This window comes from Salvelinus fontinalis, chromosome 1 (assembly GCF_029448725.1).
Source record: "Salvelinus fontinalis isolate EN_2023a chromosome 1, ASM2944872v1, whole genome shotgun sequence".
Classification (NCBI taxonomy): domain Eukaryota; kingdom Metazoa; phylum Chordata; class Actinopteri; order Salmoniformes; family Salmonidae; genus Salvelinus; species Salvelinus fontinalis.
Window position 1 is genome coordinate 96,714,050 of NC_074665.1, and position 72,089 is coordinate 96,786,138.

The 72,089-nt window shown below is 46.3% G+C and overlaps 3 protein-coding genes across 5 annotated transcripts in view; 1 reads left to right on the plus strand and 2 right to left on the minus strand.

Moving 5' to 3' along the window:
- Positions 1-1,162, minus strand: part of jakmip3 (Janus kinase and microtubule interacting protein 3) — a 133,561-nt gene extending 132,399 nt beyond the window's left edge. Inside the window, exon 1 of the mRNA XM_055936985.1 lies at positions 1-1,162. This exon is cut by the window's left edge and continues 400 nt beyond it. The gene's annotated coding sequence lies outside the window, so the exon portion shown is untranslated.
- A 123-nt stretch (positions 1,163-1,285) lies between these two features.
- Positions 1,286-8,036, plus strand: LOC129864761 (BCL2/adenovirus E1B 19 kDa protein-interacting protein 3-like). The gene is made up of 6 exons (XM_055937059.1): positions 1,286-1,758; positions 2,742-3,213; positions 3,564-3,639; positions 4,049-4,155; positions 4,593-4,742; positions 7,632-8,036. Exons 1-6 carry the CDS (start codon positions 1,716-1,718, stop codon positions 7,678-7,680), a joined length of 897 nt encoding a protein of 298 aa, XP_055793034.1. The 5' UTR covers positions 1,286-1,715; the 3' UTR covers positions 7,681-8,036.
- An 11,207-nt stretch (positions 8,037-19,243) lies between these two features.
- On the minus strand, positions 19,244-50,803 carry LOC129864739 (serine/threonine-protein phosphatase 2A 55 kDa regulatory subunit B delta isoform). 3 transcript variants are annotated; one of them, XM_055937041.1, is made up of 10 exons: positions 50,611-50,803; positions 50,279-50,353; positions 32,445-32,542; positions 32,078-32,243; positions 31,750-31,937; positions 28,919-29,096; positions 27,785-27,949; positions 25,411-25,580; positions 22,336-22,427; positions 19,244-20,549 (listed from the first exon to the last, which is right to left on the minus strand). In XM_055937041.1, exons 1-10 carry the CDS (start codon positions 50,615-50,617, stop codon positions 20,270-20,272), a joined length of 1,419 nt encoding a protein of 472 aa, XP_055793016.1. In that variant the 5' UTR covers positions 50,618-50,803; the 3' UTR covers positions 19,244-20,269. The 3 variants fall into 3 exon arrangements, with proteins under 3 accessions (XP_055793016.1, XP_055793011.1, XP_055793023.1); XM_055937036.1 differs by lacking the exon at positions 50,611-50,803 and adding an exon at positions 50,442-50,551; XM_055937048.1 differs by lacking the exon at positions 50,611-50,803 and adding an exon at positions 50,442-50,550 and having other exon boundaries at positions 31,750-31,862.
- Positions 50,804-72,089: the final 21,286 nt, after the last annotated feature.

The following is a 72,089-nucleotide window of genomic DNA, read 5'->3' on the forward strand; positions in this document are numbered from 1 at the left end:
TGAGGAATCCTTTTTATATCTCACCATAAAGAGCTAATTTGACCAGAGATGTCAGTGATTTCAGGCTGTTATATGTGGAAGTAGCCCGGGTGTATTCATCCAGGGCTGTGTTATTATCTGTCTGCATCTCTTATCTGATGTAGGATACAGGGGAGGGAGGGTGCCATTGTGATGGAATACTGATGGAGGATATAGGGGAGGGAGGTTGCCATTGTGATGGAATACTGATGGAGGATACAAGGGAGGGAGGGTGCCATTGTGATGGAATACTGCTGGAGGATACAGGGAGAGGGAGGGTGCCATTGTGATGGAATACTGATGGAGGATACGGGGGGAGGGAGGGTGCCATTGTGATGGAATACTGATGGAGGATATAGGGGAGGGAGGTTGCCATTGTGATGGAATACTGATGGAGGATACAGGGGGAGGGAGGGTGCCATTGTGATGGAATACTGATGGAGGATACAAGGGAGGGAGGTTGCCATTGTGATGGAATACTGATGGAGGATATAGGGGAGGGAGATTGCCATTGTGATGGAATACTGATGGAGGATACAAGGGAGGGAGGGTGCCATTGTGATGGAATACTGATGGAGGATACAAGGGAGGGAGGGTGCCATTGTGATGGAATACACAGTCCTCCGCAGGACAAACTGATCCTGCAGACGGCGTCAGAGAACACATTCTCAGATCAGTCTGATTAGCTGGATGTGATATTTCTCACAAACGCATGACTGAATTCACAACTCTATATGGACGCCACAAGTAGTCAACGTTAAGTAGACGTTAGCTTGTGAGAGTTGTTGTGGAGTGTGTAAGAGCTGTCATGGTATATCTAGAAGCCTAGAGGCTACCCTGGGGACAAAGTAGAGGAAATGAGTTTTAGACACATCCATTATCACAAACACTGTGAATACATTCCTCACTCTAACAGTCGTGGATGGTCTGGAGAAGATCAACAGGTGAACGCTGTTTCTACATGTATTGCAGCCTAACTTTATGGACGGATGAAACACCTGCCAGTGTGGCCACACATACAGCATGTTTGCTAGAAAGCTCATGCATACCGGTATTATGAGACAATAACAGCAATCACATCAGGCTATTTAGGCCTAAATAAGCACGCTCGTGTTTGTATACATGTAGCACCTACCGCGTCGAGTACTTTCTGGACCAATCACATGAAGCGTTAATTTAGGTCAACAGCCCAGAGAGTTGCTTCACGCAGGAAAACGTTTCGTTTGGCAATGTTTTGCAATAGAAACCGTTTACCGTTAACTCTAGGAACCAAACGGAATCAAATGCACAGAGCAAACGGAACGAACGGGGAGGGATCTACCTGAATTTGTCCAATAGAAACTCTCGTTTTCTTTAAAACTGTTTCCTTTACAAAACGTTTTGCAACGGAATTCGACTAATGAATACACCAGTAATAAAGGACCAGATTTTATATTCATGGAGCAAACCCGTGTAGGCCACACAGCTGGCCAAGTTTAGTCACATGCTTGTTGTTATTGTTCTGGTAGCCTAGTGCTTTTCTGAATGGTCTGCTCTCGATCTAAACCGTTCTCCCAATTCAGAGGCATCAGAATAATATTGTCCATCTTCGGATTTGTAATTACATGATTCTTCCAATTATTTAGGGCGTTTGACTCGAACGATCGCGACGCAACGGGGAGTCAATCAAATACGCATTGCGTCCCTTATTTACCAACATGACGGAAGACAAACAACGTGTCATCGAGGAAAATTTGCAGGGTAAGTTAATTGCTGTCTCGTATTTTATAATGGCATGGCATGTTGCATAATGTGATTACAACGGACGGTATGATCGCAGTATATTCAGGTTGCCATGCTGTATCGTCTTCCTGAGATATGTGGTCTACGTCATTGTAAATCATATTATTAAGGTTCACCGAGGAAACACAATTCAACAGATATTTTTTTGTTGTTGCTACATTGTATCGGAACAATGTTTCTTCAGCAAGTGGTAGTAGACCTATGACGAAAGTCCGTATTCCGCAACCATGTAAACATTCCTCGTGTTGCCTGGCATGTCCTACATTAGACAAATCAGACAGACAGTAGGATAGGTAACGTTAGGCTATAGGGCATGCCTATAATAACATTAGCAGCTAGCTAATGGGTGATGTAAAGTCGACATTGACCTTAGCGCAGTGTTCTGAATTGCGTATTCTCAATGCTGTAATGATGCTATTTTTGGCATTGTTCAATGCAGCTATGATAAGAAACACAACAAACCAGATCATTCTGCCCATCCACCTGTTGTGTGCTTCTCCGTTATGTAATAACGGGGAGTGGCTGAACACGTCGCTTTCCTATTGGATATAGCCAGCCAATAAAGTGGAGGGGGGGGGGGGGGGGGGGGTGAACACGTCGCTTTCCCATTGGATATAGCCAGCCAATAAAGGAGGGGGGGGGGGGGGGGCTGAACACGTCGCTTTCCCATTGGATACACACAGGAAGGAAAATGTGGGCAGAGGACAGGGACCATTGAGCAATAAGGGGAGCACAGACTGTCATGGGCACTGAGCAGGTGCTATTTAAAGAACAAAACATTTAGCAATGGCTGACTGTGCCATGCTATCTAGGCTAAACACACCTCCTCAACCACTCCCACTGTACACGAAGGCTGTTACTACATGCTTTATGACTGGCCTGTTATGAACTATGTCTCGACGTTCTGCACCATTTTGTCATGTTTATTTTTCTTCTTTAAGGTTCCTGGGTGGAGCTGCACTTTAACAATGGCAACAGTGGTGGCTCACCAGCACATGGGGCTGCTGGTGTGAAGGAAGAGCAGGTGTCAGGCTCTGCCACTGAGCTACCAAGCTCTGTCACTGAGCTACCAGGCTCTGCCACTGAGCTACCAGGCTCTGCCGCTGAGCTACCAGGCTCTGCCGCTGAGCTACCAGGGTCTGCCACTGAGCTACCAGGCTCTGCCACTGAGCTACCAGGCTCTGGGTCAGGTGCCTCTGCCTCAGTCCATGGTGGAGACCTGATGGCTGGGTCTACCTCTGCGTCGGTCCTGCTTGGGTCTCTCTCTGCCTCTACCCAGGGAGGTGACCTGATTCCTGGGTCAGGGTCTGCGTCTGGCTCAGTCCAGGGAGGGGTGGACTTGGAGAGGATGTTGTTAGACGCTCAGCACGAGTCAGGAAGAAGCAGCTCCAGGGGCAGTGTGCCCTGTGACAGGTGTCTCTCTACTCACCAATCACATACCATATAGACCATCACATGACCGGTCAGGACAAAATCATTTTGGATTAGTTTTATACGATTAGCTATGTGAACACAAAGGACTATAAGAGATAAGAGACACTGTCATGCACTGGAGTTATAATACAGTAGGTACTATAGTGACCTCTGACCTCCTATCCGTCATCTGTATGAGTGCCTCTATACATTCTAGATCAGATTTAATAGATGAAGTTTGTCACGATGAAAACACAAGAGATCTGTCAAGAGGGCTCTTCCCCAATACTTATGTAGTCTCTCTCTTCTGCTGTGTGTCTCACCCCCCCACCCCACCCCACCCCACTCAGTCCTCCGAGACCCCAGACTCCTTTGCTCCGCCGGGGTTCAGAAGTGCACAGCTCAGGAGAGAAGAACAGCTCACAGGTTTGGAGCACTTATCCAGGGACACCATAGAGATTGAATATAATATCATTCTATTAAACTGTGTGTGGAGCCCTTATCCAGGGACACCATAGAGATTGAATATAATATCATTCTATTAAACTCTGTGTGGAGCCCTTATCCAGGGACACCATAGAGATTGAATATAATATCATTCTATTAAACTCTGTGTGGAGCACTAATCTCTCAGTAGTTGATGAGGCACAGCAGGGTGGATGCAAGGGTTATAAAAAATAAAAATAAAAGTTATAACCTAATATTTCAAATTCTGCAATATATTGTTTTACATTCCTAGTTTTTCCACTCAGAGGTTGAGCGCAGAGCAGAAGACCAGTTTCCCGTTGTAACAAATGAACAAATAAAGTAGTTTTAAAAAAATATTCTGTTCCAGTCAGAAGAAGACTACTTAGAACGGAGACGTGAAGTGGAGAACCTGATGAAGAAGAACGCAGACTGGATCTGGGACTGGTCCAGTAGACCTGAGAACATTCAACGCAAGTTAGTACCCCCCCCCCCCCCCCTCAATATATTCCCCTCAGTATCCCAGACAGACAGGTCATATCTATTATAGGTGTTTTCAATTAAGTTCTGCTCAGCCCAGTTTGGAATAGAAAACAATAGAATATCATTGAATTGAATACAACTTATATTAAATTCTACGCTATTATAGAATTAAATAGAATAGAACAGAACTTACTATTCCTTTCTACCCAGACTACTTCCAGGGACATTGTAATGTGCTCTCTCTACTTACTATTCCTTTCTACCCAGACTACTTCCAGGGACATTGTAATATGCTCTCTCTACTTACTATTCCTTTCTACCCAGACTACTTCCAGGGACATTGTAATGTGCTCTCTCTACTTACTATTCCTTTCCACCCAGACTACTTACAGGGACATTGTAATGTGCTCTCTCTTGTCTTTTGGATGCAGGGAGTTTGTTCTGAAGCATCCTAAACGTACCAACCCTCTCAGCATCAGAAACACCCGCGTCATGAAGAATGGAGGGATCTTCTCTGCAGAGTTCCTCAAACTTTTCCTTCCTTCTCTGCTCATATCCCACGTACTGGCCATCGGTCTGGGGTGAGTTAGGATTTATTTTTTTACATTTACGAAAATAAAAGCTAATTATGAAGTATGTATTATTTGTAAGGGTAAAAGAGCAGAACGTGAAATAGGTAAGAGTTTTATATTCTCTTGTGTGTTTGTGTGGGATATAATATGCACTCTGTAGAGAGATTATAGTAACAGAAATATAGTTTGATGGTCAGTATACTATTTTGTCTCATCTCCACCATAGATACCAGGGGCAGCAGGTAGCCTAGTGGTTAGAGAGGTGAGCCAGCAACCGGTGGCCTGTTCGAATCCCGGGTCTGACAGGAAGAATCTGTTGGGAAGTGAGCTGGCAACCGGTGGGGGGGTGGGGTTGTTGGTATCAGATCCATTGCCTGCCATTGCACCCTTGAGCAATAATGTGATCTTAATCTAAGTAGAATTATAAGGCTATACTACAGTATTTTTATACTACAGTATTTTTATAAAGTATTTTATACTACAGTATATTGCATTATTTTTATACTACAGTATTTTTATAAAGTATTTTATACTACAGTATATTACACTATTTTTTTACTACAGTATTTTTATAAAGTATTTTATACTACAGTATATTACACTATTTTTATACTACAGTATTTTTATAAAGTATTTTATACTACAGTATATTACACTATTTTTATACTACAGTATTTTTTATCATCAACTATATCTACGTGCTGGAGAGCACACACACACACAGAGTTGACTAAAGTTGCAGTCTAACAGATGTGTGTTTTAGCTGTGCTGCTAAAGCCCCAGATCAGATGTATTACTTCTTCTGGTCGCAGCTCACTGTGGGAAGAATGGAACGGTTGATCCACTTCAGTCACCAGAGTTTGAGCTGTGAGCCTTTAATGCGCTGTGTATACGAAGGGAGAATGTCAATCTCTCCTGGCTCAAAGTAGAGGAGAGATTGACCGCATCACTATTGGTCTTTGTGCGACGTGTTGAAGGTACAGGACTGTCTGTTCAAGCAGTTGGTCACACAGTTCATCTGTACAACCAGAGATCTCTTCAACAGTCCCCTGGTCCAGAACAGAGGCTGGAAACACACATTAATAAATAGAGCCATGACTACATGGAACTCTGTCACCCAAGATTTATTTAACCTTTATTTAAGTCAGTTAAGATCAAATTCTTATTTACAATTAAGGCCTAGGAACAGTGGGTTAACTGCCTTGTTCAGGGGAACGGTGGGTTAACTGCCTTGTTCAGGGGAACGGTGGGTTAACTGCCTTGTTCAGGGGAACAGTGGGTTAACTGCCTTGTTCAGGGGAACAGTGGGTTAACTGCCTTGTTCAGGGGAACAGTGGGTTAACTGCCTTGTTCAGGGGAACAGTGGGTTAACTGCCTTGTTCAGGGGAACAGTGGGTTAACTGCCTTGTTCAGGGGAACAGTGCCTTGTTCAGGGGAACAGTGCCTTGTTCAGGGGAACAGTGGGTTAACTGCCTTGTTCAGGGGAACAGTGGGTTAACTGCCTTGTTCAGGGGAACAGTGGGTTAACTGCCTTGTTCAGGGGAACGGTGGGTTAACTGCCTTGTTGAGGGGAACGGTGGGTTAACTGCCTTGTTGAGGGGAACGGTGGGTTAACTGCCTTGTTCAGGGGAACGGTGGGTTAACTGCCTTGTTCAGGGGAACGGTGGGTTAACTGCCTTGTTCAGGGGAACGGTGGGTTAACTGCCTTGTTCAGGGGAACAGTGGGTTAACTGCCTTGTTCAGGGGAACAGTGGGTTAACTGCCTTGTTCAGGGGAACAGTGGGTTAACTGCCTTGTTCAGGGGAACAGTGGGTTAACTGCCTTGTTCAGGGGAACAGTGCCTTGTTCAGGGGAACAGTGGGTTAACTGCCTTGTTCAGGGGAACAGTGGGTTAACTGCCTTGTTCAGGGGAACAGTGGGTTAACTGCCTTGTTCAGGGGAACAGCGGCTCAACTGCCTTGTTCAGGGGAACAGTGGCTTAACTGCCTTGTTCAGGGGAACAGTGGCTTAACTGCCTTGTTCAGGGGAACAGTGGCTTAACTGCCTTGTTCAGGGGAACAGTGGGTTAACTGCCTTGTTCAGGAGAACAGTGGGTTAACTGCCTTGTTCAGGGGCAGAACAACTTTTTGGTTTACTTTGTCAACTCAGGGATTCGATCTAGCAACCTTTCGCTTACTGGCCCAACGCTCTAACCACTAGGCTACCTGCCACAGGTACCTCAAGTTAGCAATAAAACCAGATTCATAAACCAGATGAAATAACACCTTGCTGTGAAGAGACAGGCATTTTAATGCATTTTGCATTGTATTATGTATGTGATACGTGGTTGGGGATACGACTGTGATACAGTTGAAGTCGGAAGTTTACATACACTTGGGTTGGAGTCATTAAAATTTGTTTTTCAACCACTCCACAAATTTCTTGTGAACAAACTATAGTTTTGGCAAGTCGGTTAGGACATATTGTGCATGACACAAGTAATTTTTCCAACAATTGCTTACAGACAGATTTTCACTTATAATTCACTGTATCACAATTCAAGTGGACCAGAATTTACATACACTAAGTTGACTGTGCCTTTAAACAGCTTAGAAAATTCCAGAAAATGTCATGGCTTTAGAAGCTTCTGATAGGCTAATTGACATAATTTGAGTCAATTGGAGGTGTACCTGTGGACGTATTTCAAGGCCCACCTTCAAACTCAGTGCCTCTTTGCTTGACATCATGGGAAAATCAGAAGAAATCAGCCAATTGTAGACCTCCACAAGTCTGGTTCATTCATTCCAAACCGCCAAAAATAGATAACTTAACATGTTTACCAAGTTGCACAAAATAAAGTTGACAACGTATGTACAAAGCTATAGTAGTATTTTGATGTTCTTTCCCCTCTGTCCTCAGGGTGTACATTGGGAGACGTCTAACTACCTCAGTGACCAGCACCTTCTAAAAGGGACACTCCGCTGGACTGGAACAACATGGTTTTTGGCACCAACACCGTTATTATCTTCCACTGCTGCTAGGTTTGAAGTGGCGCTTATTAGATACAGATAGGCAACATGTGTCCCCCAACTCCACTGAAATAGATGGCTCAAAATGGCACCCTATTCCCTACATAGTGCACTACTTTTGACCAGTTCCCATAGGACTCTGATCAAAAGTAGTGCACTATATAGGGAATAGGGTTCCATTTGGGACACACTTCCTTTTTGTTTTCCCCTGGCGATGAGCAGTCCACCCTGCCTGTATCTGTATTGTACCCCTGTGAATACTGTTGGCTTTCCCCTTAGTTCCCAGATCTGCTTTTTTTTTAAAATCCTGCTGCACTGGAAAGTAGAGCCCAGTGTCCCTCCTCCATCTCACTGGACGATCTCTGGGTAGGGGGCCATCTTATGATCAACGTTTAAGAGCCATCGTTGTCATCAGCTAGCTAGCTAGCGTTCACCGTCAGTCATTTTCAAGCCATTTTATCTTGCCCTGAGTTGAGACATTTTTGTAGTAGAAGACTTTTGTGATAATGATATTACAGTAAAAAGTTGACGATACAGAAAAGCACTGTGAATTTCTCAGCATTAAGATATGTATGGGGAAGAAAAAGGAAAAGGTTAGACAAGAAAGCTGGAAGTTGTATTTGAGGGAGCTGTCGATTGATTCAACCAAAATGTTATTTCTGACCCGGATTCTTCTCATGGATCACGAGGCCTTAATAATAAAACAAAAGGTTTCAGCCCGAAATGAAAAAGGTTTGAAATAGATAAAACCTTGAAAAGCGTTTGAGGAAGTATTGGAGAATCAATGTATGGAGTATCTTCCATTAGATCCCAGATTAGGTCGAACAGGAGCGTAAAGGTTTTTGGTTCTGTCGGCACCTTTCAGTTAGTTGGTATTATTTTTCACTCAGGGTTGTTTTTTCAGTGACAACAATGTGTCCCATTCACTGAATATGCATGTGTATGGTTAGAATTGTACATTAGATGTGGCACAATGTAAACACAAAGTGTTTTATGGTCGGTGGCATGTTAATTGTCTACGTGACCATTTGAAATACACGAAACAGCTTTTCTACCACTACTGCATGAGGTCGACCACACATCTTCATTTCAAATATTTTAGGGGAAAATATAATTACACACTTGTAATTATGAGGGAATTTAGAAATGTTTATTTTGCCTTTCTTATATTACACTCGAATTTAAGTACGAAATCTCAGTATCCAGAATGCTTCAGGATTTTTTGTTCTAAGAATGAAGAGAGCGACAGAGGCGTCCGAGTAATGTCTTGAAAAGGCCTTGAAAAGGATTTACCAATCTGTTTCTGCATGTCTTCTAGAGCTGGTCACCATGTCAAGTGTATATGTGAATTTGAAAACTGTTTTGTATGAACAGTTGGAACTGTATCTGAAAAATAAAATGGTTCAATCATAAAAAATATCCACCTCTGTGCTCGTTTCTGTAAACCATACAAGGAAAACGTAATGTTCCAAAATGTCAGACTACATTTTCCTAAAATTGCCTTTTTCCAACAGTGTATTCTCACCAACGATTTGTACAACAATGGGTCGTTCATACCAAATTTATATTTGGAATGAAGTGTACGCCTACCATTCCAACAAGTAAACTTTTAACTCCTATTCCAGTAACACACTATTGTCACAAATAATCAAAACAGATGAATATATTTCCACAATGTTAGCATTATCAAACAAGGAACGTGGTCATTCAACAGAAGACTGTAATTCACCCCGAACTAGTTCCTGATTTAAAGAGCATCAAAACGATACCATTTTGTACTTTTAAACCTTAGAATATTATTTCAGTGATTTCAGACCATTGTATATTGCTGGGTGATATTGTATATTGCTGGGTGATATTGTATACTGGGTGTAGTAGCACCCTTGTTTCTACATGGAGGTCCTGGTTCTTCTGGAGCTGACTGAACGACTGCTGGCTATGTTACCCAGCTTAGTCTGGAGGAAGGCAGGCAGCCAGCTTAGTCTGGAGGAAGGCAGGCAGCCAGCTTAGTCTGGAGGAAGGCAGGCTCCCAGCTTAGTCTGTAGGAAGGCAGGCACTCAGCTTAGTCTGGAGGAAGGCAGGCACCCAGCTTAGTCTGGAGGAAGGCAGGCAGCCAGCTTAGTCTGGAGGAAGGCAGGCAGCCAGCTTAGTCTGGAGGAAGGCAGGCAGCCAGCTTAGTCTGGAGGAAGGCAGGCACTCAGCTTAGTCTGGAGGAAGGCAGGCACTCAGCTTAGTCTGGAGGAAGGCAGGCAGCCAGCTTAGTCTGGAGGAAGGTAGACACCCAGCTTAGTCTGGAGGAAGGCAGGCTCCCAGCTTAGTCTGGAGGAAGGCAGGCTCCCAGCTTAGTCTGGAGGAAGGCAGGCTCCCAGCTTAGTCTGGAGGAAGGCAGGCTCCCAGCTTAGTCTGGAGGAAGGCAGGCTCCCAGCTTAGTCTGGAGGAAGGCAGGCTCCCAGCTTAGTCTGGAGGAAGGCAGGCACCCAGCAGTTGTTGGAACTCTTTGGTCGAGTTCCTGCCGGACAACATTGCAGACACATGGCAGATTTTACAACGTCTGGACAGGTATTTAACATATCGGTTAACCACATCATATATAGCAATTTGTTGCCTTACTGCACAGTCGATGACGTGGCAAGCAACCATTGGTTGATGAAACGCAACGCCTGCACATCTAGTTGGGACAGGAACGACCTATGGCTCTCCCAGTCTTCTTAAAGATCGGTCCTCTCCTAGTCTCCTCTTACCTACACTGATTGGAAAAGACGAGACAGGTCTCACCATGATGCTGGCGTTCATCTGGTCACTTCTTCCAGATCAGCTGAAGGAGCGGATGATGTCTGGATAATAGAGACACGACAGTAAAACACCTTACTCTACTGCAGACCGACCGCAGGATCCTGACTGTACCAGAGTGCAGACAGGACAACAAACCCATTCAAGCAAAAACTTTTAAAAAAGGACAGTAGTCTTCTGTAGAACATATCGGATGCTATTACACAACTTAAAACATGGTTGGTACAGTTGAAACTTGCAGGGGGCATCACTGGGGGTTTCCCCCTCGAGAGATTAAGGCTGTAGAATCCTTAAATCCATCCTGTCTTACTGGACTATAATGTAGAGTATCAGGATCGAAGATAATAATACGGCAGGTAGCCTAGTGGTTAGAGCAGGTAGTATAGTGGTTAGAGCCAGGTAGCCTAGTGGTTAGAGCCAGGTAGCCTAGTGGTTAGAGCCAGGTAGCCTAGTGGTTAGAGCCAGGTAGCCTAGTGGTTAGAGCAGGTAGCCTAGCGGTTAGAGCACGTAGCCTAGTGGTTAGAGCAGGTAGCCTAGTGGTTAGAGCAGGTAGCCTAGTGGTTAGAGCCAGGTAGCCTAGTGGTTAGAGCAGGTAGCCTAGTGGTTAGAGCCAGGTAGCCTAGTGGTTAGAGCCAGGTAGCCTAGTGGTTAGAGCCAGGTAGCCTAGTGGTTAGAGCAGGTAGCCTAGCGGTTAGAGCACGTAGCCTAGCGGTTAGAGCAGGTAGCCTAGTGGTTAGAGCATGTAGCCTAGTGGTTAGAGCCAGGTAGCCTAGTGGTTAGAGCCAGGTAGCCTAGTGGTTAGAGCAGGTAGCCTAGTGGTTAGAGCAGGTAGCCTAGTGGTTGGAGCAGGTAGCCTAGTGGCTAGAGCAGGTAGCCTAGTGGTTAGAGCCAGGTAGCCTAGTGGTTAGAGCAGGGCAGCTTGGTGGTTAGAGCAGGTAGCCTGGTGGTTAGAGCAGGTAGCCTAGTGGTTAGAGCAGGTAGCCTAGTGGTTAGAGCAGGTAGCCTAGTGGTTAGAGCAGGTAGCCTAGTGGTTAGAGCAGGTAGCCTAGTGGTTAGAGCCAGGTAGCCTAGTGGTTAGAGCCAGGTAGCCTAATGGTTAGAGCCAGGTAGCCTAGTGGTTAGAGCCAGGTAGCCTAATGGTTAGAGCAGGTAGCCTAGTGGTTAGAGCAGGTAGCCTAGTGGTTAGAGCAGGTAGCCTAGTGGTTAGCGCCAGGTAGCCTAGTGGTTAGAGCCAGGTAGCCTAATGGTTAGAGCAGGTAGCCTAGTGGTTAGAGCAGGTAGCCTAGTGGTTAGAGCCAGGTAGCCTAGTGGTTAGAGCCAGGTAGCCTAGTGGTTACAGCAGGTAGCCTAGTGGTTACAGCAGGTAGCCTAATGGTTAGAGCAGGCAGCCTAGTGGTTAGAGCCAGGTAGCCTAGCGGTTAGAGCACGTAGCCTAGTGGTTAGAGCCAGGTAGCCTAGTGGTTAGAGCAGGTAGCCTAGTGGTTAGAGCCAGGTAGCCTCGTGGTTAGAGCAGGTAGCCTAGTGGTTAGAGCAGGTAGCCTAGTGGTTAGAGGCAGGTAGCCTAGTGGTTAGAGCAGGTAGCCTAGTGGTTAGAACCAGGCAGCCTAGTGGTTAGAGCAGGTAGCCTAGTGGCTAGAGCAGGTAGCCTAGTTGTTAGAGCAGGTAGCCTAGTGGTTAGAGCAGGTAGCCTAGTTGTTAGAGCAGGTAGCCTAGTGGAGCAGGTAGCCTAATCTAGTTGTTAGAGCAGGTAGCCTAGTGGTTTGAGCAGGTAGCCTAGTGGTTAGAGCCAGGAAGGCTAGTGGTTAGAGCAGGTAGCCTAGTGGTTAGAGCCAGGTAGCCTAGTGGTTAGAGCAGGTAGCCTAGTGGTTAGAGCCAGGTAGCCTAGTGGTTAGAGCCAGGTAGCCTAGCGGTTAGAGCAGGTAGCCTAGCGGTTAGAGCACGTAGCCTAGTGGTTAGAGCAGGTAGCCTAGTGGTTAGAGCAGGTAGCCTAGTGGTTAGAGCAGGTAGCCTAGTGGTTAGAGCCAGGTAGCCTAGTGGTTAGAGCCAGGTAGCCTAGTGGTTGGAGCAGGTAGCCTAGTGGCTAGAGCAGGTAGCCTAGTGGTTAGAGCCAGGTAGCCTAGTGGTTAGAGCAGGGCAGCTTGGTGGTTAGAGCAGGTAGCCTAGTGGTTAGAGCAGGTAGCCTAGTGGTTAGAGCAGGTAGCCTAGTGGTTAGAGCAGGTAGCCTAGTGGTTAGAGCAGGTAGCCTAGTGGTTAGAGCAGGTAGCCTAGTGGTTAGAGCCAGGTAGCCTAGTGGTTAGAGCCAGGTAGCCTAATGGTTAGAGCCAGGTAGCCTAGTGGTTAGAGCCAGGTAGCCTAGCGGTTAGAGCACGTAGCCTAGTGGTTAGAGCCAGGTAACCTAGTGGTTAGAGCAGGTAGCCTAGTGGTTAGAGCCAGGTAGCCTAGTGGTTAGAGCCAGGTAGCCTAGTGGTTAGAGCAGGTAGCCTCGTGGTTAGAGCCAGGTAGCCTTGTGGTTAGAGCCAGGTAGCCTCGTGGTTAGAGCAGGTAGCCTAGTGGTTAGAGCAGGTAGCCTAGTGGTTAGAGGCAGGTAGCTTAGTGGTTAGAGCAGGTAGCCTAGTGGTTAGAACCAGTTAGCCTAGTGGTTAGAGCAGGTAGCCTAGTGGTTAGAGCAGGTAGCCTAGTGGCTAGAGCAGGTAGCCTAGTTGTTAGAGCAGGTAGCCTAGTGGTTAGAGCAGGTAGCCTAGTTGTTAGAGCAGGTAGCCTAGTGGAGCAGGTAGCCTAATCTAGTTGTTAGAGCAGGTAGCCTAGTGGTTTGAGCCAGGAAGGCTAGTGGTTAGAGCAGGTAGCCTAGTGGTTAGAGCCAGGTAGCCTAGTGGTTAGAGCAGGTAGCCTAGTGGTTAGAGCCAGGTAGCCTAGTGGTTAGAGCCAGGTAGCCTAGTGGTTAGAGCCAGGTAGCCTAGCGGTTAGAGCAGGTAGCCTAGCGGTTAGAGCACGTAGCCTAGTGGTTAGAGCAGGTAGCCTAGTGGTTAGAGCAGGTAGCCTAGTGGTTAGAGCCAGGTAGCCTAGTGGTTAGAGCCAGGTAGCCTAGTGGTTGGAGCAGGTAGCCTAGTGGCTAGAGCAGGTAGCCTAGTGGTTAGAGCCAGGTAGCCTAGTGGTTAGAGCAGGGCAGCTTGGTGGTTAGAGCAGGTAGCCTAGTGGTTAGAGCAGGTAGCCTAGTGGTTAGAGCAGGTAGCCTAGTGGTTAGAGCAGGTAGCCTAGTGGTTAGAGCAGGTAGCCTAGTGGTTAGAGCAGGTAGCCTAGTGGTTAGAGCAGGTAGCCTAGTGGTTAGAGCCAGGTAGCCTAGTGGTTAGAGCCAGGTAGCCTAATGGTTAGAGCCAGGTAGCCTAGTGGTTAGAGCCAGGTAGCCTAGCGGTTAGAGCACGTAGCCTAGTGGTTAGAGCCAGGTAGCCTAGTGGTTAGAGCAGGTAGCCTAGTGGTTAGAGCCAGGTAGCCTAGTGGTTAGAGCCAGGTAGCCTAGTGGTTAGAGCAGGTAGCCTCGTGGTTAGAGCCAGGTAGCCTTGTGGTTAGAGCAGGTAGCCTCGTGGTTAGAGCAGGTAGCCTAGTGGTTAGAGCAGGTAGCCTAGTGGTTAGAGGCAGGTAGCCTAGTGGTTAGAGCAGGTAGCCTAGTGGTTAGAACCAGTTAGCCTAGTGGTTAGAGCAGGTAGCCTAGTGGTTAGAACCAGGTAGCCTAGTGGTTAGAGCAGGTAGCCTAGTGGCTAGAGCAGGTAGCCTAGTTGTTAGAGCAGGTAGCCTAGTGGTTAGAGCAGGTAGCCTAGTTGTTAGAGCAGGTAGCCTAGTGGAGCAGGTAGCCTAATCTATTTGTTAGAGCAGGTAGCCTAGTGGTTTGAGCAGGTAGCCTAGTGGTTAGAGCCAGGAAGGCTAGTGGTTAGAGGCAGGTAGCCTAGTGGTTAGAGCAGGTAGCTTAGTGGTTAGAGCGTTGGGCCAGTAACCGAAAGGTTGCTGGATCAAATCCCCGAGCTGACAAGGTAAAATCTGTCGTTCTGCCCCTGAACAAGGCAGTTTAACCCACAGTTCCTAGGCTGTAATTGTTAATAAGAATTTGTTTTTAACTGACTTGCCTGAGTGCCTCCAGTTCAATAAAAAAAAACAAAAAAAACTGACAGAGCCAATAACAGGATTCTCACAAGCTCCAGTAGCGAGCTGCCTAATTTTACATTTACATTTAAGTCATTTAGCAGACGCTCTTATCCAGAGCGACTTACAAATTGGTGCATTCACCTTATGACATCCAGTGGAACAGCCACTTTACAATAGTGCATCAGATCTTTTAAGGGAGGGGGGGGGGGGGGGGGGCAGAAGGATTGCTTTATCCTAGGTATTCCTTGAAGAGGTGGGGTTTCAGGTGTCTCCGGAAGGTGGTGATTGACTCCGCTGTCCTGGCGTCGTGAGGGAGTTTGTTCCACCATTGGGGGGCCAGAGCAGCGAACAGTTTTGACTGGGCTGAGCGGGAACTGTACTTCCTCAGTGGTAGGGAGGCGAGCAGGCCAGAGGTGGATGAACGCAGTGCCCTTGTTTGGGTGTAGGGCCTGATCAGAGCCTGAAGGTACTGAGGTGCCGTTCCCCTCACAGCTCCGTAGGCAAGCACCATGGTCTTGTAGCGGATGCGAGCTTCAACTGGAAGCCAGTGGAGAGAGCGGAGGAGCGGGGTGACGTGAGAGAACTTGGGAAGGTTGAACACCAGACGGGCTGCGGCGTTCTGGATGAGTTGTAGGGGTTTAATGGCACAGGCAGGGAGCCCAGCCAGCAGCGAGTTGCAGTAATCCAGACGGGAGATGACAAGTGCCTGGATTAGGACCTGCGCCGCTTCCTGTGTGAGGCAGGGTCGTACTCTGCGGATGTTGTAGAGCATGAACCTACAGGAACGGGCCACCGCCTTGATGTTGGTGGAGAACGACAGGGTGTTGTCCAGGATCACGCCAAGGTTCTTAGCGCTCTGGGAGGAGGACACAATGGAGTTGTCAACCGTGATGGCGAGATCATGGAACGGACAGTCCTTCCCCGGGAGGAAGAGCAGCTCCGTCTTGCCGAGGTTCAGCTTGAGGTGGTGATCCGTCATCCACACTGATATGTCTGCCAGACATGCAGAGATGCGATTCGCCACCTGGTCATCAGAAGGGGGAAAGGAGAAGATTAATTGTGTGTCGTCTGCATAGCAATGATAGGAGAGACCATGTGAGGTTATGACAGAGCCAAGTGACTTGGTGTATAGCGAGAATAGGAGAGGGCCTAGAACAGAGCCCTGGGGGACACCAGTGGTGAGAGCGCGTGGTGAGGAGACAGATTCTCGCCACGCCACCTGGTAGGAGCGACCTGTCAGGTAGGACGCAATCCAAGCGTGGGCCGTGCCGGAGATGCCCAACTCGGAGAGGGTGGAGAGGAGGATCTGATGGTTCACAGTATCGAAGGCAGCCGATAGGTCTAGAAGGATGAGAGCAGAGGAGAGAGAGTTAGCTTTAGCAGTGCGGAGCGCCTCCGTGATACAGAGAAGAGCAGTCTCAGTTGAGTGACTAGTCTTGAAACCTGACTGATTTGGATCAAGAAGGTCATTCTGAGAGAGATAGCAGGAGAGCTGGCCAAGGACGGCACGTTCAAGAGTTTTGGAGAGAAAAGAAAGAAGGGATACTGGTCTGTAGTTGTTGACATCGGAGGGATCGAGTGTAGGTTTTTTCAGAAGGGGTGCAACTCTCGCTCTCTTGAAGACGGAAGGGACGTAGCCAGCGGTCAAGGATGAGTTGATGAGCGAGGTGAGGTAAGGTAGAAGGTCTCCGGAAATGGTCTGGAGAAGAGAGGAGGGGATAGGGTCAAGCGGGCAGGTTGTTGGGCGGCCGGCCGTCACAAGACGCGAGATTTCATCTGGAGAGAGAGGGGAGAAAGAGGTCAAAGCACAGGGTTGGGCAGTGTGAGCAGAACCAGCGGTGTCGTTTGACTTAGCGAACGAGGATCGGATGTCGTCGACCTTCTTTTCAAAATGGTTGACGAAGTCGTCTGCAGAGAGGGAGGAGGGGGGGGGGAGGGGGAGGAGGATTCAGGAGGGAGGAGAAGGTGGCAAAGAGCTTCCTAGGGTTAGAGGCAGATGCTTGGAATTTAGAGTGGTAGAAAGTGGCTTTAGCAGCAGAGACAGAAGAGGAAAATGTAGAGAGGAGGGAGTGAAAGGATGCCAGGTCCGCAGGGAGGCGAGTTTTCCTCCATTTCCGCTCGGCTGCCCGGAGCCCTGTTCTGTGAGCTCGCAATGAGTCGTCGAGCCACGGAGCGGGAGGGGAGGACCGAGCCGGCCTGGAGGATAGGGGACATAGAGAGTCAAAGGATGCAGAAAGGGAGGAGAGGAGGGTTGAGGAGGCAGAATCAGGAGATAGGTTGGAGAAGGTTTGGGCAGAGGGAAGAGATGATAGGATGGAAGAGGAGAGAGTAGCGGGGGAGAGAGAGCGGAGGTTGGGACGGCGCGATACCATCCGAGTAGGGGCAGTGTGGGAAGTGTTGGATGAGAGCGAGAGGGAGAAGGATACAAGGTAGTGGTCGGAGACTTGGAGGGGAGTTGCAATGAGGTTAGTGGAAGAACAGCATCTAGTAAAGATGAGGTCAAGCGTATTGCCTGCCTTGTGAGTAGGGGGGGAAGGTGAGAGGGTGAGGTCAAAAGAGGAGAGGAGTGGAAAGAAGGAGGCAGAGAGGAATGAGTCAAAGGTAGACATGGGGAGGTTAAAGTCACCCAGAACTGTGAGAGGTGAGCCGTCCTCAGGAAAGGAGCTTATCAAGGCATCAAGCTCATTGATGAACTCTCCAAGGGAACCTGGAGGGCGATAAATGATAAGGATGTTAAGCTTGAAAGGGCTGGTAACTGTGACAGCATGGAATTCAAAGGAGGCGATAGACAGATGGGTAAGGGGAGAAAGAGAGAATGACCACTTGGGAGAGATGAGGATCCCGGTGCCACCACCCCGCTGACCAGAAGGTCTCGGGGTGTGCGAGAACACGTGGGCAGACGAAGAGAGAGCAGTAGGAGTAGCAGTGTTATCTGTGGTGAGCCATGTTTCCGTCAGTGCCAGGAAGTCGAGGGACTGGAGGGACGCATAGGCTGAGATGAGCTCTGCCTTGTTGGCCGCAGATCGGCAGTTCCAGAGGCTACCGGAGACCTGGAACTCCACGTGGGTCGTGCGGGCTGGGACCACCAGGTTAGGGTGGGCGCGGCCACGCGGTGCGAAGCGTTTGTATGGTCTGTGCAGAGAGGAGAGAACAGGGATAGACAGACACATGGTTGACAGGCTACAGAAGAGGCTACGCTAATGCAAAGGAGATTAGAATGACAAGTGGGCTACACGTCTCGAATGTTCAGAAAGTTAAGCTTACGTTGCAAAACATAAGAATAAAATACAAGATCTTATTGACTAAAATGATATAGTACTGCTGGCTGGTGAAGTAGCCTGGCTAGCAGTGGCTACGTTGTTGAAAGTGAAGCTGGCTAGGTAACCTCGACAATTTCACTAAATTTCTCTAAACTACACAATTATCATGGATACAAGGACAGGAAAGACAACTAGCTAACACTACGCTAATCAAGTCGTTCCTATTGTAATGTAAGTTTCTACAGTGCTGCTATTCGGTAGAAGTTGGCTAGCTAGCAGTGTTGGCTAGGTAGGAGGACGGCAGCGCGGGAGGCGAAAAATAGCTGGCTAGCTAACCGATAATTACTCAAAGCTACACAATTATCTTAGATAGAAAGATAGCAAAGAAAACTAAGTAGCTAGCTAACACTACACAAGTCAAGTCGTTCCGTTGTAATGTAATCGTTTCTACAGTGCTGCTAATCGGTGGCTAGCTGGCTAGCTAGCAGGGTTGACTACGTTACGTTAGGGCGAGAATACCTGGCTAGCGAACCTCAGCGAACCTTGATAACTACACAATTATCACCGATACAAAGACGGCTATGTAGCCAGCTAAGTAGCTAGCTAAGATCGAACAAATACAAATCAAAGATAGCAAAGACAACTGTGTAGTCAGCCAACACTACACTGATCAAGTCGTTCCGTTGTAATGCACTCGTTTCTACAATGCTGCTATTCGGTGGCAAGCTGGCTAGCTAGCAGTGTTTGGCTACGTTGCGTTATGTTAGGGCGAAAATAGCTGGCTGGCGAACCTCAATAACTACACAATTATGTTTGATGCAAAGACGGCTATGTAGCTAGCTAAGATCAAACAAATCAAACCGTTGTACTGTAGTGAAAATGAAAATCAGACCGTTGTACTATAATGAAAAGTTTATACTACTATTCGGTAGACGGTGGACGTTTGCTAGCTACTGGGCAGATAGCAGTGTGGACTACGATAGACGACGGAATACGATAATTACGCAATTATCTTTTATACACAGACGGCTAAGTAGCTAGCTAAGAAGAAATTGCTAAGGTTAGACAAATTAAACCGTTGTACTATAATGAAATGTAATGAAAATGAAATGAAAATTTATACTACCTGCAGAGCGAATGCAAATGCGACCGCTCGCTCCAAACCGGATGTTACACATGTTACACTAATAACGGAGAATGGCCAATCAGGTGCCTTAGAAAAGGCCAGTAGGTTGACCGTCCACATCTACCAAATGACACGCAAAGTAGAACATAAGAAACCCAGATTCATTTCAGAATGTAAAAACGCGTCTCGTCGTTGTGGTTTTCGTTACTTTTATTAAGTGGTTGACACCAGACGGTGTGGTTATATAGATACAGTCAATGAGTCAAATGTTATTATACATGAGAGAGAAAAAATAATAAAAGGATAAAAGCTAAAAAAAAAATAACCAAAAACTAAAAATAACCAAAAACAATTGTCCACTGACCAAACATGGAGACGTGTGTTCAAGAGCTTAACAAGGTCCAACATGGAGGCCTGAGAGTCGGCCAGGGAGGAGGAATGTTACCAGTAGGGCTGTTACATTTCCCCTAACTTTCCAAACATCCTAGTTGCATGATTCCTGGATAATTTCCTGCTCATTCCTTTTCCGATTCTGGGAATCGTCCAAATGGGATTTCTGGAAAGTTACCTGGGAATTTTTAGGAAAGTTACCTCGGAATTTTTTAGGAAAGTTACCTGGGAATTTGCAACCCTACTTAATTAAGCTAATTTCATTTCAGTTTCTCCAAGGCCCAGATTTACAGTTAAGAGACTAATATCTCATTCTGACTTCAACACAACATCTTTTCTCCTTATTCCATAATGTGTCGTCAAATCATAGGAAGTAAAACAAGGCTCAGACTTTTAAATAAATACACAAAACTTTAAACGGACATTTTTTGGCCTCTTTTGTTGAGTGCTGTCCATCGATATTTCTGCTGCAGTCAGGCCCGGGCTAATCTGTCCAGAGTCAGACCTGGGGCTCCTGCCTGCCTCTGTCTGCCCTCGCAACGAGACAGGACGCAAACCAACCAACCAAACACCTCAGACTCTAAAAGAAACAGGCCGTCTGACTCCAGCAGGCGACCAGGCGTCTGGCTGGCTGGCTACACAACGAAACAAGTGCATCACATTTCTTCTTCGTGAGGAGGACAGACATGGCTGCTGTTGTTTCTTTAAACAGATGTAACGACTATTCTTAACTATGTAACGTACAAGATTTCTGTCCATTCGCGGTAGGTAGGTGTGATGGCTGGGGTCGGGGAGGGTCGGAACAGTTTCGGGGGGAGATTGTTAAGCTTAGTTGATCTTGTCCTGGAATATGTAGAGGTTGTTGGTGGCGGCGACAGCGATGACGTTCTCCTTTGGGTGCCAGGCGGTGTGTAAGATCTTCTTGTTGAAGTCCAGACTGTCTACGCTGATCTCGTCCTTCTTCCTCTTGCCCCCGGTGGACACCTTGCGGGCCTTCAGGATGGCCCGAGGTTTACTGTTCTCTCTAGAGGCCTCCAGGGTGATGTCCCTCCGCGTGTTCCGGTCAAACATCCGGAAGAAGTTGTTGTACGAGCCCGTCATGATGGCACTGGGGAGGAGGAACAGCAAAACAAGGTCAACTGAACATCCCAAAAAATGTCTACAATTGTTAAGTGATTTTGGGTCCTTGAAAAGCGCTAAATAAATACCATGTATTATTATAAGACTTATTATTAAATAGAAATTCGGTGCTGAACAAAAATACTAGATAAAGAATTGACATTGTATTTATTTATCTAATGTAAAGAAAGCAACACATCAAAGGTGGAAGAGTAACGTAACGTCATCATGGTTCTAGAAGGGTAATGTTGTAACGTCATCATGGTTCTAGAAGGGTAATGTTGTAATGTTGTCATGGTTCTAGAAGGGTAATGTTGTAATGTTGTCATGGTTCTAGAAGGGTAATGTTGTAATGTTGTCATGGTTCTAGAAGGGTAATGTTGTCATGGTTCTAGAAGGGTAATGTTGTAATGTTGTCATGGTTCTAGAAGGGTAATGTTGTAATGGTTCTAGAAGGGTAATGTTGTAACGTCATCATGGTTCTAGAAGGGTAATGTTGTAATGGTTCTAGAAGGGTAATGTTGTAACGTCATCATGGTTCTAGAAGAGTAATGTTGTAATGTTGTCATGGTTCTAGAAGGGTAATGTTGTAACATCATCATGGTTCTAGAAGAGTAATGTTGTAATGTTGTCATGGTTCTAGAAGGGTAATGTTGTAACGTCATCATGGTTCTAGAAGAGTAATGTTGTAATGTTGTAATGGTTCTAGAAGGGTAATGTTGTAACGTCATCATGGTTCTAGAAGAGTAATGATGTAATGTTGTCATGGTTCTAGAAGGGTAATGTTGTAACGTCATCATGGTTCTAGAAGGGTAATGTTGTAACGTCATCATGGTTCTAGAAGAGTAATATTGTAATGTTGTCATGGTTCTAGAAGGGTAATGTTGTAACGTCATCATGGTTCTAGAAGGGTAATGTTGTAATGGTTCTAGAAGGGTAATGTTGTAACGTCATCATGGTTCTAGAAGAGTAATGTTGTAATGTTGTCATGGTTCTAGAAGAGTAATGTTGTCATGGTTCTAGAAGAGTAATGTTGTAACGCCATCATGGTTCTAGAAGGGTAATGTTGTAACGTCATCATGGTTCTAGAAGGGTAATGTTGTAACGTCGTCATGGTTCTAGAAGAGTAATGTTGTAATGTCGTCATGGTTCTAGAAGGGTAACGTTGTAGAGTCATCATTGCTTGGAAGTCGATTGCAGGTATGAATTGTAATCAGGGGAGAACGACTGCCCCCCCCCCCCCCCCCCTCATTGAAACCACGGAAATTCAAGGCCGACTGCGGTACTGCAGACGTTGTTCTCAGAAAACAGAACAACACATTATATTGAATGGAAAAAAGTCAATCTTTGTGGTCAATCTTAGTGTAAATAAAATGTTTAGATGACAATCATGGCATCAATAATTGCTTCTAACACACCAGATGTATGTCCGGTTATTTAAGAATCACACACTAATGTCAGCCTGCAGTACCCTGGCCAGCCTTCAACTAGAGTTACTCAAGGAGAGGGGCAGCGCTGCACTAGCCTGCATCACTTCCTGTAGTAGCCCAAACGGCGCATGGTATGTCTCCATGAGACGCCATCTTAACCCACTATTTGATCTTCAATGCGCCGTTGAGTCTTCACATAGGAATGAATGGTGGCAGGTGATCCAGGGCTTTGTATATACAGCCGTTGATTGTAATGCAGGAGTTTGTTATTTGTGTGTTGTGGGTCCATCTGTGAGACGGTATATAACTTTCCAACTGATTCTAAAGTCCAGTGTGTTGTGGTACCTGTCAGAACCGTTCCAGCAGCACTCGAACTTGTCGAAGATGCAGTCGTTTTCATACAGTGAGCAGAGCTTGCTACGCAGGTACTCGTGCACCTATATACAAAATAAACACATTGAAAAACAGTTCGGATCAGTTCATTTATTTGGCCTTTAGGAGGAATGTGTCTTTCAATCTTGAGACAAGAATTTAAAAGATTTAACAAAAATAACATATTAACACTGAACAAAAATATAAAATGCAACATGTAAAGTGTTGGTCCCATGTTTCAGGAGCTGAAATAAAAGATTCCAGAAATGTTCCATACGCACAAAAAGCGTATTTCTCTCAAATGTTGTGCACAAATTTGTTTACATCCTTGTGCATTTCTCCTTTGCCAAGATAATCTATCCACCTGACAGGTGTGGTATATAGTAAGAAACTGATTAAACACGCTCATTACACAGGTGAACCTTGAGCTGGGGGCAATACAAGGCCACTAAAATGTGCAGTTTTGTCACCCAACGCTACAGATATCTTAAGTTTTGAGCAATTGGCATGCTGACTGCAGGAATGTCCACCAGAGCTGTTGCCAGAGAATTGCATGTTCATTTCTCTACCATAAACCGCCAACATCGTTTTAGAGAATTTGGCAGTATGTCCAACCGGCCTCACAACAGCAGGCCACATGTAACCAAGCCAGCCCAGGACCTCCACATCCGGCTTCTTCACCTGCAGGATTGTCTGAGACCAGCCACCCAGACAGCTGATGAAACTGAGGAGTATTTCTGTCTGTAATAAAGCCCTTGTGAGGAAAAAAGTAATTCTGACTAGCTGGACCTGGTTCCCCAGTGGGTGGACCTGGGCCTGGCTCCCCAGTGGGCGGGCCTGGCTCCCCAGTGGGTGGACCTGGCTCCCCAGTGGGCGGACCTGGCTCCCCAGTGGGTGGGCCTGGCTCCCCAGTGGGTGGGCCTGGCTCCCCAGTGGGCGGGCCTGGCTCCCCAGTGGGCGGGCCTGGCTCCCCAGTGGCTGGACCTGGCTCCCCAGTGGCTGGGCCTGGTTCCCCAGTGGGTGGACCAGGCTCCCCAGTGGGTGGACCTGGCTCCCCAGTGGGTGGACCTATGCCCTCTCAGGCCCATCCATGGCTAAGCACCTGCCTAGTCATGTGAAATCTATAGATCAGGGCCTATTGGATTTATTTCAATTGACTGATTTCCTCATATGAACTGTAAAAGTGTTTCATGTTGGATTTATATTTTTGTTCATTATACATATTGTTTCTGTCTGTTTTCATACCAATGCAATTCATTCAAAATGTGATGAAAACATACAACTACACAACGTACTATAACGTAGTGCTCTGTAGCCAGAGGAATGTAGGTCAAGGTCCAGTCAGTACCTGGCGGGTCTCTGCAGGTCAAGTTCCAGTCAGTACCTGGCGGGTCTCTACAGGTAAAGGTCCAGTCAGTACCTGGCGGGTCTCTACAGGTCAAGTTCCAGTCAGTACCTGGTAAGTCTCTACAGGTAAAGTTCCAGTCAGTACCTGGCGGGTCTCTACAGGTCAAGTTCCAGTCAGTACCTGGCGGGTCTCTACAGGTCAAGTTCCAGTCAGTACCTGGCGGGTCTCTACAGGTCAAGTTCCAGTCAGTACCTGGCAGGTCTCTACAGGTCAAGTTCCAGCCAGTACCTGGCGGGTCTCTACAGGTCAAGTTCCAGTCAGTACCTGGCGGGTCTCTACAGGTCAAGTTCCAGTCAGTACCTGGCAGGTCTCTACAGGTCAAGTTCCAGTCAGTACCTGGCAGGTCTCTACAGGTCAAGTTCCAGTCAGTACCTGGCGGGTCTCTACAGGTAAAGGTCCAGTCAGTACCTGGCGGGTCTCTACAGGTCAAGGTCCAGTCAGTACCTGGCGGGTCTCTACAGGTCAAGTTCCAGTCAGTACCTGGCGGGTCTCTACAGGTCAAGTTCCAGTCAGTACCTGGCGGGTCTCTACAGGTAAAGTTTCAGTCAGTACCTGGCGGGTCTCTACAGGTCAAGTTCCAGTCAGTACCTGGCAGGTCTCTACAGGTAAAGTTCCAGTCAGTACCTGGCAGGTCTCTACAGGTCAAGTTCTAGTCAGTACCTGGCGGGTCTCTACAGGTAAAGTTCCAGTCAGTACCTGGCGGGTCTCTACAGGTCAAGTTCTAGTCAGTACCTGGCGGGTCTCTACAGGTCAAGTTCTAGTCAGTACCTGGCGGGTCTCTACAGGTAGGTCTCTACAGGTAAAGTTCCAGTCAGTACCTGGTAAGTCTCTACAGACAGGTTTCTACAGGTAGGTCTCTACAGGTAAAGTTCCAGTCAGTACCTGGTAAGTCTCTACAGACAGGTTTCTACAGGTAGGTCTCTACAGGTAAAGTTCCAGTCAGTACCTGGCGGGTCTCTACAGGTAAAGTTTCAGTCAGTACCTGGCGGGTCTCTACAGGTCAAGTTCCAGTCAGTACCTGGCAGGTCTCTACAGGTAAAGTTCCAGTCAGTACCTGGCAGGTCTCTACAGGTCAAGTTCTAGTCAGTACCTGGCGGGTCTCTACAGGTAAAGTTCCAGTCAGTACCTGGCGGGTCTCTACAGGTCAAGTTCTAGTCAGTACCTGGCGGGTCTCTACAGGTCAAGTTCTAGTCAGTACCTGGCGGGTCTCTACAGGTAGGTCTCTACAGGTAAAGTTCCAGTCAGTACCTGGTAAGTCTCTACAGACAGGTTTCTACAGGTAGGTCTCTACAGGTAAAGTTCCAGTCAGTACCTGGTAAGTCTCTACAGACAGGTTTCTACAGGTAGGTCTCTACAGGTAAAGTTCCAGTCAGTACCTGGTAAGTCTCTACAGACAGGTTTCTACAGGTAGGTCTCTACAGGTAAAGTTCCAGTCAGTACCTGGTAAGTCTCTACAGGTAGGTCTCTACAGGTAAAGTTCCTGTCAGTACCTGGTAAGTCTCTACAGGTAGGTCTCTACAGGTAAAGTTCCAGTCAGTACCTGGTAAGTCTCTACAGACAGGTTTCTACAGGTAGGTCTCTACAGGTAAAGTTCCAGTCAGTACCTGGCGGGTCTCTACAGGTAAAGTTCCGGTCAGTACCTGGTAAGTCTCCACAGGCCGGTTTTCCATGTTCAGATCCCACACCTTGACTGACAGGTAGTCTCTGGTCATCATGTACCGGCCGCTGTGGCTGAACTTCACATCCGATATGGAGGAGATGATCTCTGAGAAGAAGGACCGGCTGCTCGGGTCCTCTGGCTCCTCGAAGACTGAGAAACAAATAAACCATTCCAAACCAGTTCATTAAAACAGCAACGTATAGGCCAGTTAGCAGATGCTTTTTATCTCAAGTGACTTAAGTCATGCAGACATGTTATTGTATGGGTGGCCCTGGTAATCAAAGCCTCAATTCTGGCATTGCAAGCACCACGATCTACCAAACTGAGGCACACAGGACCACGTTAGTATCAAAAACACATGCCTACATCTAGCTCCTAGAAAAGAGACAGAAGAGAGGTTACACTTTACCTAAAGCCTGCAGGTATAAAGCTTTATAACTTGTTATAACCATGTATGAGCCTTACTGTCATTCAACTGAAGAATCGTTACACGATAAATGAATCAAGACGTTATAGAGGAATCGTTCATGTTCATGACAAGTCTTACGACGCTTTATAACCGCATCATAATGCATTATACATCCTAGTCTATAAATAAACAACGAAAGCTCTCTATCATCCTGAAAACAAAAGCCTATATTCCCTGACAGTTGTCAGCTACCCTAATGAGCTGAGAGGGTACAACGGGGATTACATCATGACGTTTGTTACGGCATCACCTGCTGACATCAGAGGGAAACTATTGTGAAAACACATACAAGCTGTTGTTTACGTGAAAACACATACAAGCTGTTTACGTGAAAACACATACAAGCTGTTTACGTGAAAACACATACAAGCTGTTTACGTGAAAACACATCTGACTTAGTTTGAGGAACGCTCAACTCCGTTCTCTTATGTCGAGTTGAGTTTTGATAACAGGTTGCAGGATTTGCCAGCAACAACAACGAGCCACCATCAGTCGATTCTTGCAACAAAAAGTAATTGCAATTCTTAAAACATTACATTTACATTTACATTTAAGTCATTTAGCAGACGCTCTTATCCAGAGCGACTTACAAGTACATACATGCATACTTTTTTTGTACTGGCCCCCCGTGGGAATCGAACCCACAACCCTGGCGTTGCAAGCGCCATGCTCTACCAACTGAGCTACACGGGACAAAACACTTACCGGTGTTGTGGTGGAAAACCTCCCCACTGACAGAATGTATTTTTCGGGATAACACCGGTACCTACGCTTATCCTGTAGACCCGCGGCCCTTCCCCAGGGTGCTGAAATTCATACTCTTAGCGAATACAACCATCGACCTTTCCCTCGTTGCTCCTACGATGCAAGGTGAGATTCAATTGGGTACCGTGCTATCTGCTATCCTTGGGATGTCCACACCCTAGCATTTAAAATGTCAACTTCAAAATGGGGTACGGACATCCAAAGGATCCCGGATAGCAGCGACCCAAGTGAATCTCAGTTTGACGTAGTAATGAGGAAACAGTCGGTTGGTCGTATCTGCTAAACGTTTTTTAATTAAAAGTATGAATTTCAGAATCCTGCGGAAGTTGTACAAGACAAACATAGGTACAGGTAAGCGTGTTCAGAATTGCCATTTTTACAAGAATCGACTGATGGTGACTCCATGTTGTTGCTAGAAATTCCTGCAACCTGTTATCAAAACTCAACTCTGGTGCTCCTGTCCTATCAGGGCTCTAGTAATACTGTAGAAACCCAGGTGCACCTGCAAGTAACTGGATGGACGTTCACTACTTCGTATACATGACCGTATGTCACTGTGGATAAAAGCGTCTCCTAAATGACGCATAAACACTGAACAAAAAATATATAAAACGCAACATGTTTCATGAGTCGGAAATAGAAGATCCCAGGAAATGTTCCATACGCAAAAAAAAAAGCTTATTTCTCTCAAATTTACATCCGTTAGTGAGTATTTCTCCTTTGCCTAGATAATCCAGAAACTTCACACAGCCATTAAAAGAGGAGTGGGACACTATTCCACAGGCCACAATCAACAGCCTGATCAACTCTATGTGAAGGAGATGTGTCACGCTGCATGAGGCAAGTGGTGGTCACATCAGATACTGACTGGTTTTCTGATCCACACCCCTACTTTGATTTAAAGGTGTCTGTGACCAACAGATACATATCTGTATTCCCAGTCATGTGAAATCCATAGATTAGGACCCAATGAATTCATTTCAATTGACTGATTTCCTTTACATGAACTGTAAGTCAGTTTGAAGAAGTTGTGTTTACATTTTTTTGGGGTTCAGTATATTATTCTATCTAAAACAATGACATTTATGTAAAGTTTTACCCAACGATATTATTGACTTACATTTGCTTTGCCTATCACAGAGGGCAGCAGCGCGCATGTCACAGAGGCGGATGGTCCCCTTGCTGCTACTGTACACAAATACATTACACTGGTGTGGATGGCACTCTGCAGCTGTGATGACTTCTGTCAGCTCCTCCATATTGGCAGGCTTTATATCTACAATGTCTGGGGGGGGGGGGGGGGGGCACGATCAAGGATCAACACCACCAAGACATGGCAAGGGCATAGACACAAACAGGTACACACACAGGTGCATACACACACACTCACTCACTCACTCACACACTCACACACTCACACACTCACACACACACTCACACACTCACACACTCACTCACTCACTCACACACTCACTCACTCACTCACTCACTCACTCACTCACTCACTCACTCACTCACTCACTCACTCACTCACTCACTCACACACACTCACACACACTCACACACACTCACTCACACACACACACTCACACACACTCACACACACTCACACACACTCACACACACTCACACACACTCACACACACTCACACACACTCACACACACTCACACACACTCACACACACTCACACACACTCACACACACTCACACACACTCACACTCACACACTCACTCACACACTCACTCACACACTCACTCACACACTCACTCACACACTCACTCACACACTCACTCACACACTCACTCACACACTCACACACACACACACACACACACACACACACACACACACACACACACACACACACTCACTCACTCACAGGTAGACACACACACTCACAGGTAGACACACACACACAGGTAGACACACACTCACAGGTAGACACACACTCACAGGTAGACACACACTCACAGGTAGACACACACTCACAGGTAGACACACACTCACAGGTAGACACACACTCATAGGTAGACACACACACTCACAGGTAGACACACACACTCACAGGTAGACACACACACTCACAGGTAGACACACACTCACAGGTAGACACACACAGGTAGACATACTCACAGGTAGACACACTCACAGGTAGACACACTCACAGGTAGACACACTCACAGGTACAAACACACACAAATCTTGACATTTAAATTAAATGTTGTGTATTTTTTATGCTTAAAAAGGATACTAAAACTTCTATCTGTGATTTCTAAGTGCCAGAGGTTAACCCTGAGATCATCGGCTGAAAGGTATGTTTCATGATCACTATTTACAGAGATGGAATTGATGTGATATGTGTGTGCGTTAGCGAATATCCTCCGTGGGCTAGCCTCCACCATCCGGTCCATGGGCAGCAGCACAGGCACCTGGAACAAAGCATCCTTTATTATCAAGATAATGCTACCTTTAGAAACCGTGCAGGTCGATCATTTTCTGAACATGACAAATACATGGAGTAGTGAAGAAGGGGGGAGTTAGTTATCGCAATATTATACTTACTTATATATACATACCATACTTATAATTTTTTTTATATATATATATTTTTCAAAATATATATATTTTTATATATATTTTTCAAAATATATATTTTGAGTCAAAGTATCGATATATAATATTGCGAGATATATTATATTTATGTATATACACACTTTATTTAGCTGGATAACGTTAGCGGGTGCTAGTTGGTTGTACATACGCCAGATATACTGGATTTTCATCCTATTGCTAGTTTTCCATCTTCTATTTTAAAATAGTGAGCCAACATGTTTTCATAACTTTTATTTCCATGACTGATCAAAACTAATTTTCTCCTGCGCTCTCCTTTCCCTCTGTAGCAGACATACACTGAGTGGACAAAACATTAAGAACACCTGCTCTCTCCTTTCCCTCTGTAGCAGACATACACTGAGTGGACAAAACATTAAGAACACCTGCTCTCTCCTTTCCCTCTGTAGCAGACATACACTGAGTGGACAAAACATTAAGAACACCTGCTCTCTCCTTTCCCTCTGTAGCAGACATACACTGAGTGGACAAAACATTAGGAACACCTGCTCTCTCCTTTCCCTCTGTAGCAGACATACACTGAGTGGACAAAACATTAAGAACACCTGCTCTTTCCATGACAGACTGACCAGGTGAATCCAGGTGAAAGCTATGATCCCTTATTGATGTAACTTGTTAACTCCACTTCAAATCAGTGTAGATGATGGGGAGGAGACAGGTTAAACAAGGATTTTTAAGCCTTGAGACATGGATTGTGCATATGTGCCATTCAGAGGGTGAATGGGCAAGACAAAATATTTAAGTGCCTTTGAACGACGTATGGCCGTAGGTGCCAGGTGCACTGGTTTGGGTCAAGAACTGCAACGCTGCTGGGTTTTTCACGCTCAACAGTTTCCCGTGTTACTATGGGGTTGTCTGATTTGCTGTTCGTTACTAGTCTTGTTGGCAGAGGAAAAGTAAGTGGATAGTTCTAGCCTCTTCAAAGTGGGCAGAAATATGATTTAATGTTCCATATTTTTGGGGCGTCAATAATTTAGCAACCCACCTCTGGTAATAATTTAGCAACAGTGGATATTTATTAAAATATATATTTAAAAGATGAATTAAACTATGGGATCACAGTTCGGTCCGTGTTGGGTTCGGGCTGTGGCAAGGAGCCACCGCGGTGTGAGTGCTTTCTGAAGGAACTGGATATTATACACTTTTAAATGTTTTTTTTATTTTTTTTACTTTTAAATTATTTTTATTTTTTTTTACTAACAAATATCAATAATATGTCAATCATATATCAGGTAATCAATCATATGCGAGATGGATCAGAAGGGATGACATAATCACTGTTTAAAAAAGGCACGGACACACTGGTGGTGTTTGCCGGCCAAGAGTACTTGGCACCTCTGAACAGAGTGCCGGACGTAATTTGCGAACCGAGTGCAAACTGATTCCACTTGTCCAAACTTGTGAAAATGTCAGCAGTCAGAACGGCCAACGGCGGGCGGTTCCTAAAACACACTGCGTCTAACGAACGGAGAACGAACGGCGGGCGTTTCCTAAAACACACTGCGTCTAACGAACGGAGAACGAACGGCGGGCGGTTCCTAAAACACACTGCGTCTAACGAACGGAGAACGAACGGCGGGGCGGTTCCTAAAACACACTGCGTCTAACGAACGGAGAACGAACGGCGGGCGGTTCCTAAAACACACTGCGTCTAACGAACGGAGAACGAACGGCGGGCGGTTCCTAAAACACACTGCGTCTAACGAACGGAGAACGAACGGCGGGCGGTTCCTAAAACACACTGCGTCTAACGAACGGAGAACGAACGGCGGGGCAGTTCCTAAAACACACTGCGTCTAACGAACGGAGAACGAACGGCGGGGCGGTTCCTAAAACACACTGCGTCTAACGAACGGAGAACGAACGGAGAACGAACGGCGGGCGGTTCCTAAAACACACTGCGTCTAACGAACGGAGAACGAACGGTGGTTCCTAAAACACACTGCGTCTAACGAACGGAGAACGAACGGCGGGCGGTTCCTAAAACACACTGCGTCTAACGAACGGAGAACGAACGGCGGGGCGGTTCCTAAAACACACTGCGTCTAACGAACGGAGAACGAACGGCGGGGCGGTTCCTAAAACACACTGCGTCTAACGAACGGAGAACGAACGGCGGGGCGGTTCCTAAAACACACTGCGTCTAACGAACGGAGAACGAACGGCGGGGCGGTTCCTAAAACACACTGCGTCTAACGAACGGAGAACGAACGGCGGGGCGGTTCCTAAAACACACTGCGTCTAACGAACGGAGAACGAACGGCGGGGCGGTTCCTAAAACACACTGCGTCTAACGAACGGAGAACAAACGACGGGTTAATATCAGACCGTGTATTTTCTCCCTCACATTTTCACTCCAAATACTTTACGCGTTTTTAAAAAGAAATTCCCTGAACGGGATCATTCAAAACTATAAATCAGGTAAACGGTGACGAACAAGATGAGACGTACCCGTAACGACGTGATTCTAAAAGGATCTCTCAGTCTTCCATCCTCGTCTTTCAAGTTGTAGCCTTCTGCTCTTTTGTCCCGTTGGCTGATTTTCCACAGTTTGATGGTCTTGTCTGGGTTGTGATAAAAAGCCCACGTCAGTGTTCGCACAGATGTACAGTCACCTTGGCCTTCCGTCTGTAGAAAGACTTCAGAGGAAAGGGCTTAAAGCTACATTTACAGATCAACATTCAGTGCATTTCCTTGGAACGTCTTGTGGCGCTGAAAAGCATCATCACACCTTGACCTAATGGAATCAGAAATATGAACGAGAGCGCCCGCGACTTACCGTTTGTTGAGAGCAAAGAGTGCGCAGCGTTTTGTTGGGGTAACCATCTTATTTTGTTGATTTTCTCCTCGATTTCTAAGCTTTTCAAATAGTCAAACTCGGGTTCGTGGCTCTGGAAAGTGCTGTACACATTGTATTCTCCTCTGGAATGAGGACGGTTTTTACTCTGAAAGAAATAAACCAGCTCATTATTACTACGACTATATTTTACAACCACCACAATGCACTTAAAAAAAAATAAAAATAGGATTTTGTACATTATGCTACATTACAAGGTGAATCCGACTAATGTTGTTTTCAAGGTGCGATTTAGTCGTAAACGTCGTTGTTCCCAGATTGATTTATGGTTGTTTGATAGTTAACTGACCTCTTGTTCCCGTTGGAATATGACGACCCGACCTCCTTTGTCTCCCGTTGCTAGTAGATCTCCAGAATAGTTAAACTCAACCGTTGAGATTATGTCGGCTGAGAGAGACAACAACAAAAAGGACATGAGTGAGTAACATTTCACGTAAGGCTGTTTTTTTAGATAAATAAACCTGAACTTAAGACACACAGTAACACGGGTTGGGTCTACGTCACAAAACAAAAACATGACCAGTCTGACGTTGGCAGTGGGCTTTTCAATCATATTATAAAGAGCGGGGCCTAATGAACATTCCCCACTCAGTACAGGCCTGGACCGTATCAGGCACACGTCATCCTGTACTGTAGCACCCACTGTAACAACACTAGCAGCTCACTGAGGGAATAATGACAACACAACCCACTGTAACAACACTAGCAGCTCACTGAGGGAATAATGACAACACAACCCACTGCAACAACACTAGCAGCTCACTGGGGGAATAATGACAACACAACCCACTGCAACAACACTAGCAGCTCACTGGGGGAATAATGACAACACAACCCACTGCAACAACACTAGCAGCTCACTGGGGGAATAATGACAACACAACCCACTGCAACAACACTAGCAGCTCACTGGGGGAATAATGACAACACAACCCACTGTAACAACACTAGCAGCTCACTGGGAGAATAATGACAACACAACCCACTGTAACAACACTAGCAGCTCACTGGGGGAATAATGACAACACAACCCACTGTAACAACACTAGCAGCTCACTGGGGGATAATGACAACACAACCCACTGCAACAACACTAGCAGCTCACTGGGGGAATAATGACAACACAACCCACTGTAACAACACTAGCAGCTCACTGGGGGAATAATGACAACACAACCCACTGTAACAACACTAGCAGCTCACTGGGGGAATAATGACAACACAACCCACTGTAACAACACTAGCAGCTCACTGGGGGAATAATGACAACACAACCCACTGCAACAACACTAGCAGCTCACTGGGGGAATAATGACAACACAACCCACTGCAACAACACTAGCAGCTCACTGGGGGAATAATGACAACACAACCCACTGTAACAACACTAGCAGCTCACTGGGGGAATAATGACAACACAACCCACTGCAACAACACTAGCAGCTCACTGGGGCAATAATGACAACACAACCCACTGTAACAACACTAGCAGCTCACTGGGGAATAATGACAACACAACCCACTGCAACAACACTAGCAGCTCACTGGGGGAATAATGACAACACAACCCACTGCAACAACACTAGCAGCTCACTGGGGGAATAATGACAACACAACCCACTGTAACAACACTAGCAGCTCACTGGGGCAATAATGACAACACAACCCACTGCAACAACACTAGCAGCTCACTGGGGGAATAATGACAACACAACCCACTGTAACAACACTAGCAGCTCATTGGGGAATAATGACAACAAAACCCACTGTAACAACGCTAGCAGCTCACTGGGGAATAATGACAACACAACCCACTGCAACAACACTAGCAGCTCACTGGGGGAATAATGACAACACAACCCACTGTAACAACACTAGCAGCTCATTGGGGAATAATGACAACAAAACCCACTGTAACAACGCTAGCAGCTCACTGGGGGAATAATGACAACACAACCCACTGTAACAACACTAGCAGCTCACTGGGGGAATAATGACAACACAACCCACTGCAACAACACTAGCAGCTCACTGGGGGAATAATGACAACACAACCCACTGCAACAACACTAGCAGCTCACTGGGGGAATAATGACAACACAACCCACTGTAACAACACTAGCAGCTCACTGGGGGAATAATGACAACACAACCCACTGTAACAACACTGGCAGCTCACTGGGGAATAATGACAACACAACCCACTGCAACAACACTAGCAGCTCACTGGGGGAAGAATGACAACACAACCCACTGCAACAACACTAGCAGCTCACTGGGGGAATAATGACAACACAACCCACTGTAACAACACTAGCAGCTCACTGGGGGAATAATGACAACACAACCCACTGTAACAACACTAGCAGCTCACTGGGGAATAATGACAACACAACCCACTGCAACAACACTAACAGCTCACTGGGGGAATAATGACAACACAACCCACTGCAGCAACACTAGCAGCTCACTGGGGAATAATGACAACACAACCCACTGCAACAACACTAGCAGCTCACTGGGGGAATAATGACAACACAACCCACTGCAACAACACTAGCAGCTCACTGGGGGAATAATGACAACACAACCCACTGTAACAACACTAGCAGCTCACTGGGGCAATAATGACAACACAACCCACTGCAACAACACTAGCAGCTCACTGGGGGAATAATGACAACACAACCCACTGTAACAACACTAGCAGCTCATTGGGGAATAATGACAACAAAACCCACTGTAACAACGCTAGCAGCTCACTGGGGAATAATGACAACACAACCCACTGCAACAACACTAGCAGCTCACTGGGGGAATAATGACAACACAACCCACTGTAACAACACTAGCAGCTCATTGGGGAATAATGACAACAAAACCCACTGTAACAACGCTAGCAGCTCACTGGGGGAATAATGACAACACAACCCACTGTAACAACACTAGCAGCTCACTGGGGGAATAATGACAACACAACCCACTGCAACAACACTAGCAGCTCACTGGGGGAATAATGACAACACAACCCACTGTAACAACACTAGCAGCTCACTGGGGGAATAATGACAACACAACCCACTGCAACAACACTAGCAGCTCACTGGGGGAATAATGACAACACAACCCACTGCAACAACACTAGCAGCTCACTGGGGGAATAATGACAACACAACCCACTGTAACAACACTAGCAGCTCACTGGGGGAATAATGACAACACAACCCACTGTAACAACACTGGCAGCTCACTGGGGAATAATGACAACACAACCCACTGCAACAACACTAGCAGCTCACTGGGGGAAGAATGACAACACAACCCACTGCAACAACACTAGCAGCTCACTGGGGGAATAATGACAACACAACCCACTGTAACAACACTAGCAGCTCACTGGGGGAATAATGACAACACAACCCACTGCAGCAACACTAGCAGCTCACTGGGGAATAATGACAACACAACCCACTGCAACAACACTAGCAGCTCACTGGGGGAATAATGACAACACAACCCACTGCAGCAACACTAGCAGCTCACTGGGGGAATAATGACAACACAACCCACTGCAACAACACTAGCAGCTCACTGGGGGAATAATGACAACACAACCCACTGTAACAACACTAGCAGCTCACTGGGGAATAATGACAACACAACCCACTGCAACAACACTAGCAGCTCACTGGGGAATAATGACAACACAACCCACTGCAACAACACTAGCAGCTCACTGGGGGAATAATGACAACACAACCCACTGCAACAACACTAGCAGCTCACTGGGGGAATAATGACAACACAACCCACTGTAACAACACTAGCAGCTCACTGGGGAATAATGACAACACAACCCACTGTAACAACACTAGCAGCTCACTGGGGGAATAATGACAACACAACCCACTGTAACAACACTAGCAGCTCACTGGGGGAATAATGACAACACAACCCACTGTAACAACACTAGCAGCTCACTGGGGGAATAATGACAACACAACCCACTGTAACAACACTAGCAGCTCACTGGGGGAATAATGACAACACAACCCACTGCAACAACACTAGCAGCTCACTGGGGGAATAATGACAACACAACCCACTGCAACAACACTAGCAGCTCACTGGGGGAATAATGACAACACAACCCACTGCAACAACACTAGCAGCTCACTGGGGGAATAATGACAACACAACCCACTGTAACAACACTAGCAGCTCACTGGGAGAATAATGACAACACAACCCACTGCAACAACACTAGCAGCTCACTGGGGGAATAATGACAACACAACCCACTGTAACAACACTAGCAGCTCACTGGGGGAATAATGACAACACAACCCACTGTAACAACACTAGCAGCTCACTGGGGGAATAATGACAACACAACCCACTGTAACAACACTAGCAGCTCACTGGGGGAATAATGACAACACAACCCACTGTAACACTAGCAGCTCACTGGGGGAATAATGACAACACAACCCACTGTAACACTAGCAGCTCACTGGGGGAATAATGACAACACAACCCACTGTAACACTAGCAGCTCACTGGGGAATAATGACAACACAAAATAAATCAAATGTATTTTTAAAGCCCTTCTTACATCAGCTGATATCTCAAAGTGCTGTACAGAAACCCAGCCTAAAACCCCAAACAGCAAGCAATGCAGGTGTACAAAGGCCAGAACCTAGGAAGAAACCTAGAGAAGAACCAGGCTGTGAGGGGTGGCCAGTCGTCTTCTGGCTGTGTCGGGTGGAGAACTCACGGCAACAACACTAGCAGCTCAGTGGGAGACTTGGCCTCACAGCAAGACAAAACAAACCATGAGCCATGCTAGTCTCCTGATAAATACGTAATATGCTCGATACAGGAAGTAGGCTAGCGAGGCTATAAATTACGCTCTGAAGTCCACTGCCAAAGATGTTCAGCCTTCCTCTTGGCCACAGCAGCAAAATTTTTATTCTTTTAAAAGCTAATTTCCTGTAATTCTACACATTTTGCCATGGCTTATACTGTCAGAGTGTCTGTAGTTTTTGTTGTTGTGTTTGTTAGTTCTCAAAGATGATCTTAAAATATAGAGTGCCTTCGAAAAGTATTCAGTCCCCTTGACTTTTTACACACTTCATTACAGCCTTATTCTAAAATTGATTAAATAAAACATTTATCAGCAATCTACACAGAATACATTTTTGCCAAAAAAATAAAATCCTGTTTACATAAGTATTCAGACCCTTTACTCAGAACTTTGTTGAAGCGCCTTTGGCAGCAATTACAGCCTCGAGTCTTCTTGGGTATGGCGCTACAAGCTTGGCACACATCTATTTGGAGAGTATCTCTCATTCTTCTCTGCAGATCCTATCAGTCTGTCTGGTGGGATGGGGAGCGTCGCTGTACAGCTATTTTTAGGTCTCTCCAGAGATGTTCGATCGGGTTCAAGTCCAGGCTCTGGCTGGGCAACTTAAGAACATTTAGAAACTTGTCCCGAAGCCACACCTGCATTGTCTTGGCTGTGTGCTTAGGGTCTTTGTCCTGTTGGAAGGTGAACCTTTATCCCAGCATGAGGTCCTGAGCAGGTTTTCATCAAGGATCTCTCTGTACTTTGTTCCGTTCATCTTTCCCTTGATCCTGACTAGTCTCCCAGTCCCTGCTGCTGAAAATCATCCCCACAGCATGATGCTGCCACCACCATGCTTCACCGTAGGGATGGTGCCAGGTTTCCTCCAGACATGACACTTGGCAATCAGGCCAGAGAGTTCAATCTTGGTTTCATCAGACCAGAGAATCTTGTTTCTCATGGTTTAAGAGTCTTTAGGTGCCTTCTGGCAAACTCCAAGCAGGCTGTCATGTGCCTTTTATTGAGGAATGGCTTCCGTCTAGCCACTCTACCATAAAGGCCTGATTGGTGGACTGCTGCAGAGATGGTTGTCCTTCTGGAAGGTTCTCCCATCTCCACAGAGGAACTCTGGAGCTCTGTCAGAGTGACCATCGGGTTCTTGGTCACCTCCCTGATCAAGGTCTTTCTCCCCCGATTGCTCAGTTTGGCCGGGCGGTCAGCTCTAGGAAGATTCTTGGTGGTTCCAAACTTCTTCCATTTAAGAATGATGGAGGCCACTGTGTTCTTGGGGACCTTCAATGCTGCAGACATTTTTTTGGTATCTGTACCCAGATCTGTGCCTTGACACAATCCTGTCTCGGAGCTATATGGATAATTCCTTCCACCTCATGGCTTGGTTTTGCACTGTCCACTGTGGGTCCTTATATAGACAGGTACGTGCCTTTCCAAATCATGTCCAATCAATTGAATTCACCACAGGTGGACTTCCATCAAGTTGAGAAACATCTCAAGGATGATCAATGGAAACAGGATGCACCTGAGCTCAATTTTGAGTCTCATAGCAAAGGGTCTGAATACTTATGTACATTTTTTAACTTTTTTTTTTTTTTAACACATTTGCAAAAATGTCTAAAAACCTAATTTTCACTTCATCATTATGGAGTATTGTGTGTGGATTGATTAACATTTTTTTTTTATTTAATCAATTTTAGAGTAAGGCTGTAAAGTAATTTTTTTGGTAAAAAGTCAAGGGGTCTGAATACTTTTCGAATGCCCCGTATATACACAAGAGTGTACAAACATTAGGAACACCTTCCTAATATTGAGTTGCACCCTCTTTTGCCCTCAGAACAGCCACAATTTGTGGGCATGGACTACAAGGTGTCAAAGCGTTCCACAGGGATGCTGGCCCATGTTGAGTCCAATGCTTCCCACAGTTGTATCAAGTTAGCTGGATGTCCTTTGGGTGGTGGATCATTCTTGATACACAGGAAACTGTTGAGTGTGAAAAACAGCAGCGTTGCAGTTCCTGACATAAACCAGTGAGCCTGGCACCTACTACCATACCCCGTTCAAATGCATCTTTTGTCCTGCCCAGTCACCCTTTGAATGGCACACATACACAATCCATGTCTCAATTACCTCGAGGCTTATTAAAAATCCTTCTTTATCCTGACGAGCTAAAATGTTCGCCACCGCGGCCAGCCACCACGGCCAGCCACCGCGGCCAGCCACCGCGGCCAGCCACCACGGCCAGCCACCCACCACGGCCAGCCACCCACCACGGCCAGCCACCGCAGCCAGCCACCCACCGCGGCCACCCACCACGGCCACCCACCGCGGCCAGCCACCACGGCCACCCACCGCGGCCAGCCAGCCACCGCGGCCAGCCACCACTAATGACTATAAGGGAAACACCGGTGTGTGCGGGGGCATGTCTACACTTGGTGAAGCCGTTAGTGATGATGCTAATGATGGAAAAGCTTTTCCCAAAAACCTTCTCAATTAAAATGTTCATTATAAAGTAGCCTATGGGCTACCCGGCAAAATTATATCACGATTATTTGTATCAATACAGAGGCCATTTGTTTTGCAAACTCTGCAAATCACATGAGCGCTACAGAAACATCGCTAACCAAACAGTTCCTGGCTGGTGCATAGTGGAATTAAAAGGGTAACTCCATCTAAAAATCTATTTCCTATATTTTTCCCCAGACCTGAAAAGTAGTCTCCTGATGTGGTTTAATCATCTCATTGTTGTTTGTTTATTTGTTTAAGTATGATTGATAAGGAAAAGCCAAAGAAAAACTAAATGGAGAAAACAGAAATCAGGCAAAAAATCTAAAAGGTGTGTGTGTTTATATATTTATTTATATGGCCTTAAAGCAGATACTGTATTCACAACACAGCTTTAACAATCAACAGCCAAGAGGTTCCAACCAAGATGACTTACTACAACTACTGGGTGGCGCAGCAAAACACCTGACCTACTACAGCCAATAAAAACACTCAAACTGTTCCAAAATGGCACAATTAAAGGGGTTGGGCGGTACGCAGATGTTCATACCGTTTCTGTATCGTCTCTGCTATAACCAAGACGATTAATCTTCACGTCCAGACACTTAGCAAACCAAATGCATAGCTGCAGCCCTGAGCTGGATCATTTATTTAACATCCTAGATTTCTTATAATTATACTCAACTTAAAAATATATCTATTTATTTTTTCAAACAGTATTGAAAAAAATCATACCTTCTGTATTTCAAAATATTGTGTTTATACCATATAGCCCAAGCCTAGAAACAATAAGTAATAACTACAAGTATAGAAACACAGTATTAACTCTTACTATTGGATGGCGCCCTAAAATAACAAAAAGGAGCTGATCGTGGACCACAGGAAACGGAGAGCTGAGCACGCCCCCATCCACATGGCTGTAGTGGAGCGGGTCGACAGCTTTGAGATCCTCGGTGTCCACATCACTAAGGAACTATAATGGTCCACACACACCAACACAGACGTGAAGAAGGCCCGACAACACCTCTGTCCCCTCAGGAGGTGAAAAATATTTGGCATGGGCCTTCAGATCATCAAAAAGTTTATACAGCTTCACCATTGAGAGAATCTTGACCGGCTGCCTCACCGCTTGGTATTTGATCACATGGAAACACAGAGGGTAGTGCATACAACCCAGTACATCCCTGGGGCAGAGCTCTCTGTAATCCACCCAGTACATCCCTGGGGCAGAGCTCTCTGTAATCCACCCAGTACATCCCTGGGGCAGAGCTCTCTGTAATCCACCCAGTACATCACTGGGGCAGAGCTCTCTGTAATCCACCCAGTACATCACTGGGGCAGAGCTCTCTGTAATCCACCCAGTACATCACTGGGGCAGAGCTCTCTGTAATCCACCCAGTACATCACTGGGGCAGAGCTCTCTGTAATCCACCCAGTACATCACTGGGGCAGAGCTCTCTGTAATCCACCCAGTACATCCCTGGGGCAGAGCTCTCTGTAATCCACCCAGTACATCCCTGGGGCAGAGCTCTCTGTAATCCACCCAGTACATCCCTGGGGCAGAGCTCTCTGTAATCCACCCAGTACATCCCTGGGGCAGAGCTCTCTGTAATCCACCCAGTACATCCCTGGGGCAGAGCTCTCTGTAATCCACCCAGTACATCACTGGGGCAGAGCTCTCTGTAATCCACCCAGTACATCACTGGGGCAGAGCTCTCTGTAATCCACCCAGTACATCCCTGGGGCAGAGTTCTCTGTAATCCACCCAGTACATCCCTGGGGCAGAGCTCTCTGTAATCCACCCAGTACATCCCTGGGGCAGAGCTCTCTGTAATCCACCCAGTACATACCTGGGGCAGAGCTCTCTGTAATCCACCCAGTACATCACTGGGGCAGAGCTCTCTGTAATCCACCCAGTACATCCCTGGGGCAGAGCTCTCTGTAATCCACCCAGTACATCACTGGGGCAGAGCTCTCTGTAATCCACCCAGTACATCCCTGGGGCAGAGCTCTCTGTAATCCACCCAGTACATCCCTGGGGCAGCGCTCTCTGTAATCCACCCAGTACATCCCTGGGGCAGAGCTCTCTGTAATCCACCCAGTACATACCTGGGGCAGAGCTCTCTGTAATCCACCCAGTACATCACTGGGGCAGAGCTCTCTGTAATCCACCCAGTACATCACTGGGGCAGAGCTCTCTGTAATCCACCCAGTACATCCCTGGGGCAGAGCTCTCTGTAATCCACCCAGTACATCACTGGGGCAGAGCTCTCTGTAATCCACCCAGTACATCCCTGGGGCAGAGCTCTCTGTAATCCACCCAGTACATCCCTGGGGCAGCGCTCTCTGTAATCCACCCAGTACATCCCTGGGGCAGAGCTCTCTGTAATCCACCCAGTACATCCCTGGGGCAGAGCTCTCTGTAATCCACCCAGTACATCCCTGGGGCAGAGCTCTCTGTAATCCACCCAGTACATCACTGGGGCAGAGCTCTCTGTAATCCACCCAGTACATCCCTGGGGCAGAGCTCTCTGTAATCCACCCAGTACATCACTGGGGCAGAGCTCTCTGTAATCCACCCAGTACATCCCTGGGGCAGAGCTCTCTGTAATCCACCCAGTACATCCCTGGGGCAGAGCTCTCTGTAATCCACCCAGTACATCACTGGGGCAGAGCTCTCTGTAATCCACCCAGTACATCACTGGGGCAGAGCTCTCTGTAATCCACCCAGTACATCCCTGGGGCAGAGCTCTCTGTAATCCACCCAGTACATCCCTGGGGCAGAGCTCTCTGTAATCCACCCAGTACATCCCTGGGGCAGAGCTCTCTGTAATCAACCCAGTACATCACTGGGGCAGAGCTCTCTGTAATCCACCCAGTACATCCCTGGGGCAGAGCTCTCTGTAATCCACCCAGTACATCACTGGGGCAGAGCTCTCTGTAATCCACCCAGTACATCACTGGGGCAGAGCTCTCTGTAATCCACCCAGTACATCACTGGGGCAGAGCTCTCTGTAATCCACCCAGTACATCACTGGGGCAGAGCTCTCTGTAATCCACCCAGTACATCACTGGGGCAGAGCTCTCTGTAATCCACCCAGTACATCCCTGGGGCAGAGCTCTCTGTAATCCACCCAGTACATCACTGGGGCAGAGCTGTCTGTAATCCACCCAGTACATCACTGGGGCAGAGCTCTCTGTAATCCACCCAGTACATCACTGGGGCAGAGCTCTCTGTAATCCACCCAGTACATCACTGGGGTAGAGCTCTCTGTAATCCACCCAGTACATCCCTGGGGCAGAGCTCTCTGTAATCCACCCAGTACATCACTGGGGCAGAGCTCTCTGTAATCCACCCAGTACATCCCTGGGGCAGAGCTCTCTGTAATCCACCCAGTACATCACTGGGGCAGAGCTCTCTGTAATCCACCCAGTACATCCCTGGGGCAGAGCTCTCTGTAATCCACCCAGTACATCCCTGGGGCAGAGCTCTCTGTAATCCACCCAGTACATCCCTGGGGCAGAGCTCTCTGTAATCCACCTAGTACATCACTGGGGCAGAGCTCTCTGTAATCCACCTAGTACATCACTGGGGCAGAGCTCTCTGTAATCCACCCAGTACATCCCTGGGGCAGAGCTCTCTGTAATCCACCTAGTACATCACTGGGGCAGAGCTCTCTGTAATCCACCCAGTACATCCCTGGGGCAGAGCTCTCTGTAATCCACCCAGTACATCACTGGGGCAGAGCTCTCTGTAATCCACCCAGTACATCCCTGGGGCAGAGCTCTCTGTAATTCAAGCATTCTATACCAGGAGGTGTCAGAGGAAGGCCCTAAAAATGGTTAAAGTCTCCAGCCATTGAAGTCAGACTATTCTCTCTGCATTCACATAGCAAGCAGTAACGATGCACCTGGAACCAACAGAGCCCTGAACATCTTCTACCCCCCCGGGCCACAAGACTGATGAATAGTTAACCAAACAGCTACCTGGACAATCTGCATTGATCCCATTTTGCACAAACTCTTTTCACTCATCACGTACGCTGCTGCTACTGCTTATTATCTATCCTGATGCCTAGTCACTTTACCCCTACCTATATGTACATATCTACCTCCCTTACCTCTACCCCTGCACATTGACTTGGTACTGGTACCATGTGTATATAGCCAAGTTATTACCCCTGCACATATGACTTGGTACCTGTACCCTGTGTATATAGCCAAGTTATTACCCCTACACATCAACTCAGTACTGGTACCCTGTGTATAAAGCCAAGTTATTACCCCTACACATCAACTCAGTACTGGTACCCTGTGTATAAAGCCAAGTTATTACCCCTACACATCAACTCAGTACTGGTACCCTGTGTATAAAGCCAAGTTATTACCCCTACACATCAACTCAGTACTGGTACCCTGTGTATAAAGCCAAGTTATTACCCCTGCACATTGACTTGGTACTGGTACCCTGTGTATATAGCCTAGTTATTACCTCTACCCCTACACATATGACTTGGTACCTGTACCCTGTGTATACAGCCAAGTTATCACTACTCATCTTGTATTTATTTCTCATGTTTTTATCCTTCTATTATTTGTTCATCTTTCTCTCTGCGTTGTTGGGAAGGGTCCGTCAATAAGCATTTCACCGTTAGTCTACACCGGTTGCTTAGCAAGCATGATGACAAATAACATTTGATTTGAAATCCTACTTGATTGGATAAAATCCTGTGAGTGAACACAGTAGTGTCTATTCCAGTAATGTCTCTCTAGCTAGCCATTAAGATCACATCTCACCTTACGGGTTCACGTGACCTCACACCTTACGGGGTCACGTGACATCACACCTTACGGGGTCAAGTGACCTCACACGTTACGGGGTCACGTGACATCACACCTTACGGGGTCAAGTGACCTCACACCTTACGGGGTCACGTGACATCACACCTTACGGGGTCACGTGACATCACACCTTACGGGGTCAAGTGACCTCACACCTTACGGGGTCACGTGACATCACACCTTACGGGGTCAAGTGACCTCACACCTTACGGGGTCACGTGACATCACACCTTACGGGGTCACGTGACATCACACCTTACGGGGTCACGTGACATCACACCTTACGGGGTCACGTGACATCACACCTTACGGGTTCACGTGACATCACACCTTACGGGGTCACGTGACATCACACCTTACGGGGTCACGTGACATCACACCTTACGGGTTCACGTGACATCACACCTTACGGGTTCACGTGACATCACACCTTACGGGTTCACGTGACCTCACCCCTTGCGGAGTCACGTGACCTCACACCTTACGGGTTCACGTGACCTCACACCTTACGGGTTCACGTGACCTCACACCTTAACGGGTTCACGTGACCTCACACCTTAACGGGTTCACGTGACCTCACACCTTAACGGGTTCACGTGACCTCACACCTTAACGGGTTCACGTGACCTCACACCTTAACGGGTTCACGTGACCTCACACCTTACGGGTTCACGTGACCTCACACCTTAACGGGTTCACGTGACCTCACACCTTAACGGGTTCACGTGACCTCACACCTTAACGGGTTCACGTGACCTCACACCTTAACGGGTTCACGTGACCTCACACCTTAACGGGTTCACGTGACCTCACACCTTAACGGGTTCACGTGACCTCACACCTTAACGGGTTCACGTGACCTCACACCTTAACGGGTTCACGTGACCTCACACCTTACGGGTTCACGTGACCTCACACCTTAACGGGTTCACGTGACCTCACACCTTAACGGGTTCACGTGACCTCACACCTTAACGGGTTCACGTGACCTCACACCTTAACGGGTTCACGTGACCTCACACCTTAACGGGTTCACGTGACCTCACACCTTAACGGGTTCACGTGACCTCACACCTTAACGGGTTCACGTGACCTCACACCTTACGGGTTTACATGACCTCACACCTTACGACTTCACGTGACACACTTACATTTTACATTTTAGTCATTTAGCAGACGCTCTTATCCAGAGCGACTTACAGTAGAGTGCATACATTTTACATACTGAGACAAGGATATCCCTACCGGCCAAACCCTCCCTAACCCGGAAGACGCTATGCCAATTGTGCGTCGCCCCACGGACCTCCCGGTTGCGGCCGGCTGCGACAGAGCCTGGGCGCGAACCCAGAGACTCTGGTGGCGCAGCAAGCACTGCGATGCAGTGCCCTAGACCACTGCGCCACCCGGGAGTTCAGTCTATGACTTGGGTGACTGGAGTCTTTGATAAGACGTACTTTGTTGTACATTAACTTACAGATAACTAATATGTCTCTATGCTCACAACCCCCCCCCCCCCCGTTCGGGCTGGAAGCCAATGGGTCGGGCGCAGTGCAGCGCCCCTGTAGCCTATTATAAAGAGGTACTAGGACTCTATACCTTGGTTAAAAGATGCAGCTGACATCAGGGAAGTGCACTCAGCCATGGAAGATCTAAGCACGGCCTGTACAACAGGACTGCAGCGAGGGAAATCTATTTACTGTCTGTGCTGCTGAAGACTGTATGATGACGCAGAGCCAGGGGTCGTATTCATTAGGAAATAACGTAGCGAAAAGCTTTTGCATAGAATGAAAATGAGGGTTTCTTTATTGTTTCAGTCTTCATGCACATGTATGGCTTGTTCATGAAGAATAGAGAGAGGCTGCAGTATGGATGACTGGGCAGGAAAGATTCAGATGGCCCCTCTGTGCTGCTGGGGGGGTGCGCTCTCTCTCTCTCTCCCCGTCATGCTGGGGGCGCGCTCTCTCTCCCTCCGTCATGCTGGGGGGGGGCGCGCTCTCTCTCTCTCCCCGTCATGCTGGGGGCGCGCTCTCTCTCTCTCTCCCCGTCATGCTGGGGGCGCGCTCTCTCTCCCTCCGTCATGCTGGGGGGGGGCGCGCTCTCTCTCTCTCCCCGTCATGCTGGGGGTGCGCTCTCTCTCTCTCTCCCCGTCATGCTGGGGGCGCGCTCTCTCTCCCTCCGTCATGCTGGGGGGGGGCGCGCTCTCTCTCCCCGTCATGCTGGGGGTGCGCTCTCTCTCTCTCTCCCCATCATGCTGGGGGCGCGCTCTCTCTCTCTCCCCGTCATGCTGGGGGTGCGCTCTCTCTCTCTCCCCGTCATGCTGGGGGGGCGCTCTCTCTCTCTCTCTCTCTCTCTCCCCGTCATGCTGGGGGCGCGCTCTCTCTCTCTCCCCGTCATGCTGGGGGGGCGCTCTCTCTCTCTCTCTCTCTCTCTCCCCGTCATGCTGGGGGTGCGCTCTCTCTCTCTCTCCCCATCATGCTGGGGGGGCGCTCTCTCTCTCTCTCTCTCTCTCTCCCCGTCATGCTGGGGGTGCGCGCTCTCTCTCTCCCCCCGTCATGCTGGGGGCGCGCTCTCTCTCTCCCCCCGTCATGCTGGGGGCGCGCTCTCTCTCTCCCTCCGTCATGCTGGGGGCGCGCTCTCTCTCTCCCCCCGTCATGCTGGGGGTGCGCTCTCTCTCTCTCTCCCCGTCATGCTGGGGGGGGCTCTCTCTCTCTCTCCCCGTCATGCTGGGGGCGCTCTCTCTCTCTCTCCCCGTCATGCTGGGGGCGCGCTCTCTCTCTCCCCCCATCATGCTGGGGGGGGCTCTCTCTCTCTCTGCCTCCGTCATGCTGGGGGGGGCGCGCTCTCTCTCTCTCCCTCCGTCATGCTGGGGGGGGCGCGCTCTCTCTCTCCCCCCGTCATGCTGGGGGCGCGCTCTCTCTCCCCGTAATGCTGGGGGGTCGCTCTCTCTCTCTCCCCGTCATGTTGGGGGGGTCGCTCTCTCTCCCCGTCATGCTGGGGGGGGGTCGCTCTCTCTCTCTCCCCGTCATGCTGGGGGTGCTCTCTCTCTCTCCCCGTCATGCTGGGGGGGGCTCTCTCTCTCTCTGCCTCCGTCATGCTGGGGGGGGCGCGCTCTCTCTCTCTCCCTCCGTCATGCTGGGGGGGGCGCGCTCTCTCTCTCCCCCCGTCATGCTGGGGGCGCGCTCTCTCTCCCCGTAATGCTGGGGGGTCGCTCTCTCTCTCTCCCCGTCATGCTGGGGGGGTCGCTCTCTCTCTCTCCCCGTCATGCTGGGGGGGGCGCTCTCTCTCTCTCCCTGTCATGCTGGGGGTGCTCTCTCTCTCCCCCCGTCATGCTGAGGTGGCGCTCTCTCCCCCGTCATGCTGGGGGGGCGCTCTCTCTCTCCCCCAGTCATGCTGGGGGCGCGCTCTCTCTCTCCCCCAGTCATGCTGGGGGCGCGCTCTCTCTCTCCCTCTGTCATGCTGGGGGCGCGCTCTCTCTCTCTCCCCCAGTCATGCTGAGGGGGCTCTCTCTCTCTCTCCCCCCGTCATGCTGGGGGCGGGGGCTCTCTCCCTCTCTCCCCCCGTCATGCTGGGGGGGGCTCTCTCCCCGTCATGCTGGGGGGTGGGGGCTCTCTCTCCCCGTCATGCTGGGGGGTGGGGGCTCTCTCTCCCCGTCATGCTGGGGGGTGGGGGCTCTCTCTCCCCGTCATGCTGGGGGGTGGGGGCTCTCTCTCCCCGTCATGCTGGGGGGTGGGGGCTCTCTCTCCCCGTCATGCTGGGGAGGGGGATCTCTCTCTCCCCGTTATGCTGGGGAGGGGGCTCTCTCTCCCCGTTATGCTGGGGGGGGGTCTTTCTCCCTCCCCGTGATGCTGGGGGGGGTCTCTCTCCCTCCCCGTGATGCTGGGGGCTCTCTCTCTCCCCGTGATGCTGGGGGGGGGCTCTCTCTCTCCCCGTGATGATGGGGGCTCTCTCTCTCTCCCCGTGATGCTGGGGGCTCTCTCTCTCCCCGTGATGCCGGGGGCTCTCTCTCTCTCCCCGTGATGCTGGGGGCTCTCTCTCTCCCCGTGATGCTGGGGGCTCTCTCTCTCCCTGTGATGCTGGGGGCTCTCTCTCTCCCTGTGATGCTGGGGGCTCTCTCTCTCCCCGTGATGCTGGGGGGGGGGGTTCTCTCCCTCCCTGTGATGCTGAGGGCTCTCTCTCTCCCTGTGATGCTGGGGGGGCTCTCTCTCCCTGTGATGCTGGGGGGGCTCTCTCTCTCTCCCTGTGATGCTGGGGGCTCTCTCTCTCTCCCTGTGATGCTGGGGGCTCTCTCTCTCTCCCTGTGATGCTGGGGGCTCTCTCTCTCTCCCCGTGATGCTGGGGGCTCTCTCTCTCCCTGTGATGCTGGGGGCTCTCTCTCTCCCTGTGATGCTGGGGGCTCTCTCTCTCTCCCTGTGATGCTGGGGGCTCTCTCTCTCCCTGTGATGCTGGGGGCTCTCTCTCTCCCTGTGATGCTGGGGGCTCTCTCTCTCCCTGTGATGCTGGGGGCTCTCTCTCCCTGTGATGCTGGGGGCTCTCTCTCCCTGTGATGCTGGGGGCTCTCTCTCCCTGTGATGCTGGGGGCTCTCTCTCCCTGTGATGCTGGGGGCTCTCTCTCCCTGTGATGATGGGGGCTCTCTCTCCCTGTGATGCTGGGGGCTCTCTCTCCCTGTGATGCTGGGGGCTCTCTCTCTCCCTGTGATGCTGGGGGCTCTCTCTCTCCCTGTGATGCTGGGGGCTCTCTCTCTCCCTGTGATGCTGGGGGCTCTCTCTCTCTCCCTGTGATGCTGGGGGCTCTCTCTCCCTGTGATGCTGGGGGCTCTCTCTCTCTCTGTGTGTGTCTGTTTTAGCGCCACATCTCACAGCAAGGCCACTGGATTATTTATAACAACGCAGCAGTGAGGAGGAGAGGAGACGGAAACGACCAGCTGACAGCAGCACAGCAGTATCCCTCCTGCCCTTTCTCCTGCGATGCCACAGGACAGTGTGCCCCCTGCCAGTGCGCAACAGATACACAGACCAATCCCTCTCTTCAAAAACAGACGATTAATTGTGGTGCAAAATTTAATGTCAGTACGACAAGTAGTCCTCGTCCCAAACGACACAACCGAATAGCTTCAGAATCAGTATCCCAGTAGTGCAGCAAAGATAGTCCTGTACAGACATAAACATACGTCTTTCCACTTTGAGAGACCAAGGTGATTAGCTAGTTCCACAGGTCCCCTCACAGTACAGTGTGTATCGTACTGTACAGTCAGGAAGGCACCCCTTATATGTCTGAGACACCCCTTATTTTAAACCAGAGGGACCAGCATCACCTTATCTGTCAGCCTTCACACTGCCAGCCAATTGCAGGCCTTACAGGCCAGATCAATGTGTAGCTACATCCTAATCAATGCCGTCTTAGATAACAGGGGTGTGCAGGACAATGTATTCACGATCCTCTTTCACACCAACACTGACAGTGTTACAAGATCTTGCAGTGTTTTCACAGCTATAGGTATATAACTATATAGTTAAAGCCTATGTTTAGTGACAGATGTAGATAGCAAATATCTGACCTTGTTCTGCCTGGTGAAGAGGGAACAACTGTTGTTAACCAACCATGTGTTTGTAATAACTACATAGGTCAACCACCTAACACCTAGCTAGCCAAAACAATAGTACTTACAGCTAACTAGACAGCTCCCCTAAATAGCCATAGCCATAACTGGCTAGCCTAGCAAGTCATCTAGCTCGCGAGTTAACAAGGTTTGAATGCTGCCAACTTAGGCACTAGGCTAGCCTAGATAGTTAACTAGCAACCTTCTGTATTAGCGACGTTGCTAGCTTGCTAACGTTAGCGTGCACAAAACACCCGTGATTAGGTCAATGAATAACATTCAAAATGTTCATCTATCTGTTGAAATGGAAACGAGCTTTACCTTCAGCCACATCCTCGTCTATGGCTCCCTTCACTTGAGAGAAGCACCATTGGAAATCGTTCCCTCCTCCGACACCTACAAAACATCACAAATTGAATAAGGTGAATAAAATAGGCAGAAAATATTAGCAGATGTTATAGAAACACAGAGGAATAATTCCCACCTTTAAATGTGTACTTCAACATAGCAACTAGCTAACTATGGAGTGTAATTTGGCACACATTCTCAGAGCTGATCGGTTGCTTGCTAGCCAAGAAACTTGCAATGCTTTTAGGCCGCGCTGATGCGTGAGAACAGTGTAGGGCCCCCGCCTACAAAGTTGTCAACCTTACCTGCCATTGCCACTTTCTGCAACAGAACTGGCTTCTTTGGGGGGTCTTCCGATAGTGATTTGAGTTGTAAGGATTGTAATTTCAGTACAGGTTATTACAAGGAAACAGTTATTAGACTCGTGAATATGGGCTTACAGAAATGCCCGTGATTTTTTTTTTTTCAATCCAAAATGGCGCACATTGACAGTCGACATGACACAGTGACGTCATTTAGACGCTTCAAAAGTCTATTTCAGGCCCTCGACCGCCTCAGAAGTGCACCGTTTATGCGCAGCTTCGCAGGGCCTTGGCGAGCTGACAGATACAGGCGTGGGAAAGTGGACTATGATCTGTATGTTTTCCCCCATAGTGACCAGTCAATGTTTTGGCAAAACATAATTTTCTTGTTTCATACTTTGATAAAGACATTCGACACAAAGTCAGAGACATTGTCATAGGCATCGAAATCGAAGAGATATACAGAGCCTAATCCTAGGCCATTGGCTGGTGTTTCACAACCATTTTTATACCATGGAATAGAGCTCGCCAGCTTGTCGTCCTAAAAACCGGAAATGAGTTACCACTGGTTCGTTCAGCCATTCCTATGGGACAATTCACGGGGAAATAATAGGGTTTTGGAATAAACAGCGAAAATAAGGTCTGAGGTTAACACAGGCTTAGGATATTTTATATGTTTTAGTTTGTGAGATAATATCAGTCAGTTAACATGACATTCATGAATTATGAAGCCTTTATGCTATTTTTTTAAATGACAGAAATGCTTAAAAATTCACAAAAAAAGTGACGTTAGCTGATGCAGATTATCTCACAGAACAAAACGTATGAGATCTCCTAAACCTGTGTTTACCACACTGCTTATTTTGGGTGTTTATCAGAAAACAAAACTCCATTCATTTACACATAGAATTTGCCAAACGAACAATGGTGGAGTTAATGTCTACAAAAAGACGTCATTACTATTGCTCAGAGACCGAAACGTAATAAAAACATGTTTTAAAAACATTTTTAAAGATGTATTGTCCTGTGAACCTCTATGTTCCTGATGTGCTTGTGTGAAACTGGTGCTAGATCTAGTGAAACTAGTTGAAACTTTAAAATAAATTATCTTTTATTTTTTACTAAGCATACAAATGATTTACTCCATGCAATTGTGTGAGATAAATCACAACTATGGCAGTTGCAGGAAGCGGGCTATCTTGTCAATATAATAAATCATCTTTGTCAGTACTACAACAATAACAAAGATACTCATACTACTGACAGACAATTTACAATCTTGTTTTGGAGCAGACGGTAGAGTCCTAGATCTAGCCAGTAGAGTGCAGTGTTTAGCCAGAAATGACGAGGCTCCTCAGCTCTCTCGCTGCTCATTATGAGGTGGTGTCCTCTCCTCGCCAGTCTTCTGCCGAATGGGTAAACGCAACACATAGTCGCCAGCAAAGCTAAATGCAGTTACATTCATTCATATTAAACCTCAAAATAATTAAATGTATTTGCTTGTTTGTTTGCACCATTTCTTGTGACAACTGAACAACGAAAACTTAATTATGGTTGGCTGTGTGACTAAGTTCCTTCTAGTGGAAGCTTCTTTGCTCAATGTATTTTTAATATATTTTTTCAATTTGCTTGTTAGACTTAAAAGCATTAAAAATCCTCCTGGGCCTGACAGAGTAATCCCCTATCTACTTTGTTCTAGCTTCTCTCCTCATTATGCCAACCCATACGAGGACAAAACATGCATTTGTGAATGATATAAAAATGGCCAAATAAAGTATTTTTAAATGAACGGGGTATGGTAGTAGGTGCCAGGCGCACCGGTTTGAGTGTATCAAGAACTGTGGGGCTGCTGGGATTTTCACACTCAACAGTTTCCCATGTTTATCAAGAATGGTCCACCACCCACAGGACATCAGCCAACTTGACACAACAGTGGGAAGCATCGGAGTCAACATGGGCCATCATCCCTATGGAACGCTTTTGACACCTTGTAGAGTCCATGCCCGGCGAATTGAGGCTGTTCTGAGGGAAAAGGGGGGAAGTGCAACTCAATATTAGGAAGGTATTCCTAATGCTTTGTACACTGAGTGTATATCACATGTTAAACGCATCAGAAAATGTATTTCATGTAATTCAAAGTAAATTCTGAATTCCTTTAAAGAATGTATTTTACAACGTATTTACACATGTATTTATCAATATATTTGGAAATGTTTTGTGAAATGTATTTTATTTTAATGTATTTGTTAGAAATATAAAATTAATATATATAAAATGAATCTAATACATGAAAACATTTGCCAAATGATATTGTAACAAAATGGTTACTGTCTTAACAATGGCACTATAGTAACTGCCAATGGACTTATGTCAGACGCATTCAGACTGCAGAACTGGCGGTGTACAAACTTAACAGAGTACAACATAACACATGACACTTTCTCCAATGGGTGACCCAATGAGAGCTAACCCAAGAACACGCCTCCTGCAAGCTATGCTCCGATGGGTGATCCAACGAGAGCTAACCAAAGAACACGACTCCAGCAAGCTACGCTCCGATATGTGACCCAACGAGAGCTAACCCAAAGAACACGACTCCAGCAAGCTATGCTTCCAGATCCTCTACACACTAAAACATAGTAGTTCCTCAAGGGTTCTATGTGGTACCGTAATGACTTCAAATGGTTCTTTACAGTTCACAAAGCGTTCTTTCCTCTTTTAGTGGTAATGAAAATGTAGGGTGAAGCATCTCATTAGAATATTTTGGGGCGTGGTTTGCTTACAGCTCTTTTTTTGTGCAACCGTGAGTGGGAGTGTGATGTTAGTTTATCTGATCTCTTGTGTTTTTCCTTTACAATTCTTGACTCATCACATACATTGTTAATACTGTTTATTATCTGTCACTGTATTCCTAGTTACTTGTACATATCTACCTCAATTACTTTGTCCCCCTGATCATCGCCTCAGTACTGGTATAAGTTATCGTTACTCGTTGTTTATTTATTTTTACTTTTATTATTACGTGTTTTACTTTTCTATTGTTCCTCCATTTGCTTTCTCTCTGCATTGTTGGGAAGGACCCGTAAGCATTGCTGAAACAGGGTCCCCCCCCCCCCCCCCTCCCACTGTATAAACACAACATCACCTGGAGTCCCACTGTTTAAACACAACATCACCTGGAGTCCCACTGTATAAACACAACATCACCTGGAGTCCCACTGTTTAAACACAACACAACATCACCTGGAGTCCCACTGTTTAAACACAACATCACCTGGAGTCCCACTGTTTAAACACAACACAACATCACCTGGAGTCCCACTGTTTAAACACAACATCACCTGGAGTCCCACTGTTTAAACACAACATCACCTGGAGTCCCACTGTTTAAACACAACATCACCTGGAGTCCCACTGTTTAAACACAACATCACCTGGAGTCCCACTGTTTAAACACAACATCACCTGGAGTCCCACTGTTTAAACACAACATCACCTGGAGTCCCACTGTTTAAACACAACATCACCTGGAGTCCCACTGTTTAAACACAACATCACCTGGAGTCCCACTGTTTAAACACAACATCACCTGGAGTCCCACTGTTTAAACACAACATCACCTGGAGTCCCACTGTATAAACACAACACAACATCACCTGGAGTCCCACTGTTTAAACACAACATCTCCTGGAGTCCCACTGTTTAAACACAACACAACATCACCTGGAGTCCCACTGTTTAAACACAACACAACATCACCTGGAGTCCCACTGTTTAAACACAACATCACCTGGAGTCCCACTGTTTAAACACAACATCACCTGGAGTCCCACTGTTTAAACACAACATCACCTGGAGTCCCACTGTTTAAACACAACATCACCTGGAGTCCCACTGTTTAAACACAACATCACCTGGAGTCCCACTGTTTAAACACAACATCACCTGGAGTCCCACTGTATAAACACAACACAACATCACCTGGAGTCCCACTGTTTAAACACAACATCACCTGGAGTCCCACTGTTTAAACACAACACAACATCACCTGGAGTCCCACTGTTTAAACACAACACAACATCACCTGGAGTCCCACTGTTTAAACACAACATCACCTGGAGTCCCACTGTTTAAACACAACATCTCCTGGAGTCCCACTGTTTAAACACAACATCACCTGGAGTCCCACTGTTTAAACAAAACACAACATCACCTGGAGTCCCACTGTTTAAACACAACATCACCTGGAGTCCCACTGTTTAAACACAACACAACATCACCTGGAGTCCCACTGTTAAAACACAACATCACCTGGAGTCCCACTGTTTAAACACAACATCACCTGGAGTCCCACTGTTTAAACACAACATCACCTGGAGTCCCACTGTTTAAACACAACATCACCTGGAGTCCCACTGTTTAAACACAACATCACCTGGAGTCCCACTGTTTAAACACAACATCACCTGGAGTCCCACTGTTTAAACACAACACAACATCACCTGGAGTCCCACTGTTTAAACACAACATCACCTGGAGTCCCACTGTTTAAACACAACATCACCTGGAGTCCCACTGTTTAAACACAACATCACCTGGAGTCCCACTGTTTAAACACAACACAACATCACCTGGAGTCCCACTGTTTAAACACAACATCACCTGGAGTCCCACTGTTTTAACACAACATCACCTGGAGTCCCACTGTTTAAACACAACACAACATCACCTGGAGTCCCACTGTTTTAACACAACATCACCTGGAGTCCCACTGTATAAACACAACACAACATCACCTGGAGTCCCACTGTTTAAACACAACATCACCTGGAGTCCCACTGTATACACACAACATCACCTGGAGTCCCACTGTTTAAACACAACATCACCTGGAGTCCCACTGTTTAAACACAACATCACCTGGAGTCCCACTGTTTAAACACAACATCACCTGGAGTCCCACTGTATAAACACAACATCACCTGGAGTCCCACTGTTTAAACACAACATCACCTGGAGTCCCACTGTTTAAACACAACACAACATCACCTGGAGTCCCACTGTTTAAACACAACATCACCTGGAGTCCCACTGTTTAAACACAAAATCTCCTGGAGTCCCACTGTTTAAACACAACATCACCTGGAGTCCCACTGTTTAAACACAACATCACAACTTTTAGAGATGACTCACTTCACATCTCCCCATCCTGATTAAGTGATTAAATTGACAGTCTTAATCAAATGTATAGTTGTCAGATGTATAGTTTAATTATCGCTCACTCAAGTCCCAAAATGGCACCCTATTTCCTCTATAGTGCACTACTTTAGAATAGGGTCCTATGGGTCCTATTGGTCCTATGGTCCTATGGTCCTATGGGTCCTATTGGTCCTATGGTCCTATGGTCCTATGGGTCCTATGGGTCCTATTGGTCCTATGGTCCTATGGGTCCTATTGGTCCTATGGTCCTATGGGTCCTATGGTCCTATGGGTCCTATAGATCCTATTGTCCTGTTGGTCCTATGGGTCCTATTGTCCTATGGGTCATATTGGTCCTATGGTCCTGTGGGTTCTATTGTCCTATGGTCCTATGGGTCCTGCGGGTCCTATGGGTCATATGGGCTCTATGGTCCTATTGGACCTATGGGTCCTATTGTCCTATGAGTCATATGGGTCCAATAGTCCTATGGGTCCTATTGTCCTATGGGTCCTATGGTCCTGTGGGTTCTATTGTCCTATGGTCCTATGGGTCAAATGGGTCCTACGGATCCTATTGGTCCTATGGGTCATATGGGCTCTATGGTCCCATTGTCCTATTGGTCATATGGGTCCTATAGTCCTATGGGTCCTATTGTCCTGTGAGTCCGATAGGTCCTATTGTTCTATGGGTCCTAATGTCCTATTGCCCTATGGGTCCTATTGTCCTATGGGTCCTATTGTCCTATGGGTCCTATGGGTCCTATTGTCCTATGGGTCCTAATGTCCTATTGTCCTATGGGTCCTATGGGTCCTATGGGTCCTATGGGTCCTATGAGTCCTATTGTCCTATTGTCCTATGGGTCCTATGGGTCCTATGAGTCCTATTGTCCTATTGTTCTATTGGTCCTATGGGTCCTATGGGTCCTATGGGCTCTAAAAGTAGTGCCCTTTAAAAGGAAATAGGGTGACATTTGGAACATATGTTCAGTCAGGTGTAGTGACATATAATGACTAGCAGGGATATAAAAGAGGCAGCCTTTGGGTAACCTTCCTGTAACCCACTGGAAGCAGGTCTTGTTGTTTTGAAAAACAAATTAGTCTGGAAAAGTGGCAGAGATGAGAGCGGAAGAGATGAGAGCATAGCCTGCTGTTATTTAGAGTTTTTTTTGTTGTAAGAACACAGTAGTCTACAGCTTCAGTGCCCATTCTTCCAATAGTAAACATGTTCTGGTTAAATTAATTCTCTTTAATTTTGAAAGCCCTGATGGACATACTGTCATTCATATTCTGTTCCTCTTCTCCGACAACATGAAGTATTACTCAGCCCTTTCTGGGACTTCAGGATCAAACAAGGATGTGTATCAAATGGCAGCCTATTCCCTATGTAGTGCACTACTTTTAACCAGGGCCATTAGGAATCTTTTCAACCTCTCTTTCGTGTCGTCTGAGATTCCCAAAGATTGGAAAGCAGCTGCGGTTATCCCCCTCTTCAAAGGGGGGGACACTCTTGACCCAAACAGCTACAGACCCATATCTATCCTACCCTGCCTTTCTAAGGTCTTCGAAAGCCAAGTTAACAAACAGATTACCGACCATTTAGAATCCCACCATACCTTCTCCGCTATGCAATCTGGTTTCAGAGCTGGTCATGGGTGCACCTCAGCCACGCTCAAGGTCATAAACGATATCTTACGATATCTTAACCGCCATCGATAGGAAACAATACTGTGCAGCAGTATTCATTGACCTGGCCAAGGCTTTTGACTCTGTCAATCACCACATCCTCATCGGCAGACTAGACAGCCTTGGTTTCTCTAATGATTGCCTCGCCTGGTTCACCAACTACTTCTCTGATCGAGTTCAGTGTGTCAAATCGGAGGGTCTGTTGTCCGGGCCTCTGGCAGTCTCTATGGGGGTGCCACAGGGTTCAATTCTTGGACCGACTCTCTTCTCTGTATACATCAATGATGTCGCTCTTGCTGCTGGTGAGTCTCTGATCCACCTCTACGCAGACGACACTATTCTGTATACTTCTGGCCCTTCTTTTGACACTGTGTTAACAACCCTCCAGGCGAGCTTCAATGCCATACAACTCTCCTTCCGTGGCCTCCAATTGCTCTTAAATACAAGTAAAACTAAATGCATGCTCTTCAACCAATCGCTGCCTGCACCTGCCCGCCTGTCCAACATCACTACTCTAGACGGCTTTGACTTAGAATATGTGGACAACTACAAATACCTAGGTGTCTGGTTAGACTGTAAACTCTCCTTCCAGACTCACATCAAACATCTCCAATCCAAAGTTAAATCTAGAATTGGCTTCCTATTCCGCAACAAAGCATCCTTCACTCATGCTGCCAAACATACCCTTGTAAAACTGACCATCCTACCAATCCTCGACTTCGGTGATGTCATTTACAAAATAGCCTCCAATACCCTACTCAATAAATTGGATGCAGTCTATCACAGTGCCATCCGTTTTGTCACCAAAGCCCCTTACACTACCCACCACTGCGACCTGTACACTCTCGTTGGCTGGCCCACGCTTCATACTCGTCGCCAAACCCACTGGCTCCAGGTCATCTACAAGACCCTGCTAGGTAAAGTCCCCCCTTATCTCAGCTCGCTGGTCACCATAGCAGCACCTACCTGTAGCACGCGCTCCAGCAGGTATATCTCTCTGGTCACCCCCAAAACCAATTCTTCCTTTGGCCGCCTCTCCTTCCAGTTCTCTGCTGTCAATGACTGGAACGAACTACAAAAATCTCTGAAACTGGAAACACTTATCTCCCTCACTAGCTTTAAGCACCAGCTGTCAGAGCAGCTCATAGATTGCTGCACCTGTACATAACTCATCTATAATTTAGCCCAAACAACTACCTCTTTACCTACTGTATTCATTTATTTATTTTTGCTCCTTTGCACCCCATTATTTCTATCTCTACTTTGCACTTTCTTCCACTGCAAACCAACCATTCCAGTGTTTTTTTTATTTTTTACTTGCTATATTGTATTTACTTCGCCACCATGGCCTTTTTATATTTTTATTTATTTTTATATATATTTTGTTTGCCTTCACCTCCCTTATCTCACCTCACTTGCTCACATTGTATATAGACTTATTTTTCACTGTATTATTGACTGTATGTTTGTTCTACTCCATGTGTAACTATGTGTTGTTGTATGTATCGAACTGCTTTGCTTTATCTTGGCCAGGTCGCAATTGTAAATGAGAACGTTCTCAATTTGCCTACCTGGTTAAATAAAGGTGAAATAAATAAATAAATAAAATTTGGGATGCAAACCAGGTCTGGCATATCTAAAACGGACAATATTGTAGACTTACATAAGAAAGTTTCTTGGAAATGTGTTTTCTACCCACCAGACTTACTTTGTCTATAATACATGATCAGAGTTTGAAACAATACAGGTTCCCCTGGGCTGGGAAAGCAGCAGCTCTTAAAATGATTTATCTTTATAGATTGAATGTCAGGAGAGATATATGGAGGTGTGAATTCTCCCCAACCACAACACGGAGCAGTGGACTCAACATCGGGTGTATTCAGGAGAGATATATGGAGGTGTGAATTCTCCCCAACCACAACACAGAGCAGTGGACTCAACATCGGGTGTATTCATGAGTGCACATTGTAGTAAAACGTGTTTGCAAAGGAAAACGTTTTGCTATGAAAACGAGAGGTTTTATTGGACACATTTAGGTAGGTCTCTCCCCCATTTCATCCTGATTGCTTCCGTTTTGTTCACCTGGTCTCTTCAGGACCTGGTTTTTTCTTCTTAAAGGGCGCTGAGTGGTCAATCCGACGTCTGCATTGGGCGCGCAGAATTTATGGTGATATGGCCTCTGCAGATATCAGGGCATTTTTACTTCTTGTGCTTCGCAGAGCTGTTGTCGAGGAAGTGTATTTATTCAGGACCTCCCGCACTCAACTACTGTCAACCAATCATATGAATGCGGAGCCATACGGAACCCTCTGTATTGTTACACAACTTGAGAGACGCACGGCGATGCGGTACGGAGCTTAATTTGGCTTCCGCATGTCTCCGGAAGCTCCGCAGTTGAGTCACACCATCCATTAGACTTCTCTGACCACATTTTCAAAAGCAAGCATAAATTGTCTCTTAGCCTGCAAATAAATTATATATACAGTACCAGTCAACGAGTGTGCAAAGCTGTCATCAAGGCAAAGGGTGGTAACTTTGAAGAATCTAAAATTTAAAATATTTTTTTGATTTGTTTAACACTTTTTTGGTTACTACACGATTCCATATGTGTTATTTCATAGTGTTAATGTCTTCACTATTATTCTACAATGTAGAAAATAGTAAAAAATTCAGAAAAACCTTTGAATGAGTAGCTGTGTCCCAAACCTTTGACTGGTCCTGTACATATGTACATACTGTACACTGTATATTCATTATATGGCTGTGGGAGAAAAAAAACGTTTAAAATGCTCATAAATATGCATTTATTATCAAACAAATATAAATGTGGAAATCTAAAGGAAGGATAAAGCGTATGAGCTCTTTACAACTTCAATAACTCAGAGAGAGAGAGAGTGACTGGAGTATGTGTTTACTCATCCTGTACCGTAATATCCTTTCTGTGTTCTGTCATTCTGCCTAGAAAAAGCTGTGTCATTCAGAAGGGAAGCTGAAAAGGCAGGGAAAAGCACAGTCATGTTCATACCTGGGTCATAAGAGACAGGGTCTCAAATCGTATCCCTCCCCTGTCTAGTGCAGTGCAACCAAACAAAGTAGTGCCCTACATAGGGAATAGGGTGCCATTTGAGACGTGCACAGTGCAACCAAACAAAGTAGTGCCCTATAATAGGGAATAGGGTGCCATTTGAGACGTGCACAGTGCAACCAAACAAAGTAGTGCCCTATAATAGGGAATAGGGTGCCATTTGAGACGTACACAGTGCAACCAAACAAAGTAGTGTCCTATATAGGGAATAGGGTGCCATTTGAGACGTACACAGTCCAACCAAACAAAGTAGTGCCCTATATAGGGAATAGGGTGCCATTTGAGACGTACGTGGATGGTTCAGAGCAGTACTTTAGTCAAGCTATGGTTCCTCCTCTCTTGTCATAATGCTCTTACCTTCTAGAACCTAACCTACTTAAAGGGACTTGTTCACATTTCTTTGACCAAATATCTATTTTTAATGTAAATGGCATGTTATAGAATACATGTTTTACTATTTAACTTGGTCTTGAGAAACCGAAACAAGCAGTGCTCATTCTGTAGTACGGGGGGGGGGACACGGACAAACATGAACAAATGTTCCAAAAACGTAATTTTAGAAACTGAAAACTTTTCAGTATAATGATGCAAGTCTTTGCAAGTCTTTGCATTTCCGAACATTATCCGCAACGTTATAATACATTTTGTTAAACTCCGTGTGGGAGCATCCGTGTGATTTCTGCTTCCATTGTGGTGGTAACGAGAAATGAGAAAACACAAGCAGGCTCGCACACGGAAATATATCGCTCGAGTTCAACGAAACGGAATATAACCGTTGCGGAGAAAGTTCAGAATGACAACAAAAATAGAGATTTACTAAAAACATTAAATAAAAGTTAACCACCTCCTTTTAAAACGAACATTATACAAGGTAACATACCTAAAGTGAAACTTTAAATCCACATCCACACAGATGCATGATGTCTTGGGCCTGTATGTATTAAGTACTAGTTCCTACTAGTAGGAGTAATAGATCTGATGATCTAGGATCAGGCCTTCTCTTTCCATAATAATCTTCATTCATTAGGATCTAAGAGGCTAAAACGGATCCTAGATCAGCGTCTCGACACAGATGCTATACATGGAATACCAAAGGACTGGATATAGCTACAATATCTCAGAATGACCAGAATGAAACTGAAGGTGTTGCCATGCCGCTGCAGCTTAAGGGCACGGCATGAGTAGGACTATACATTATTATAAAATCAAAGACAAACAGGTTGACGCTGAGAGTGAGACCAGCTCCCACAGTCTCTAAAGCTATAGTAACTAGACACTCTATTCACATGACAAGCTGTTGGTTTACTGCTGAGACCAGCTCCTACAGTCTCTACAGCTATAGTAACTAGACTCTCTATTCACATGACAAGCTGTTTGTTTACTGCAGAGACCAGCTCCTACAGTCTCAACAGCTATAGTAACTAGACTCTCTATTCACATGACAAGCTGTTGTTTTACTGCTGAGACCAGCTCCTACAGTCTCTACAGCTATAGTAACTAGACTCTCTATTCACATGACAAGCTGTTGGTTTACTGCTGAGACCAGCTCCTACAGTCTCTACAGCTATAGTAACTAGACTCTCTATTCACATGACAAGCTGTTGGTTTACTGCTGAGACCAGCTCCTACAGTCTCTACAGCTATAGTAACTAGACTCTCTATTCACATGACAAGCTGTTTGTTTACTGCAGAGACCAGCTCCTACAGTCTCAACAGCTATAGTAACTAGACTCTCTATTCACATGACAAGCTGTTGTTTTACTGCTGAGACCAGCTCCTACAGTCTCTACAGCTATAGTAACTAGACTCTCTATTCACATGACAAGCTGTTGGTTTACTGCTGAGACCAGCTCCTACAGTCTCTACAGCTATAGTAACTAGACTCTCTATTCACATGACAAGCTGTTGGTTTACTGCAGAGACCAGCTCCTACAGTCTCTACAGCTATAGTAACTAGACTCTCTATTCACATGACAAGCTGTTGTTTTACTGCTGAGACCAGCTCCTACAGTCTCTACAGCTATAGTAACTAGACTCTCTATTCACATGACAAGCTGTTGGTTTACTGCAGAGACCAGCTCCTACAGTCTCTACAGCTATAGTAACTAGACTCTCTATTCACATGACAAGCTGTTGGTTTACTGCAGAGACCAGCTCCTACAGTCTCTACAGCTATAGTAACTAGACTCTCTATTGGATGACAGATGATCCAATAAACAGGCAGGACCTAGCCTGTCTCATATGACACCATATCCCCCCCTATTCCACAGGGCTGTATGGGCCCTGGTTAAAAGTAGAGACAACCCCTACCTTTACCTGTGAACCTCAACAGCCCTATGTGATCTGAAATACTGTCTGGCTCTGTTTTTATTGTTATGGAAGCTGAGATGGAAGCTGAGATGGAGAGAAGTCAAGTGCCATCACGGAGAGTTACTGTGGGTCTGTGAGTCAGGTCCCCTAGACGGAAGTGTGTGTGTGTGTGTGTGTGTGTGTGTGTGTGTGTGTGTGTGTGTGTGTGTTCAACCTTCACAGTCACACCAGGCAAGGCCCAGAGTACACACAGTGAATAGAAAGGTCACTATACATCATAAAGGAGCCAATGCTGTTTTTTATAGATCGAGGTGCCATAGTAATGCACTAACCAGGGAATAGGTGCCATAGTAATGCACTAACCAGGGAATAGGTGCCATAGTAATGCACTAACCAGGGAATAGGTGCCATAGTAATGCACTAACCAGGGAATAGGTGCCATAGTAATGCACTAACCAGGGAATAGGTGCCATAGTAATGCACTAACCAGGGAATAGGTGCCATAGTAATGCGCTAACCAGGGAATAGGTGCCATAGTAATGCACTATACAGGGAATAGGGTGCCATATTAGTGCACTATACAGGGAATAGGGTGCCATATTAGTGCACTATACAGGGAATAGGGTGCCATAGTAGTGCACTATATAGGGAATAGGGTGCCATAGTAGTACGCTATATAGGGAATAGGGTGCCATAGTAGTGCACTATATAGGGAATAGGGTGCCATTTGGGATACCTACCCGTTGTCTTGAGATGTGTGGATTGACAGTTAACAGGCTTTTATAAAGCTTTAGATGAGGAGACGGTGAAATATCAGGATGTCTTATGTGGGGAAATGCAATTTGACATCTCTATTCCTGTGTGGTACTACCAAAAGAAATAAGATTTGAAAAGAGGTGGAAAACTGCTTTACTTTCAATCTCAGCGATCTTCCTTTTGACATGGAAATGTCTCCTCAGGAGATCTAGGTCTGTCTGTCTGAGGACTGACTCCTCCGTGAAATCTGGCCTGATGCAACTCCAACGTCTGATTTCAAACATGTTACTAAACACGGTTCAGTGAAAGGTCTCGACCGGCAGCATCTCTCAGTTTTACCCACCGCTGTGAACATAGAGACTCTAATTCCTGATACTTTATGGTGGTGAACGTCAACTTAAAGCAGTGACAGTATTATATTCTATGGTGGTGAATGTTACTTAAAGCAGTGACAGTATTATATTCTATGGTGGTGAACGTTACTTAAAGCAGTGACAGTATTATATTCTATGGTGATGAATGTTACTTAAAGCAGTGACAGTATTATATTCTATGGTGGTGAACGTCAACTTAAAGCAGTGACAGTATTATATTCTATGGTGGTGAACGTCAATTTAAAGCAGTGACAGTATTATATTCTATGGTGGTGAACGTCAATTTAAAGCAGTGACAGTATTATATTCTATGGTGGTGAACGTCAACTTAAAGCAGTGACAGTATTATATTCTATGGTGGTGAATGTTACTTAAAGCAGTGGCAGTATTATATTCTATGGTGGTGAACGTTACTTAAAGCAGTGACAGTATTATATTCTATGGTGGTGAACGTTACTTAAAGCAGTGACAGTATTCTATTCTATGGTGGTGAACGTCAACTTAAAGCAGTGACAGTATTATATTCTATGGTGGTGAACATTACTTAAAGCAGTGACAGTATTATATTCTATGGTGGTGAACGTCAATTTAAAGCAGTGACAGTATTATATTCTATGGTGGTGAATGTTACTTAAAGCAGTGACAGTATTATATTCTATGGTGGTGAACGTCAACTTAAAGCAGTGACAGTATTATATTCTATGGTGGTGAACGTTACTTAAAGCAGTGACAGTATTATATTCTATGGTGGTGAACGTCAACTTAAAGCAGTGACAGTATTATATTCTATGGTGGTGAACGTTACTTAAAGCAGTGACAGTATTCTATTCTATGGTGGTGAACGTCAACTTAAAGCAGTGACAGTATTCTATTCTATGGTGGTGAACGTCAACTTAAAGCAGTGACAGTATTATATTCTATGGTGGTGAACGTTACTTAAAGCAGTGACAGTATTATATTCTATGGTGGTGAACGTCAACTTAAAGCAGTGACAGTATTCTATTCTATGGTGGTGAACGTCAACTTAAAGCAGTGACAGTATTATATTCTATGGTGGTGAACATTACTTAAAGCAGTGACAGTATTCTTTAACATCTGAATATTTTAGATAACCCATGTTCATAACATCAGTCAGGAATGTGGTGTTTGGTCATAGAGAACAGCATTTCACCATTCATTCAGCCTGTGCTTTAATCCTCGCATACATCATCTATACATATAAGATGTACATTGTAAAATATAATGACACGACAGCAGTATAGTATTACATAAGATCAAACATATTGACAGCAGTATAGTATTACATAAGATCAAACACATTGAAATCTTGTCTTGAATGATTAAATATTCTACGTTCAAAGTAGAGTTTGTTATTAACAGGACTGGTTAGTAGTAGTAGAGTTTGTTATTAACAGGACTGGTTAGTAGTAGCAGAGTTTGTTATTAACAGGACTGGTTAGTAGTAGTAGAGTTTGTTATTAACAGGACTGGTTAGTAGTAGTAGAGTTTGTTATTAACAGGACTGGTTAGTAGTAGCAGAGTTTGTTATTAACAGGACTGGTTAGTAGTAGTAGAGTTTGTTATTAACAGGACTGGTTAGTAGTAGTAGAGTTTGTTATTAACAGGACTGGTTAGTAGTAGTAGAGTTTGTTATTAACAGGACTGGTTAGTAGTAGTAGAGTTTGTTATTAACATGACTGGTTAGTAGTAGTAGAGTTTGTTATTAACAGGACTGGTTAGTAGTAGTAGAGTTTGTTATTAACATGACTGGTTAGTAGTAGTAGAGTTTGTTATTAACAGGACTGGTTAGTAGTAGTATAGTTTGTTATTAACAGGACTGGTTAGTAGTAGTAGAGTTTGTTATTAACAGGACTGGTTAGTAGTAGCAGAGTTTGTTATTAACAGGACTGGTTAGTAGTAGTAGAGTTTGTTATTAACAGGACTGGTTAGTAGTAGTAGAGTTTGTTATTAACATGACTGGTTAGTAGTAGTAGAGTTTGTTATTAACAGGACTGGTTAGTAGTAGTATAGTTTGTTATTAACAGGACTGGTTAGTAGCAGTAGAGTTTGTTGTTATTAGAAGTGGAAATGAACAAAATATTAATTCTGGGAACCCTACAATGTAAAATCCTGGAATTTAGCTCCATTGTACGTATGTCAAAATGATTCCACTCCTTCACGTGTACACTACAGTTCCACCACAGGTTATGTAGGAGTAGAGTTTGTTATTAAAAGGAGTGGGCACGTGTACACTGCAGTTCCACCACAGGTTATGTAGGAGTAGAGTTTGTTATTAAAAGGAGTGGGCACGTGTACACTACAGTTCCACCACAGGTTATGTAGGAGTAGGACCTAAGGATAAATCTAAAGGTTGTTTCACATCAACACTACATTTCCTGTCACCTCTGATTCATCACATGGCGTTGTGGGAGTAGGACCCCCCCCCCCCCCCCCTTGGTGTACAAACAGAGTCACCTCTCAATAGGAACGATCCAGCAATCACTATCATGGCTGTCAGTCAAGAGCCAGAGAGTGCTCTGTGTCGGCATCAGAGCGGCGCCCCCCTGTGTGGGGTGTTGACATGTTGGATGGTAATCATATGGCCATTAACGTAGCCAGCCAGACAGCAGAGTCAATAGACCTGACACATTGAACACATGTAACAGCATCATAACCCTTCACATGCCTGGATTCTTTTCCATTTTCAAGATCAAATGCCTCTTGGTTCAAAGTCTCACGTTGAGCTGTTACATTTCTGGCTTGTGGCATTGGCATCCATTTTACCTCGGTGTACTTCACAGGCCTCCTACACGATATTGTAAGGTCAAAGATCAAATGATGCTGCTGTGTTGTAAAGAGTAAATGGTAACTTACAGTAAAGAAATGGCACTCAAATGGCTCCCTATTTCCCATAATAGTGCACTACCTTTAACTAAGACCCATAGGGCTCTGGTCAAATGTAGTGTACACTACCTTTAACTAAGACCCATAGGTCTCTGGTCAAATGTAGTGTACACTACCTTTAACTAAGACCCATAGGTCTCTGGTCAAATGTAGTGTACACTACCTTTAACTAAGACCCATAGGTCTCTGGTCATATGTAATGTACACTACCTTTAACTAAGACCCACAGGTCTCTGGTCAAATGTAGTGTACACTACCTTTAACTAAGACCCGCAGGTATCTGGTCAAATGTAGTGTACACTACCTTTAACTAAGACCCATAGGTCTCTGGTCAAATGTAGTGTACACTACCTTTAACTAAGACCCACAGGTATCTGGTCAAATGTAGTGTACACTACCTATCTTTAACTAAGACCCATAGGGCTCTGGTCAAATGTAGTGTACACTACCTTTAACTAAGACCCATAGGGCTATGGTCAAATGTAATGTACACTACCTTTAACTAAGACCCATAGGTCTCTGTTCAAATGTAGTGTACACTACCTTTAACTAAGACCCATAGGTTTCTGGTCAAACGTAGTGACCTATGTAGGGAATGGGGTTTCATTTGGGATGCAGCCAATGCCTTTTGGGGGATAATCATTCTGGGGTTCCTTGTTGGTGTTTGTGTACAAACATTTACAGTGTGTGAACCCTTTGGAATTACCCGTATTTCTGCATAAATTGGTCATCAAATTTGATCTGATCTTCATCTAAGTCAAAACAGTAGACAAACATAGTCTGCTTAAACTAATAACACACAAACAATTATACGTTTTCATGTCTTTATTGAACACATAGTGTAAACATTCACAGTGTAGGGTGGGAAAAAGTATGTGAACCCTTGGATTTAATAACTGGTTGACTCTCCTTTGGCAGCAATAACCTCAACCAAGGCTCTAGAGCAACGAACCGCCCTTGCTGTCTCTGCCTGGCCGGTTCCCCTCTCTCCACTGGGATTCTCTGCCTCTAACCCTATTACAGGGGCTGAGTCACTGGCTTACTGGTGCTCTTTCATGCCGTCCCTGGGAGGGGTGCGTCACTTGAGTGGGTTGAGTTACTGACGTGATCTTCCTGTCTGGGTTGGCGCCCCCCCTTGGTTTGTGCTGTGGTGGAGAACTTTGTTGGCTATACTCGGCCTTGTCTCAGGATTATAAGTTGGTGGTTGAAGATATCCCTCCAGTGGTGCGGGGGCTGTGCTTTGGCAAAGTGGGTGGGGTTATATCCTTCCTATTTGGCCCTGTCCGGGGGTATCTTCGGATGGGGCCACAGTGTCTCCTGACCGCTCCTGTCTCAGCCTCCAGTATTTATGCTGCAGTAGTTTGTGTCGGGGGGCTAGGGTCAGTTGGTTATACCTGGAGTACTTCTCCTGTCTTATCCAGTGTCCTGTGTGAATTTAAGTATGCTTTCTCTAATTCTCTCGTTCTCTCTTTCTCTCTCTCTGAGAACCTGAGCCCTAGGACCATACGTCAGGACTACCGGGCATGACGACTCCCTGCTGTCCCCAGTCCACCTGGCCTTGCTGCTATTCCAGTTTCAACTGTTCTGCCTGCGGTTACGGAACCCCTACCTGTCCCAGACCTGCTGTTTTCAACTCTTAATGATCGGCTATGAAAGCCAACAGATTTATTCCTGATTATTATTTCACGATGCTTGTCATTTATGAACATTTTGAAAATATTGGCTCTCTCTAATTTTCTCCTTCTCTCTTTCTTTCTTTCGGAAGACCTGAGCCCTGGGACCATACGTCGGGACTGCCGGGCGTGGTGGCTCCTTGCTGTCCCCAGTCTGCCTGGCCTTGCTGCTGTTCCGGTTTCAGCTGTTCTGCCTGCGGTTATGGAACCGCCACCTGTCCCAGACCTGTTGTTTTTCAACTCTTAATGATCGACTATGAAAAGCCAACTGAAAATTATCCATGATTATTATTTGACCATGCTTGTCACTTATGAACATTTTTGAACATCTTGGCATAGTTCTGTTATAATCTCCACCCGGCACAGCCAGAAGAGGACTGGCCACCCCTCATAGCCTGGTTCCTCTCTAGGTTTCTTCCTAGGTTTTGGCCTTTCTAGGGAGTTTTTCCTAGCCACCGTGCTTCTTCACCTGCATTCTAGCTGTTTGGGGTTTTAGGCTGGGTCTCTGTACAGCACTTCGAGATATTAGCTGATGTACGAAGGGCTATATAAAATAAACTTGATTGATTGAACCAAACGTTTTCTGTAGTTGAGGATCAGACCTGCACAACTGTCAGGAGGAACTGTGGACCATTCCTCTTTACAGAACTGTTTCAGTTAAGCAATATTCTTAGTATGTCTGGTGTGAACTGCTCTCTCGAGGTCAGGCCACAGCATTTTAAATCGGGTTGAGGTCAGGACTATGACTGGGCCACTCCAGAAGGTGTATTTTCTTTTGTTGAAGCCATTCTGTTGTTGATTTACTTCTGTGTTTTGGGTCGTTGTCCTATTGCATCACCCAATTTCTGTTGCGTTTCAATTGGTGGACAGATAACCTTACATTCTCCTGTAAAATGTTTTGATAAACTTGGGAATTCATTGTGCTCTTGCAGTCATCTTTGCAGGACGGCCAGTCCTAGGGAGAGTAGCGACAGTGCTGAACTTTCTCCATTTATAGACAATTTGTCTTACCGTGGACTGATGAACATCAAGGCTTTTAGTGTAACGATTTACGCTGAGATTCGGAAAGTAAGTTCAGGGAGTGATGGAGTCCAGGTGAGTGTCATTATGCGTGTAACGATGGTGACAGGTGTGCGCCATAACGAGCAGCCTGGTGACCTAGAGGCCGGAGAGGGAGCACACATGACAGTACCCCCTCCCCTCCCCGAAGCAAGGCCCCAGACGCAGGACGCCAACCAAGTTGACAATCCGGGGGATCCGGAACAGAGCGGAAACCTGATGAACCGGCTGAGGCGTGAGAGCCTGATGAGCTGGCTGAGACCTGCCCGGAACCTGTTCACCAGCTGAGGCATGGGAGCCTGTAGAGCCAGCTGAGGCATGGCAGCCTATCGAAACCAGCTGAGGCATGGCAGCCTATCGAAACCAGCTGAGGCATGGCAGCCTATCGAAACCAGCTGAGGCATGGCAGCATATCGAAACCAGCTGAGGCATGGCAGCCTATCGAGCCAGCTGAGGCATGGGAGCCTATCGAAACCAGCTGAGGCATGGCAGCCTATCAAGCCAGCTGAGGCATGGGAGCCTATCGAAACCAGCTGAGGCATGGCAGCCTATCGAAACCAGCTGAGACATGGCAGCCTATCGAGCCAGCTGAGGCATGGGAGCCTATCGAAACCAGCTGAGGCATGGGAGCCTGTAGAGCCAGCTGAGGCATGGGAGCCTGTAGAGCCAGCTGAGGCATGGCAGCCTATCGAAACCAGCTGAGGCATGGCAGCCTATCGAGCCAGCTGAGGCATGGCAGCCTATCGAAACCAGCTGAGGCATGGCAGCCTATCGAGCCAGCTGAGGTATGGAAACCCGTCGGGCCAGCTGAGGCTGGGGAACCAGACAAACCATCTGAGGCCTCCCAGGAAGCTCCGGTTTGGACACCGGGACCCAACATCACCTCCAACACCAAAACAAACAAAAAAACACTTCCCTTTGTTGAGTCGTCATTCTGTAATTATGTACGCTGAGAGTCAGGAAGTAAGTTCAGTGAGTTTAATAAATAAATGAACAAAACAAGAAAAACAAACAGCGAACCGACATGAAACAGGAACAACGACGACTGGGGAAGGAACCAAAGGAAGTGACATATAAAGGGCAGGTGATCAAGGAGGTGATGGAGTCCAGGTGAGTGTCATCATACACAGATGCGTGTAACGATGGTGACAAGTGTGCGCCATAACGAGCAACCTGGTGACCTAGAGGCCGGAGAGGGAGCACACATGACATTGTCAAGCCCTGACCTTAGTTATCTATGATTTCTTTATTATTTTGATTAGGTCAGGGTGTGACGAGGGTGGGTATGCTTGTTTTGTATTGTCTAGGGTTTTTTGTATATCTAGGGGTGTTGTAAGTCTAGGCATATGTATGTCTATGGTGGCCTGAATTGGTTCCCAATCAGAGGCAGCTGTTTATCGTTGTCTCTGATTGGGGATCATATTTAGGTTGCCATTTTCCCTTTTGGTTTTGTGGGTTCTTATTCTATGTTTAGTTGCCTGTCTGCTCTATCCATATTAGCGTCACGGTTTGTTTTGTTATTTTGTTCGTTTTGTTCAGTGTTTATTCTTTAAATAAAGAAAAATGTACGCTTATCACACTGCGCCTTGGTCTCCTCCCTACGACGGCCGTGACAGACATTTAGAGATACCTTTTGTAACCCTTTCCAGCTTAATGCAAGTCAACAATTCTTAAAAGAGATCTTCTGAAATCTCTCTTGTTTGAGGCATGGTTCACATCAGGCAATGCCTCTTGTGAATAGCAAACTCAAATTCTGTGAGTGTTTTTTATAGGGCAGGGCAGCTCTAACCAACATCTCCAATCTCGTCTCATTGATTGGACTCCAGGTTAGCTGACTCCTGACTCCAATTAGCTTTTGGAGAAGTCATTAGCCTAGGGGTTCACATACTTTTTCCAACCTACACTGTGAATGTTTAAATTATGTATTCAATATAGACAAGAAAAATACAATAATTTGTGTGTTATTAGTTTAAGCACACTGTGTTTGTCTATTGTTGTGACTTAGGTGAAGATCAGATCAAATTTTATGACAAATTTATGCAGAAATCCAGGTAATTTCAAAGGGTTCACATAATTTTTCTTGTCATTTATCTATTAGCATGGAAATGATTTGAACCATACGGAATATTTATCACTGTGTCATGTGTCCAGGTCAGAAAGCAGTGAACCGGCTTTAAACTGTATTACTTACTATACTATGAATTGTTAAATAATGTGAGAGAGAGAGACAGAGAGTGAGAGAGAGAGACAGAGAGTGAGAGAGAACGAGAGAAAGAGAGTGAGAGTGAGAAATAGACAAAGACAGCCAGTGAAAAATGCAAAGTAATGTTGATAATATTTCCCATTTAGCTTAGTTTTGTTTTGTCTTTCATACCAGGTCATATGTCTTCTCAAGTCATATTGACACTGGTCTACTACTGTTGCTTTAATTTATTGTTG

What these genes read in the sequence shown, in the direction of transcription:
- LOC129864739 (XM_055937036.1), bottom strand. Translation starts at nt 50,463, where the DNA reads ATGTTGAAGTACACATTTAAAG. An exon ending in AATCACAGATAGAAGTTTTA is followed by an intron (nt 27,950 to 28,918) that starts GTATCCTTTTTA and finishes CCCCCCCCCCAG; the next exon opens with ACATTGTAGATATAAAGCCT. An exon ending in CTGTGATAGGCAAAGCAAAT is followed by an intron (nt 25,581 to 27,784) that starts GTAAGTCAATAA and finishes TTTGTTTCTCAG; the next exon opens with TCTTCGAGGAGCCAGAGGAC.
- LOC129864761 (XM_055937059.1), top strand. Translation starts at nt 1,716, where the DNA reads ATGACGGAAGACAAACAACGTGTCATCGAGGAAAATTTGCAGG. An exon ending in CCTGAGAACATTCAACGCAA is followed by an intron (nt 4,156 to 4,592) that starts GTTAGTACCCCC and finishes TTTTGGATGCAG; the next exon opens with GGAGTTTGTTCTGAAGCATC. An exon ending in GTACTGGCCATCGGTCTGGG is followed by an intron (nt 4,743 to 7,631) that starts GTGAGTTAGGAT and finishes CTCTGTCCTCAG; the next exon opens with GGTGTACATTGGGAGACGTC.